This window comes from Malus domestica, chromosome 13 (assembly GCF_042453785.1).
Source record: "Malus domestica chromosome 13, GDT2T_hap1".
Classification (NCBI taxonomy): Eukaryota; Viridiplantae; Streptophyta; class Magnoliopsida; order Rosales; family Rosaceae; genus Malus; species Malus domestica.
In genome coordinates, this window is record NC_091673.1 from 16,983,922 (window position 1) to 17,055,096 (window position 71,175).

A 71,175-nucleotide genomic window follows, 5' to 3' on the forward strand; every position below is an offset into this window, starting at 1 on the left:
GCTACTTCTGCCGCCTCTTTCACCTCTGCATCAACTCTGCCAAGGGAACAAAAGCACCCAAGGCACGAGCCTTTGATCACCTTAGCCTCACTAAGGGCACCGAGGGGGGGAAGCCCAAGGAAATACTCCGAATCCATGCTCTCCGATGCCGATTCAAGCGGCAGTGCAGCCATGCAAGTCATGACCATTGGAGCAACTTCAATCGATGAGCAGCTGGCTCAGATGAATGAAGCAATCGCAAGGCTAACCCGAACTGTGGAAGAAAAAGACTTGCAAATTGCAGCACTCGTCAATCGACTAGAGGCGCAGGACGGCGATAAACCCGACCCAGAGAATGATCCACTAAAGAGAAGAGATGATGAAGAAGAAGAGCCTCAGGTGGAGAAAAACGATGCGAAGCCGGAGCCAGACCAAGCAGCGGCACTCATGGCATCTCTTTCTATCCAGCAGCTGCAGGAGATGATCACCAATACCATCAAGGCACAGTACGAAGGGAGCTCACATACCTCCTTGTTCTACTCGAAGCCCTATTCCAAGAAGATTGATGCCCTAAAGATGCCGAGGGGATATCAACCACCAAAGTTCATGCAATTTGATGGAAAGGGAAACCCGAAACAGCACGTTGCCCACTTCGTTGAAACTTGCAACAACGCAGGAACCGAAGGGGATTACCTCGCCAAGCAGTTTGTGCGCTCGCTGAAAGGAAACGCCTTTGAGTGGTACACAGACCTAGAGCCTGAGTCCATCAACAGCTGGGAGCAGTTAGAGCGGGAATTCCTCAACCGCTTCTATAGTACCCGCCGCACTGTGAGCATGCTAGAGCTAACGAGCACAAAGCAGTGGAAGGACGAGCCAGTCATTGACTACATCAACAGATGGCGCACTCTAAGCCTCGACTGTAAAGACAGGCTCTCAGAAACCTCTTCAATCGAGATGTGCATCCAAGGCATGCAATGGGGTTTGCAATACATCCTTCAAGGCATTAAACCGCGGACCTTTGAGGAATTGGCCACTCGCGCCCATGACATGGAGTTGAGCATCGCCCATCATGGGAAGAAAGAACCGATCGCCGACTACAAGAACGACAAAGTTCTTGGGACAAAGGTGGAAAAGGTTGCATGGAAACCCACCAAGGAAGCGATGACGGTCAACACAGCTCCCGTCAAAATCTCCACACGAGGCAAGGCGATTCAAGCCGAAGGCTTTCGTGATCAAGAGATGCGTAGACGCACTTTGAAGGAGCTTGAGGAGAAAACTTATCCATTCACCGACTCTGATGTGGTTGCCATGTTAGAAGACTTGCTGGAAAAGAAGGTGATCGGCTTGCCTGAGTGCAGACGGCCAGAAGAGATGAATCGTACTGACAGTCCAAGATACTGTAAATTCCACCGCTTCATCAGTCATCCGACAGAAAAGTGCTTCGTGCTGAAAGATCTCATCATGAAGCTGGCTCAGAAAGGAATCATCGAGCTAGATCTTGACGATGTGGTGAAGTCAAACTATACCACTTTCACTTCCGGCTCTTCCGACTCAAAGTTTTCACCTCAACCGCTGGGGGCATCCTCCAAGACAAGCAAAGTTGAAGGATGGACTCAAGTCACTCCTAAGAAATTGCACAAGAAGCATACGTCTCCTCCACATGTTCGCCAATCGGAAAGAGGGCAAAGCAGCTCTTGTCAACCTTCGAAGCAACGTGAACGTGTTGAAGATGATGAAATTTCGACATATAGATCGTCCATCCCCATCACGATGCGTGATTTCTTGCCCGAAGACTTCTTCAATCACTCGGTCAAGGCTCCTTGCTATGAAGATTGTGAGGAACGCCTCTCCAAAATTGCTTGACGAATTCACCAAAGCTCATTGTCTGTAAGAGCCTAAACTGCAAGACACAAGGCTCCTCGCCCGCACGAGCCTAAACTGCATGGCACTATGCTCCTTGTTCGCACGAGCCTAAACTGCACGAACCAAAGCTCCTCGCCTGCACGAGCCTAAACTGCACGGCACAATGCTCCTGGTCTGCACGAGCATAAAAGGCAACACCAACGCTCCTTGTCTGCACGAGCTGAAACTGCAACACGACACCAAATGCTCCTTGTCTGCACGAGTTGAAACTGCAAACGACACCAACGCTCCTTGCCTGCACGAGCTGAAACTGCAACATGGCACCAACACTCCTTGCCTGCATGAGTTAAAACTGCAAACGGCACAAAAAAAATACCAAATATATGTATGTATTTTGAACTACGTTTTGACTTGATCTCCTTCTTTGGAAGGGTACGTAGGCAGCTTGAATATTCAATTTCAAGTTCAGTCACATCAAAATTAAAAAAAAATGTTTATTAAATAGAGTTAATTTTATTACAAAAAAAAAAAAAAGAAAAAAGATTTCTTTTACATACATATACATATATATATATATATATATATATGCATCAGCAGCAAGCCTATCAAAAGCTATCAAAAGGAGGCCATCCAGGCCCAAGTGACACCCAAGTCCACCAGCTACAAATCCGGGTCCGGCTCTCAAAGCCCATCCTCACTTGGATCCAAGCCTTCATCTCCGCCGCCACTATCTCCAAACGTCTCGCATGCGCCTAAATCAGATGGCAGAGGGCCGTTGATCAGATTCGAACCCGCTGGGCAACTCGCAAGAGATCAAATTGTACAACAAATCAAGAACCCGAAGCACCATGGCGTTGAAGAGCGACTGTGGAAGCGACTCGTTGAGGGGATTGTGGGAAAGATCGAGATTTTGAAGGTGTTCGACCATACCGAGGTTGGCAGGAATGGAACCCAGAAGCCGAGAGTTGGGAAGATTCAAACCCACGACTCTGGGGTAGTTCTCCGGCGATTGGTGTTTACTGCGCCGCACAAACGACGCATCCTCCTCTTTCTACCTCGAACCAAGACCTTCTTGCTAGAGGTAGTAAAACCTTCCCAGAATGCCAAATCTCGAAGCGGAGGTGATCGCGCCGTCGCCGACGACTCTGCTTGCTACGAACCGTTTGGTGGACGAGATCTGCAGCAAAGGCTTTCAGCGAGACCAGAACTTGTAGCTCGACTGGCGGAGCCACAACTTGCCGTGGAAGCTGAAGCAGCGGACGAGCAAAGAAGTACAGAAGCGGGTCTATGTCTGCCCCGGAGCTCCAGGTCCTTTCTCCCTCGAAGCAGACATCCTCCTTGCAGCGGTAAAGATCAGTTCACTTTCTTCTTCTCCACCGTGAGAACAATAACCACAGCTGCGCAACCAGAAGTTCAAGTAAAACTTTCATTGCAGAGAGTCGATGAGTGTGCTGAAAAGTGTGGGTTCTGTTCGAATCCGGATCGCGATTTGGATCCCTCGAGCTTTCCTCATGACAGCCTCGTCTGCCCCGTTTGTAACTCTACCTGGAAAGGTGTCATTCCCCACGGCACATGCATCATCTTCTTCTCCCAGCCATTCTCGGCCTACATCGCCACCTACCAAGACCCAACTCAGAATGTGGAGAGATCTCGTTACATTACCATGATGGAACCCATCAACGGTAGACAAGACCTTCACGTGTCTGTCACCATGTCTTCCATTAAGGTTGGTACGGTTGGACGTGGTACACAGCTTACATCGTTATCGCAGCTTGTCTGAACCTGCTTGGAGTGAAGGGTACTAACAGAGAGGCACCAAGATCTCAGCCATTAGTGCCGCCATCGAAGACATCGGCTCTGGCAGCTCCACTAAGTGGTCGAGACTCACCCCAGCTCCCTCGTCCTCTTCTGCCAGCCTTTTCTTCTTTCACTAACAACCTCCGTTACACGGTTGCGATCGTCCTGTATCCATCGTGATCCTTTCGCTTCCCACAAAATGTGAGCCGCGACGTCTGCTCCCTCGTCTGCAAGCATTGGCTTGCCCTCAAGCTCGCCCAAGCTTCATCATGCTCCTCCGTCATCCTCATCACCCAACGCCGCACCTCCGCTGCAACTTCTCCGCCCAAGGCTGCACCACTCATCCCGTCTGCACCCGTTTCTGCCATTCATCATGGGATCCTTCGATCTCCGACTACGAGGTTATGGTCAAGAGGCAGTACTGCAATTTGGCAAGGAGGTTAGAGCTGGCTGACTCCCTCTCTCTAGCTGTAAGATCTGTGAGGCACTCTCGTGTGAGCTTTATCTTTCCCGGTGTTTAGCCTTCTCCGCAACGCCGTCGTCGCCGACTCTCCACCATGGCACCAAGCAACTAGCAGCTTCACAGATGCTCGACGCCAGCCTTGAGCCTCGCTCCAGCGACTCCAGCTCTCCACCGTGCAGCGCCCTTCAAGCTCATTAAGGAACTCTGCAGCCTGTGATGCAAACTCCTCTCCCATCATCAATTTATATAAAATATATATATATATATATATATATATATATATATATATAAAGGAGATGGTGGAAGCTTGGTGGACAACACCATGCAAAAAAAAATAAAAAAAAATAAAAAAAAAAGATCTTGGTGTCTAGCACCATGCAAAAAAAAAAGGGTTTTGTGATGGTGGACAACACCATGTGCAGAAATAAAAAAAAACATAAATAAATAAATAAAATAAAGGAAAATTTGGGGATGGTGGATCTGAACACCACCGAAAAGCAAAAGAAAAAAAGGTGGATGTGTGTGTATGCGCATGTGTGTGGATGTGTATTATATAATATGTCCATAGCACTACAGCAAAAAAAAAAAAAAAAAAAAAAAAATTGCACTGAGAGAAATAAAGTCCATTTTATTTATTTTTCTGGAAATTTTGCATAAATTTGCATTATACATACCTTACAAAAAAAAAAAAAAAAAAAAAAAAAAAAACAAATCAAATCAAATCAAATTTACAAGAGGGGATCTTCAAGGACGATCAGGTGCCGCCTCACCACTCGGCAGAGCTCCAGAAATGAGAGGCGCTGGAGGTTGACTGTTTGAAGCCTCACCACTCGGCGGAACTCCAGGAAGAAGAGGAGCCAAAGGTTGATCATTCTGAGCTTCATTACGCGGTACAACCCCAGAAGATGAAGGCAAATGCTGCTGGAACAAACCCACAAACCTCTGATGATCAAGTAAAATCTGACCATCAGATTCCTGCATCTGGTCAATCTTCCTCTTCATGTTTGTCGCGTAGCTATGTGCGAGCTTATGCAGCTGTTTATTCTCTTGCTTGAGCCCTCTAATCTCCTGTTTGAGATTCATCACTTCAGCCGCCAATGATTCAACTTGACGGGTTCGAGCAAATAGACGTTGGGCCATATTAGACACAGAACCTGCACACTGCACACTGAGAGCCAGAGAATCCTTAACAGCCAACTCATCAGACCGTTTGGAAAGTAGTCTGTTATCTCTGGGAGTTACAAGGTTTCGGGCCACCACCGCAGCGGTCATATCATTCTTCATCACCGAATCCCCAACGGTAAGAGGACCAGTAGGGGATATGAATGATGGGCGCCATATGTTGTCTGGAGAAGGCGGGACTGCCTCTTCACCAAGATTCAAGTCAAAACAACGATCGGAGGGTCCTGACATTTTCAAAGTGTTGAAGAAAGAAGAGGTCGGACGAATCAAGATCTTAGAAGTGCAAGAAGGGAGTTTTCACAAGAAAAATTCAAGTGTGCTTTGAAACGAACAGCATGCCTCTATAAAAAATCAGCACTCGACGGGATTTCAGAGATCGAAGAGGCGAGCTCAGAATTCGAAGAGGCCATTCAAAAATCGAAGAGGCAAGCTCAGAAATCGGAGAAGCATCTTGCTTTTCCAGAAGCGTCGGCACCCGTCACACGCAAACTCAGCTTTGCGAAAATCACGGGCAATTTGTCGAAGCGCCGATCCCAGATATCGAAGAGGCGCCAGTCTTTTTCAGCCGTGTCATCACCTGTCATATGCACACTCAACTTTGCGCAAATCACGGACAATTTGTCGAAAGATTTTTGGGTGAAGGAGAAAGCACGTGAAGTTTACTGTTCAATCATCCAACGGTTGCCGACACGAGTAAAAGAATAGTACCTCTACAGGTATTAAAGAACTTCCTATAACTGTCCACCTTCACCTTCCATAGCAAGGCAGACATACAGAGCCTTTCTTCATCTCTGAGAATGTCTTCCCAACGAAGCCTCTCGAGTCACTCAGTGTTCCTTATTCCTTGGGGTACCTCAGCAAGCCAATGACTCCAAAGCAAAAATATCTCATATCACCAGGGTAGAAAGCAAGAGTATCTCATATCATGCGTTCTCCCTGTCCTTTCCTTTGTCCTTGTTCTTACCTACAAAGACAAGGATAAAGAAAACAATATGTCGGAACTTCCACTCAAACTCGGGTAAGGAACCGACTGCTTGGAACCCTTCCCTGATTGCCTACCTAGCACTGCTCTCGAGTACTCGTTTCGCACTGCTGCTGTACTTTCAAAGAAGCTGCCACATCTGCCTGAAGAACAGATAAGGCAAGTGAAAATGATACCTTGCAGCATGTGGAGACAAGGTGCAGAAGGAACAAGCAGAGAAGAATGCGGTCTGCACGGTCAACTCAGCAGAAGGAGTCCGAACTGAGGAACTCAAGAAGCTGCCATATCTGCCTGAAGAAACAAGCAGAGAAGAATGCAGCATGCACAATCAACTCAGCAGAAAGAGTCCGAGATGAAGAACTCGAGAAGATGTCGCATCTGCCTGAGGACGATGAACTTGTTTTGACCCTCAAATTCTTGGGTCGACTTACTAGGCGTTGTGGGCTGCACGTGCCGATTCACCACCCTTGAATCGAATCCTTAAAGATCAAGTCACCAACTGGAAGAAGAGTTCATCAATCTTGAAGATCATACCGTTGACCAAACTGCTCAGGTGTGAATTAGAAAGATTGAACAAAGAAACAGGTTGTCACCTTTACCTCGTGCCTGCTTGCCATGTGTCCGAGTCAACCTTCAAGAATCAAGCCTCAACGGCCCTTGAAGAAGTTTCCAGCCAAATTCAAGATCAAGCCTCGACGGCCCTTGAGGAAATCACAAGTCCGATTCAAGATTAAGTGTCTACCACCCTTGAATCAAAACCTAGTTCAAGAATAAGCTGTGGAAAATCAACAATTGGAGGAATCCAGAAAATCTTCCAACCCAGTTCAAGATCAAAGCTGTGGAAAGTCAACAAGCGCAACAAAATACGTGCCGATTCATCCATTACCAAAGCCAAAGATCATCTACCACATGAAGCTCCTTGTGGTCAAATTTCAACCTTCAAGATCAAGCATCGACGACCCTTGAAGAAATTTCAAACAACAATTCAAGATCAAGCCTCAACGGCCCTTGAAGAAATCTCAAGCCCAATTCAAGATCAAGCCTCAATGGCCCTTGAAGAAATCTCCAGCCCAATTCAAGATCAAGCCTCGACGGCCCTTGGATCGACATCTACAGTAAGGGACTTCAAAACGCATCTCCTACACGTGACAAGCACATGTATACGACGTGCCTTGAAGTGGGGGCATTTGTAGACATCGAAATTTCGTAAATAAATGTTGACCGATAAATCAAAGTGTCAACGCTCATGTATTACATAAATTTTACACGTAGCGTGTGACTCAACGAAAATTGAAATGAGTTGGAAAAGTCATCAAATAGGACACGTGTCAACGCCTGGCAGAAACGACTTATTTCATCTGGAATATTATATTCAAAATTAGGCCTTGGAAAATTCTATAAATACAAGCCCAATTTCATTCATTTGGGTAACCAAAATCATTAGGCAAAAACTCTTGAAGCTCTGAAGCTCTGAAACTCCGAAGCTCTCAAGCATCCAGGTTCCCGAAGAATCAAGAAAGCGTTCTTCGTTCATCGTTCTTCCAAAGATCAAGCCCGACGGCCCTTGGATCAACAATCATCCACCTTCAAGCCCAAGCCTCAACGACCCCTTGAAGAAAGCGTTCATCGTTCATCAACTGTTCATCCTCAAGGATCAAGCCCCAACGGCCCCTTTGGATCGACAACATCAACAAATCCGCTCATCCGCTGTTCATCAAGCCCAAGCCCCGACGGCCCTTGAAGAAAGCGTTCATCGTTCATCACTGTTCTTCGAGATCAAGCCCAAAAGCCCTCGAAGATCTGTTCAAGCCCAAAAGCTCTCGAAGATCCGTTCGTCACTGTTCTTCGAGTTCAAGCCCAAAAGCCCTCGGAAATCCGTTCATCACTGTTCTTCAAGATCAAGCTCAAAAGCCCTTGAAGATCCGTTTATCCTCGTTCATCCAAGATCAAGTCTCGACGGCCCTTGGATCAATCGCACATCCCACAAATCAACACCTTACGGAGATCGAATCAGAGGATCAAATTAGAGAGAGATTGTAACCCAAAATCATCAAATACTAAATATTTGTTTGTGCGCGTTGTTCTTGTCTCTTTCGTTTCAGGAATTTTCCGTGTTCACACACTTATATCTACATTTTGTGCTAAATCCTCCCTTCCTCTCATCGTCGAGTCAAAAGTGAAAAACAAAACTTGTAGCATAAAAAAAAAGAGCAAGTGATCAATCATCGATGCATGACTAAAAAAAAGCGTACGTAACTTTATAAAACGGTGAATTGAGCTAAACAAAACTTGGAGCACGAAGCAAGTGATGAATGTATAGGCTAAAGATAAGTGGGAAAAGGATGACCACAAGCCATATATTATATATGGTAGGATAACATACACATTCACCCCACATTAACATACCTACAAAAATAAAAATAAAATACTGACTTTTACCTAGTATTCTTATTTATGGTTTTAAAAAAAATAATAGGCAAATGGCAGTACATATTTGTCAACAACAGAAACTTCCTAGTGCAACACAACACAAAGAAAAACAAAACAGTTTCTGACTGACCCATTTCCACAAGATCTCATTTGCAGAAAATAAATAGATAGATAAATTAGCCTCACGTAATTTGTATTGATTCACATTTGCATGAATCATTAGATTCATTACTTTAATTTTTATGATCTTTACTGAATTTTCTTCTGGTCACTTGCGGATTACAAGAGCATCTTAATCTTAATTAATTAAAATCCTAAGTATTTTGGTCAACCCTAATAACCCACAATCTGACACTCACTACTAAAGCCCTAACAGGGCTCCAAGAGTACTAAAATCTAAATCACAACCGGTCATCAAACTTCAAATAATTAATCACAACTATACCTACTAATGCGCTTATCCAATTACTAATTTACTAATTTGCTTGTCAGTCAATAATTAAGAAAAAAATAAAGTGAATAATAATAAAAAAAGACCAACTTATATTGCAGAATGCAGATGCAGAATTTGTGTGGTGTGATAAATTAAAGTACGCATGTAGTAGACACTATGATTTCGCATGAACTTCCGCTCTCAGGGAATGTGGGGAGTTGGGAAAGAGCAAATTATAAGCTTCTTTTTTATTTTTTATTTTATATTTATTTTGATTTTCTGCATAGGTTAAAAAACCAAAATTTGTGGGGGTGAATCACGTGACACTACGCCTTTATTTTTTATGGGACCACATGCCCTAATAAAGGACACCTAGTGAATACCATTATACCAAACTTTGTAAAAGTGGTGTAAAGTCCAACGGTGAAAATGGAATTATCAATAATTACGAGCCTCGTCTATTTACATTTTGGTTAATTTTGATACCTTACTTGCAGGTGTAACATTAATGTAAAAGTTTATGATGGGACTTTGATCACACCTTACACAATTATCAATGTTGATTCTTTACTTGGCTTCGAAACGGGTAAACTTTGAGGTTCGTCCATCAAACCAGGTGTTTTTTTTTTAATTTTTGAATAAATGATATTATTTTACAATTGGTTAGTAATAACGTGGTTCAAATTTAGTTTTGACGAGAATCGAATATAAAACCTTTTATTTACAAGCGAAGATTAATACCACTAAACCGTAATACTAAATAACATCAAACCAAGTGTCTTAGCAACAAAATAATTAGATTGGGCTGTTATATTAGGAGTATGATTCTCTCCCTTCTAAATTCCGTTATCCTTCAATCCTCTCTTATTTGAACGATCATGATTAAATCATGTCAACATTTTGTGTTGACTTCTCTATAGAAAGAGAAAGACAAAAAGGAAAGTGAGAGAGAATGGAAGGAGATTTGGAGAGGAGAGAATTCTACTTCGTTATATTAGGTAATTACTAGCAGCATTATCCTTGATCCTACGTTTGTGAGAGAAGTTTAAACACATGCGCTCGTTCATATAGAAAAACTTGCTCCAAAGAGAGACTGCGAAAAAAATTTATGATATGAGACGTCATTGTGATGAGGATATACACATACTCTATGAGACAAAGAGGGTTAATTTGGTGAACCCCTTGAAGTGGAACACTGGAAGGGCCAACAAAACATCTAACGTCTTATATTGATGTTCTCTTGTGTTTGGTAGCATAATTATTGTTAAACTAAATTCATAATATACATGCTTGCAGGATCCAGAGAGTGGTGGACCTCAATCGAAGCAAATAACCTACCATTTGAAACCGTTGCGCGCCAAAACAGCATAACTCGCTGTCGTTACGTCAGGCACCAAAACTAACGGTAGAGAGTAAATGCTAAGAATTATTAATATTTTGGACATTCTCCAAAAAGCCCTTTGGCATAGATACTAAAAATCAGCTTCGACGTTCAATCATAGGGCTAAAAATGTAATATCAACCGAGATGACGACAAAACGTAAATAGGACCAACAATAAGTTTCATCATGCAGTTCACGATTTTTATACATGCATTTATTTATTTACGAATTAATTTTCATACAAATTAGAAGCAACATAAGATTTTAGGGCGTTATATTTCTAAATTGCCTTGTTGTTAATTAGCATAAGGAGGGTGTGTAAATGTTTATATATCGTAATCATCATCCCTAATTACGTTTATCATTTTTGGTAATACACATATTACATAACTAATGTAAGAAGTATTGCTTGATTTCCTTTTGGTCTTAAAACAAACATTAAAATGCTAATGAAGTGAAATGTATTTTGTATATGAAAACATTTGCGATGAATCTTTGCTAAATATGTTGTATATATATTTTTGGCCTAATCGGATAAATGGTCCCCGTGGTCATAAGGTATTCGGATGATAGCCCCTGTGGTAAAAAAATTCGGATTTAAACCCCTGTGGTCTAAGTCTGTTAGGATTTATGCTCATTTGTTAAATAATGCTCACGTGACTGCCAAATGTCTGCCACGTGGCAAAATAATATTTTTTTTTTTTAAAAAACCTGAATTTTTACAAAAAAAAAAAAAAAAAAAACCCGGAACCTCCCCCCCGCCCTCCGCCCGTTCCCCCCCCCCCCCCCGCCCGTCCTTCTTCTTCTTCTTCTTCTTCTTCTTCTTCTTCTTCTTCTTCTTCTTCTTCCCGCCGGAGACCAACTCCCCCCCTGCGCCGGAGCCCTCTCCCTCTTCCTTCTTCTTCTTCTTGCAAATTTGCGTTTTTTTTTTGTAAAAATTCAGGTTTTTTAAAAAAAAATTAAAAATTATTATTTTTGCCACGTGGCATATATGTGTCAGCCACGTCAGCATTATTTAACATATGGGCATAAATCCTAACAGACTTAGACCACAGAGGTTTAAATCCTAACAGACTTAGACCACAGAGGTTTAAATCCTAACAGACTTAGACCACAGGGGTTTAAATCCAAATTTTTTTACCACAGGGGCTATCATCCGAATACCTTATGACCACGGGACCATTTATCCAATTAGGCCTATATTTTTCTTTCTAAATAGGTGGTATTTGGCCACCACAATCCTTGAGTTTTTGAATAATCTAATCGAGGTACTTGCCACTACATTCTAGTTGATAATTAATTATAATGGCAAGTACTTTAACTCACGTTTTTGAACAAAATATATCGTTCAAATACCCTATTGTTTTACGAAAAATGTTATTCAACTTAAAACATAAAATATTCATTTTTTACATTAAGTTTAATATTGGATTAGTTTTGTTTGGATGTCTTTTGTACTATATTATGATGTTTGAATAAAACATCTTATCCAAAGATAAAATAAAAAACTTAAAACATAAAATAAACTTCAAAATTCCAAATAATACGTGTAGGGCCCATTTTATTGAGAGTTGATCCTACTAATCCAAACAAATTACATTAGTATACAACATGTATCTGGCTAATTAATAACAATATTTGAGAAGTCGAACATACACTGTAATGTCATATCCACCAATTTTAACTACGTGTCAGGTGGTGCATAGACACTTTTAACCCTGTATTAGATGTTAAAGTGATGGTTTTAACCTTGTAATGCATAGACATTTTTAACCCTGTATTAGATGTTAAAGTGACGGTTTTAACCCTGTAAAGACGATATAATTTACACCAAAATGGAAATGTAATGTTGAATTGGAAATGTACATTTCCCTTAAGAAGAACACTCACATGTAGATAGATCTATGATACTCTTCTGTGCATTAACATTTAAAAAAATTCTCTGGCATTGACTGCCACAATGGGTGATTCCAAAAGGCCAAAACTAGTTTTTTTTTCCAATTTAGATGGAAGAGTGGCAAAATAGTCAATGACTCAAAGGACAAGTACTACAGTTTACAAAGTCAAGCAGTGAAAAGAATGCAAATCAAAGCAACATTATTAATATAAAAAGCCGAAGACCCGAAGTGCCATAGACCAAAAAAGGGTGAAGAAGGAAGTGAGAGAGTGAGTGAGTGAGTGAGAGAGAGAGACAGAGAGAAACTGAAAGAAAGAAAGATTTGATAAAATCCCTGTACGTGACCTTTTTTTAAAAGCTGGGTGGTGTTGGGTTGGGTGGGTGGTGGTGGTGAGAAAATTACACAAATATATATACATAGATAGATACAGCTGTTGAGAGCAGTGGGGCTTTGGGGTGGTGGTGGTAGGGTCAAAGTTATCCCCACAAGAAAAGTCTATAGCCCTGCTTGTTTCCAAAATCTCCCGCCTTCCCGCTTCTTGAAAATCCTAGACCTATTTTCCAAATTCCAGCAGACCCACCTCGCCATTTCTTCTTTTTTTTTTACAGTTTGGGCTTTAGAGAGAAGGAGACCAAATTCAGCACCAAAACGTAGAGAGGGAGAGAGAGAGAGAGAGAGTAGCGGTGGTTGTGGGCTGATGGAGTGGCTGAGGTAGTGGTGGCATGCGGTGGAGCTGCCTCTCTGGAAATGGACACCCCCGAGAGGAACCAGATCGGCACCCCCAAGGCCAAATTTGAGGTCAGGCTTTGTGCCCATTTTGTTTTTTATTTTATTTATTTTTTAATTCTGAATTTTTAAGGTTGTTTCTGAACTGGGTTTTTGAGGTTGTCTCCTCTGTGTTTCTAAAGCTCGTGAATTTCTTGAGAAAGTTGACCAAGGATTTTTTTGGTTTTGTTTTTCCCATTTTAGTTTCATGGGTTGCACCTGCATCACTGCATGTGGGTTGATGTTTGATTTTCAGCTGGATCAGCTCTCATTTTTTTGGGTGGTCAATTGGATATTCTAATCCTAAGAAGGATCACTTGATAATTCTACTGAGATATTTAATTGTCAGTTTTCGAATTTTATTTTCTGCTTTTATTTTGGAAAAGTGTCTGCTTTATGTGGGATTGCAGAAATTTATGATTTGGATCTCAAAAATGACCTCAATTTTATGGTCAATTGTCACAATTTGGCTTCTTGAGAAATGATTTTCTTTGCAAAAAAAAAAAAAAAAAAACTCAATTTGGGATTGCTTTGGACCTTATTTTTACCATTTTACCCCCTTTTTTACTGGTTTGCAGAAGGTGATGGAATTAAATTCGAAATTTCTTTTCTTTTATTTTAGATTGAATGCATAGCTATTTGTTTTCTTGAGGTACTTTGCGAGTCACTTGTTACTTAATTATTTGTTATAAGATGATAATCACATTCTCCAGCAGATTTGAGGTCATAAAGCCATAATTTGGTGAGGCAGACGTTTCAGTAAAGTTATTAACAGATTTGATTTATAGGTTTTCATGCAAATTTTCAGATAATTAGTTTTGTTGACATTCATTTTCCCAGATTTCGTGGTCAATTTTTGCTTGATTGTGATTTATATGTAATATGTGGATCTTCTTTTCTATTGCTAGTGCAATTTTTTAGATATTATATTATTAGTTGTGTATAATTTCTATATTTTAGACCGGGCTTAAAGTGCGAAGAAATATGTGTTTTCGTAGGAGAGTTCATCTGGTTCAGGATTTGGCCATAACATCCGAGAATGTGTATACCTGGAGTACATGACCCATATTCATGTTATGATCGTTGTGTGTGTGTGTGTGTGTGTAATTTTTTCATCCTGTAAAGTTTTTTGTTTTTCGTAAGTGCAGGATTCTCCAGTCTTTAACTATATCAATAGTCTTTCTCCTATCAAGCCGGTTAAGTCTGTGCACATTACTCAGACGTTCAGCTCCCTCAGTTTCGCTTCCCTTCCTTCCGTTTTCACTTCACCCCATGTCAGTTCTCACAAGGAATCCAGGTTCCTGAGGAGGTAATTGACTGCTTTATTTCTTTTTTACTTTTTTTTTCTTTTACCTATTTTGCGTGGTAAATTATTCTTGCATTTCTTTCAGGCATAACCCTTCAGATCCGTCAAAACCTGAGTCCTCTCTGGAAAGCGGTAACAAAGTCTCTGTGAATGAAGATGCGGCTGAATTCTATATTAACGCAGAGGAGCTGCATGAGAGTTGTGTTCCAGGGGATTCTGTAGGAGAAGCTTCTGCGGAACCACCTAGTGAGCACTCAAAGTTTGTGATTGAGCTGCCGCGAAATTTGAAGTATGACTGTGGTAGCCCTGAATGTGACGCAGCAACTTCTTGTGGTACTGAGGCAGGTTGTGAGTCGGAAGCAGCTGCCTTGTCAGCTCCACTCGTTCCATATGCTCAAAAGACCTCTGAAAATGGTTCATCTGATGGTGAAGCACATCTACAGAGCATATGCCAGAGTGGCCAAAGAAGAGAAGGGACAGGCTGTGATTGGGAGAGTTTGATCTCTGATGCTACCGACCTATTAATTTTCGATTCCCCCAATGCCTCAGAGGCTTTCAGGGGGATAATGCAGAATCCTCTGGACTCCGTAACAAGATTTTGTAATTCTCTTATGCCGCGACTCTCACAGAATGACATTAATGATGAGCAAAACGTGCTAGTCCTTGATACAGTTGGTTCCGGAGAACAACCTGAAACTGAAGATCCTTCCTCTCAATATGGAGAAGCTAGTCAGCCGGAAGATACAGAACTGATGCAGGACCATTTGAATAGTTGTATGGGTAGCAATCAAATCGAGAAAGAAGATCAGTTCAATTGTAAGGTAAAACATTCACTATGCCTTCACGATAGTCCTAATAATGCCGATTCCAAAGATTCTTGACTACTTTGTTGTGAATTGTTGTCCTTACCTTATTTATTTTACTTATTTGGTTGTGCTAATACTATTTTATCTGTTTGTGCATTAGCCTGGTTTAAATTTGCATCGTGGCTTGCGAAGGCGCTGTCTGGATTTTGAGACGGCAGGAGCTCGCAGGAAGAGTTTAGACAATGTTCCAAATTTTAGTTCTTCTATGTTATCTCAATCTGATGAAAAAATCACTACAAATGATAAGCAACTGGTTCCAATAAAACCTCGTGGTGAATCCGCCCGGTGCATCTTACCTGGAATTGGTTTGCACCTAAATGCTCTTGCAACAACCTCAAAAGACTACAAGACCATTAAGCGTGAAAATATGGCCTATGGTAGACAACTAAGTTTACCCAACCTCGCTGCCTCTGCTCATTCCCCCACAGCTGGTCAAGGACCTGGTCATGAATCTTTCTCTTCGGCTTCTTCTGAAAGGGACATGGATGGCACCGAAAATGGCGTTCAGCTGCTGCAAGATGCTTCCCAAGAACCTGCATTTTTAGCTAATGAAGAGTTTAACCAGAATAGCCCCAAAAAGAAGAGGCATGTGCTGTTGACCATATATTCTTCATTAAATTATTATGTCATGTTCATTTTCATTTTCATGTGATTGGTTAGATTTTTGTACCTTTATCTGACATCTTATAATTCTGATTGGATGTGCAGGCGCAAGTTCGAACAAGCTGGAGAAACCGAGTCTTCTTGCAAACGTTGCAACTGTAAAAAATCGAAGTGTCTGAAACTGTAGGTTCTTCATCTACCTTTTAGTGAAGCCTAAAATTTTTGTCACTTGTAGTGAGACAGCTTTTATTGAATGTTTGAATATTATCAGTCAGATATATATTGGCTTAGGAATTTCATTTCGCTCACTTTAGAATTGCATCCAATTGTCTCAATCAACATTGTCCTTTGATATGAAAAAGCTTTAAAACTGGTGGTTGTTACACGTTCTACATGTAGAGGAGTTACCTCCTGCATAAACTCCTGAGGCGGATAAACTGTTGTTCTTTGATTCTGTTTACCTCTTGCACTGGTCCTTGAGTCTATAATTTGACTTCTGATACTGTTCGTGCAGTTACTGTGAATGCTTTGCTGCTGGTGTCTACTGCATAGAGCCATGTTCATGTCAAGAATGCTTTAACAAGCCTATTCATGAAGATACTGTTCTTGCAACTCGTAAACAGATTGAGTCTCGCAACCCACTTGCATTTGCTCCGAAAGTGATTAGGACCGCTGATCCTGTTCCTGAATATGGGGTTAGAAAATGAATCCAATATTCTATGCTCTGTTTGCAGGTTGAACAGAAATTTAACCAGTAAAAGTTGCTTTCACTTGCAGGAGGAGTCCAGCAAGACCCCAGCTTCTGCGCGGCATAAAAGAGGTTGCAACTGCAAGAAATCAAGCTGCCTGAAAAAATACTGTGAATGCTATCAGGTTCACCGTCAGCATATCTTGTTTGCTTGTAATATCCTATATAAATGTTATTCACACTTGATTTTTTTTTTGAAAGGGCGGTGTTGGATGCTCCATTAGCTGCAGATGTGAAGGCTGTAAAAACGCATTTGGTAGAAAGGATGGTGAGTGAGTTGTTATGCTCGACTTAATTACTTCTTCGTGGATTTCTTTTTATCTGCATTCCCATCTGAATTTGATGTCCTTCAAGTGTGCTTGCCAATTATCTTGATATTTGTTACTTATTCCTTTGCAATTCAGGATCTTTTGTAGGAACAGAAACTGAGGCAGACGAAGAAGAAACAGAAGCATGCGACAAGAGTGTGGCTGAAAAACATCAACAGAAAAATGAAATTCAGAGAAATGAAGAGCAGCGCCAGGATTCTGCTCTTCCCTCAACGCCATTACGGCTTTCCAGGTTTAATTCTTAAACTATTTGTTGGTTGAGAAGTTGACGTATCATTGCTGTTAGATGTTTAACAATTCTTTTATGTTCCAGACAATTCTCACTGCCGTTTTCGTCAAAGAACAAACCGCCAAGATCTTCTACTTTTAACATTGGATCGTCTTCGGGATTATATACAATCACAATCCAGAAACTCGGAAAACCAAATATTCTGCGCCCTGAATCCAAGTTAGAGGGACATAACCAAGCAGTTGCAGAGGATGAAATGCCAGAGATTCTTCAAGGAGATGGGTCTCCTAGCACTGGCATCAAGACCGCTTCTCCGAATGGTAAGAGGGTGTCCCCTCCCAATAATGAATTTGGGCCATCACCTGGTCGAAGGGCGGGTAGGAAACTAATTTTGCAGTCCATTCCTTCGTTCCCGTCCCTCACTCCCCAGCATTGAGGTGGTTGGACTTTCGCGAAGCTAAATCTTTTAGTATACCTTGTACTCCAAAGATATTAAGTTCAGTTCTGTATGCCGTTTCAGTTAGTTTTTTTTCTTTTTTTTCTTTTTTTTTTCCTTCTGTACTTGTATAATAATAATAAGGTATCCCTGCTCTCTTGGTTGTATAATATGGAATTGCAGTCTATAGTTTCTTCTTTTACCCCTTTTGTTTCCAACCTTACCATTTTTATCTGGTAACTTTCATAGACCATGCTATGATTTGGTTTCCTTTTCACATGTGCATTGGTTAAATATGGCCTGGCATATTTCCTCTTTGAATATGATTTTCCCTTCAAGCTCATGACAGCTTAGTGATATATGCACCTGCACAACTTAGATCATATCAGTGTATCGTATACGTTGTCTTGTATGTAGTAACGTAGTTTAAATTCACTTGTTTAGTGTTCTTGTATTCTTTAGTACATATTTAACTGTTAAATTGTAATGCACACGGTATGCCGTACATTGAATTCTTACACAATCGTAAAAGTTGACAAAAAGAGCAACCACTATCCTAAATGAGAAATGAATAGTTGTACTCATAATCATCACGTCCAAAAGGAAAAACAAAACCATGATCTCCAAAAGGCCATAAACATTTGCTGAACACATTCTATACTACATCAATGTTAACTTGAAAAAATGGGTATTTGGATCTCCTTAGTCTATTATTCTCTCTCACAAAAACATTACATCCTTGGAACTTAGAAACAATAATTTGCCTAGGGTATAAAGGAATGGTCTCAGCTACAATTTGTTGGAAAATTTAATATTATTTTCATTATATTAAATTAATTAATTAAATGGATATTAGAAGTGATGTTTTTTGGTAGAAATATATGTCTATCCTAATGAAGAGTGGTAGCTTTTGTCCCTTCATGAATGGTCACATACTTTCCAAGAGATATCTCATATTCTATAAATAGGGAAGCCCCCTATAAACATAAAATAACTTTACATTGTTTACATAATCATACATAAAGTGCACTAATATTAGAGAGTCTCATCGAGTTCATATGAGAAAGTTTTCAACACAATCGTGGTTCATGGAGGCTTGTGATTTGGAGTGCTACTATTACAAGGATGTGATCGTTGTATCTTGGGAGACAAGCGCCGATCAACCATCAGCACCATAGTGGAGCGTAAACTTGTCTTAAGGACAGAGTGTCCAACACTTGCCTCGACTATGTTTTCTAAGTTTTTCTAATTCATTATGTCATGTTCATTTAACGTTGGTAACTCATGTGCATGCATTACTTTGATATGTAATTGCATGAATTATTTTTTGATTTTCTATGTGATTTAATATAGCAATTAGACCCTATTTTTCCAACACAATTTGCTTTAGTATTTGCGAGCAGTGTCCTAGTCAATTAACCTCGTGTTTATTATAATATTCAAATCATGGAGCGACATCACCAACCTAACCCTTAGATGAGGAACACAAAGAAGAAATCGATGCAATCAGTAGGAGACCATTTATAAACTATATATTATTGTTGTACTTCATCAATGTGTGATTGTGCACATCATCCCCTTTGTTAGTAGCAGACCAAACTACACCAACTTATTTAGCCACTGACTTGCACGTATAGAAACAACAGGAGCTCGTAAACGGTCTCAGCGCTAGAGTATTGACATTGATCATAAAGAGTTCGATTCTCGCAATTTCTCTCTTTATGCCTCATATCTTGTACCAATTTGAATGCGAAGAGAAGTGCAGTTAGGATGACTTTGTTGTGAGGTTGAGATGTCACAAATGATCGCACATGAGTGAGAGCATGGAGAGTGACGTTTACCCAACAGTGAAGGGGAACATGAGGTGCCATAGCTGGCTAGCTTACTGTTCCATTAGCTAAAACACAAAAACAAAAACAAAATCTCAAACATGATCATGTTTCGGTTTTCGGTTGGGGTCCATTTGCAAATTCCATTATTATTTCTCCATCCATCTCCCCACCCCACACATTGCTTTTCTAGATTTGTAAGACGATTCTTTTTAGTTAGTTGGTGGAGAGTTTGTTTTGGTAGCGTGATTTAAGAGAGGTCATATATGAGATTTTACATTGCCAAATTCCACAATATTAATGCTATACTAATCACATTTGTCCTACATTTCTAATAAAAGTAAGACTCACCAATACATATGGATCTCATTTCTATTAGAGAGGTGATACAAATGTCGTATAGAAAATGTGGTAGGAGTAGCATGTGTGTGTCTATATATATATATATGTTAGGATCCGCGAGTTCGGAGACACGCTTTTAACATACATTTTGATATATGTATTTGTGAGCTTACTCAGTAATCTATCTTTTAACATTCAACGACTAGAGCCATCTATCTTTTAAGTCTTTCCTAAAAGGTTATGACCACTAAAAACTCAAATACGAAATAGCGAAACCATATGACCGTTGAATTAATAAATTTAGTGTTTCCTTATTAAATCATATTCGTCTGCTTTCTTCACTACAAATGAATGTTTTAATCGTTTGGAATTTGTCTAATGTTTTGAAAAAATTATTTATAAATGATGTACTCATATATTGACGGTAGGTTATAAAGTGGGCTCTATAAAAGGTGTCAAAATGTATATAAAAAATGTGTGTCTCCAGAACCTAACATCTCACGTATATATATTCATCTCCAATAATGAGAGAGAGAGAGAGAGAGGGGAAGGGAGGGGCACATCATATTAGTCGGTGACCGACAGCTCTAGTGTCTTCAAAGCATTGTAGCTTAAATTTCGTGGGCAGTAACATCAAAATTCAAATAGAAGGAAAAGTAAGGTGAATAGGGATAATGCTCACTGTCTAAATCAATACAAGCTGTCTTAGGAAGTGTTACAAGCTCCAAAACTCCAACATGATTTAAGTAATATACGCACTTTCTATCGCTTCAAATAAGACCGAAAGGGTCATATTAGGATCTATGAACCTCCAAATATCTATAGGGTTTTTATATCAAAAATTTCCGTTCAATTAAAATAGAACTGTCATATAATATACCCTTTTATGAGAGAGGATCATTGCCGAATCCTCTAATCACATCCGTTCATCGTACATTATACGGTTAATTTTTATCAACTATTGTTTATATTCAATTTTAAATAAAAAAAATTAAAATAATTTTTGATTACACAATATACGATGAACATATATAATTTGAAGATCCCTAAGATTCTTACAAAGAGGATCCAGCGAGGATCCTCATTCCCCTTTTACGAGTTGTCAATTTCTCAACGCGAGACACTTGTAGTTTTTCTTCCATAGTTCTTAAACCAGGAATGCACCAAGAAATTATACATGGCTTCACTATGTTTTTTTCCTTGAGATCACTTTTACTATAATGTTTGTATGTTGAACATGTCATTATGTCTAGTAATTGCAAGTATTGTGGGACCAAATAGTTCATAAATATTTTGTTAATTAATTATGTGCTCGATAATATTCAAATATTGCTACATGTGGTCTAAATGTTCATAATATTGCTATATATATGGCATATGCTAAGAGGATCTAGGGTTTCATCAGAAGGAACTTTTGAATTAAGTACAGTACTGTTGAATTAACCAGTTAATCTGACCCACAATCACAAAGGATATTGTTGAGGCAAGATTTTTTTAGGGGCGGGAGGACTTTCTTTTTATTAAACAATAATCTTCACCAGTCTCCTAGCTACTACCACACCATTTTAATTAATTTAAGAATATTATCAAAGGAAGAAGATAGAAAATTTGGTAGAACCCAACCTAGCTAGCACTATCAACGTGGTCCATGACGATCATGACCATGCTGACCATGCATAATTAGGGTTAGGGTTCTACACTAGTACACATATCTCATGCATACGATCTCGTATATATGGACCTAGAAATGAATTATCAATGTGATATAAGTCTTTATTTATTTATTTATTTTTTTTGACAAACGATAATTGCTAAATGTTGAAAGAAAAGAGATCGGTAGAGATCGAACTCATATCAAAGTTTAGAGACATTATTGTTTTTTGTCAATGTTAAAAAACGGATTGAAGTCTTTCCATGTGATCTATTCGCATGATCATTATTTCAACAGTAAACCTAGCTACATTCCCACACTCAGGTATAAGTGTGCATCACTGTGATTACCAGTCAAACGCCATTTTTAAGATGTAACTTATAATTAATATAGTACAAATGAACAACTTCTGCAATCATAAGTAGTACTTCATTTTCTTCCTACCTCCGCAATCATCACGATTTTCCTTTCCATTTAGCATTATGGTGGGTAAGCATTTGCTATCATGCTACTTACTTTCTTTGTAATGCTAGAAACTGTTGATGGTTGTGTTCCATCACACAGACATTTTATTATACAATTTGAATAATCTCTCGTCTAACAATTGATTAATACATCTTATGTTGTTGCAAAAAAGAGAGTGCAAGTGAGCACATTGTCATTTCAACGATAAAATTATATGTAATATAGAAGTGAATATGAAAAACACAAAGACGATAAAAAAAATCAAGTAGTGTAATTTATTTTCCAGCATCATTTCTCATATATATTATTATATAAACATAGAATTTTATGAATTCAACACAACACAACAAACTAAAATGGTTGTGTTATTAGCCCATTACACTTAAGGAGGGGTGATGAAATAATATTTAGGGTTTATATATATGTTTCTTGAAAGGGGCTAATGCCTCCCCTGTAGGGTTATGCTGTAGCTGTAGAGTTGTAGGAAGGATGAACGACAAGGGTTGGCCGAGGCTCCACCGTCCAGTCCCACCGGTCCACCATGAAAAGAGACGGCCCACCTAAAAAAATAGGTGACGGGTATCATCCACAATTTAAATTCCAGTAGTATCTAAATTCCAAAATTTTAATTTGGTGGTGTTTGCATACATTTTTAGAAGAAAATATTGAGAGTTTCTTTCAGAGAGGAGGATTCTCTCCCATTCTAATCATTTTTTTTTCCTTTCCTACTTAAGAGAAATATGAGAGATTTAAATCACTATAATCTGTCATTGAATTTTTGATCAACTGGAAAAATTATTGGTCATTCCATCTTATATTTCACTTTCCATAATAAGCCTACAGGCATAGTAAATGAACTAATAAACGAAAAATATGCACAAAAGTAATGTATCCAATTTTAGTAGATTTGTAAAAAAAAAAAAAAATGACAGTTCAACCAAAACTAGGTAAGTGTTATGTAACAAAATACATGGATGTACGTGTGAAAAAAATTATTGTATAGCACTGAATATTGTCACATTGTACATTAAAATTTGATTTAGAGTATTGCTTCATGATTGTCCTACTGAAAAGAAAAGAAACAAAATGAAAAACATCGATAAGTATTGTGCTATAGTGTGAGCCCATCCGAAGTCTTGTAACATGTGATTTCAATGAGAATTTATTTTTATCGAGACCTACTTACTTTATATGTTTTTTAGCATATCTTGTAAAATGTAATTTTTGTTCCTGATGTTCACGTTGAGTATTAGATTTGTCTTTTTCTAACTATCCACTGTACCATCTCATCTAATATTCCAACAAAAAATAAACATCTATAATTATTGTACACAAATATAAAAACTATATATGTATATATAAAAAGGGATGTTAGTTTATGGGGCTTCATTTTACGATCTAAAGAATAGAATTACAACAAAAGACAGCAAAAGCAAGTCGCACGAGCACTTCAATGATGCCACGAGGAAGAGACGTGAAAGATTATCAAAACTATCAAAAAGAACAGAAAATATTTTGCAAACCCCAAAAGAGAACATTATGGAGATCTTAAGCAGGGTTAGATTAACAATTTGGTTTATCTTAAAGTGAAAAACTATAACAAAAGTCGGAAAATGTTTCAAAAAGTTGGGCAAAAACGACAAACGATAGCAAAACTCTCGGAGTAACGTCACTTCCATTTTTTGAATTAGAATAGTGTTTTCCAAGATAAAGGAGAAAATAACAGTTTTTGTTACTGTTTTTACTTCCTCATTCTCTTTTTCTCGCCTTTACGGTTTACAGTGTCATCAAAGTATCGTTCCAAATCTGTCAAATATACTGCACAAAACCCAATAAATGGAGAAGTGTAGTGAGAGAGTATTCTGTTTAAGAGAGAGAGAGAGAGAGAATGGGGTGAAACTGTAATGTATGCAGCTGGAGTTTTCCAATCATAGCTGCTGAATTGAAAAACTCATTCGTTTTTCCCATTGGTTTCTAATGTGAATGGTGAGGTTTTAATGAGAGATTTTGATGTTCTATCAGAACCCATCTCTGAAATCATTCACTGAGTAAGTTTTTAATCTTCTGGGTTCATAAAGGTCGAAGCTTTTGCAGTTTTTATGAAGATCCATCTACTCAAAACTAATGCATTTATGATGTTCCTTTGGTTTGTAGGTTCACTTGCTGATTGGAAGTCCCAGCACCTGCTATCAGTCAATCTACTGGTAAGCTCTTGATCTTGTGGTTAATAAAAGAGGGGGAAAAGTCAACTTTTTTTTATCCATCTCTGCTGTTGTTTGGAACTGATTTGCATTATCTCCCATCTTTGGTGTGTTTATTTTCTCATGAACTCTTTTCTGTATTTGATCATTGGGGTGGTATGTGTTTTAGTTTGGCTTCTTGTTTTATGAATTTTGTATAATTAGAAAAAGCTGCTGTGTACTGAGCTTATGCAAATTAAAAAAAGCTGCTTGTGCAGTTTGGCTTCTTGTTTTATGAATTTTATAAAATTAAAAAAAGCTGCTGTGTACTGGGTTTTATTGGGGGGTAAATTTATGGATGGCTGGTTTTTGTGTTTTCCAATTTGTAGCACTTACAAGATTTTTTTTTACTTCTCATATATTGAAGACAACTAATTTTCCAAATTGTTTTTGTTTTCAATGCTGTTTTCTTGCTTAGTGTTTACTTATTTCCTTGGATCAATTGTTATCTGTCTAATAGAGGAGGTAGCATGCAATTTCGTATTGTTTGTTTTGTCTTGATATCTTCTTGCTGGTGTGAACCTTATGCCATTCCGACGATTATATTTTCTTTGATGATTTTGGTGCACAGGTGGAAGGAGGGAAAGAGAGAACTGCAAATCTTCATCTGGAATATTGAGGGGTGGAAGTTTCTTGAACTGATATTCTGGCCTTTCCCAACTCAAAATAAGTTCTGTTGTTGTGCTGCGCCGGAGTCATGGCAACCATGTTACATTCTGAGTCCAGACGATTATATTCTTGGTGGTGGGATAGTCACATTCCAAAGAACTCAAAATGGCTTCAGGAGAATCTTACAGGTCTTCATATTTTTCTGTAAAATTTATCGTTTTAGTAGGACTTGGATTGAAATTTGTTTTTTCAGACGCAGATATAAGCTATCATTTGTATGTGCACTAGGCATATAGCTACTACTTATGTGTGATGGCAAGTCATACCAATAAGACACAGCATTTTTGTGGTAATGGCAACATAAAGATGTCAAGCAAGCCAGTTGCTTGTATTCTTCTCTTTTGGATGTTAATTTTTTAAAAGCTGAGTCCATTTCTTAACAATTTTGTATTTAGATGGAGATGAAAGGACAGAAGAGGTATGGTAACCGAGGGAGGAGAGTAGATAGAACTAAAACTAAATACTGAAAACCATTCTTTGCATGGCCAGCCGTGTTCATACCTGGTTAGCTTTTGGTTGGCCAACAAAGGACAGTAGACTCTCATGTCCTGTTACTTTTCTGTAAAACTATGATCAATAACATTCACGTTCATTTGAACATGAAACTAGATGAAGAATGAACATAAACAAGATATGGCGGATCTCAAGTTTTGTGATCTATGGTATTAGCATGATGTAATTTCCAGCATATGAAATATGTTTTAAAAAATAATTCAGGTCAGTGATAAAGAAATGAATGTACTTGGAATTTTCTCAGTTTGATTTCTCTCTTTCTCCGCAACATGTGCAATTGAGTGTGTTTTTGCATATGGATATCCTTGGATTTTTGGGCTACATTTGTAATTGACCCTAAATCTTATTATGCAGACATGGATGCCAAAGTCAAAGCAATGATCAAGCTCATTGAAGAAGATGCAGATTCTTTTGCAAGGAGGGCAGAAATGTACTACAAGAAACGCCCGGAGCTCATGAAACTGGTGGAGGAGTTCTATCGAGCTTATCGTGCATTAGCAGAGAGGTACGATCATGCAACTGTGGAGCTGCGCCAGGCTCATCGAACCATGGCAGAAGCATTTCCCAACCAAGTACCTTATGTATTGGCTGATGAATCGTCCTCAGCCTCTTCTGGGCCAGACGTCGAACCTCATACACCAGAAATGCCACATCCAGTTTGTGCCTTATTTGACCCTGATGACTTGCATAAGGATGCATTGGGCCTCTTGTCAATCAATTCACAAGCTTTGAAAGGGAATGGAGGAAACTCAGCAGACTCCGACCCTGGAATAAGCAGAAGAGGTGGTCTAAAGCAGTTCATTGAGATGTTCACTCCAGGAGAAGTGCCAAATAGTTCAAAGGTTGCAGAGGGAATGATGGGACAAGGATTAAATTTTCATGAAGCAGAAGATTTCAAACAAAAGTTCCAAAATGGGTTTTCTCAGTTAACAAGTGAGAACCAGAGTCTCAAGACCCAGGTTCTTTCTCAATCTGAACGTGCTGCAAAAGCAGAAACTGAAGTTCAATCCTTAAAGAAAGCTCTAGATGAGATACAATTTGAAAAAGACGCAGTCCTTCTTCAGTACGAGCAGAGTTTGGAGAGGTTGTCTAAACTGGGGAGAGAACTAGATGATGCACAAAAGGCTATTGGAGGGCTTGATGAACGAGCAAGCAAAGCTGATATTGAAACTAAAATATTGAAGGAAGCCCTGGTGGAATTAGAAGCGGAGAGGGATGCTGGTCTTCTACAGTACAATCGATGTTTGAAAAGGATATCTAGCCTGGAGAGCAAGTTATCTTTTTCCCAAAGGGATGCAAAAGGACTTAACGAGCTGGCTGTTAAAGCAGAAACTGAAGCTCAAAGTCTCAAGCAAGAACTTTCTAAACTAGAGGGTGAAAAGGAAGATTGTTTACTTCAGTACAAGCAATCTCTTGAGAAGATATCTGCTTTGGAGACGAAAATCTCCGTCTCTGAGGAAAATGTCAGAATGCTTAATGAACAAATTGAAAGAGCTCAAGGTGAAGTCAAATATTTGAAGGAATCTCTGGCTACACTGGAGGAAGGGAAAGAAGCTGCAGCTCTTCTATACAAACAGTGCATGGATACTATAGCTAAAATGGAAAGCGAAATTTCTAAGGCTCAAGCAGATGCTAAACGACTAAATAGCGAAGTTTTGACAGGCTCCGCAAAATTAAAGAGTGCCGAAGAACAATGTGTACTCTTGGAGAGATCAAATCACTCTCTGCGGTTAGAGGCGGACAGTCTGCTGAAGAAGATTACAGCTAAGGATCAAGAACTTTCAGAGAAGGATGACCAGATGGAGAAACTTCACATTTTGATGGAAGAGGAGCACTTACAGTTTGTGCAAGCGGAAGCGACTCTTCAAGCTCTACAGAAGTTGCATTCTCAATCCCAGGAGGAACAGAAAGCTTTAGCACTGGAGTTCAAAAATGGGCTTCAAATGTTAAAGGACTTGGAGATACGCGAACAGGATATGAAGGATGATGTCCAACGGGCAAAGGAGGAAAATAAGAGCCTAAGTGAATTGAATTTTTCTTGCACTGTCTCCATAAAGAATCTGCAAGATGAAATCTTCAACATCAAAGAGATGAAAGAAAAACTTGAACAGGAGGTTGCGGTAAAATCAGACAAAAGCAATGCGCTCCAGCAGCATATTTTACATTTGGAGGAGGAAATTAAGGGATTAAATAGAAGATATCAAGCTATGGTGAAGCAGGTGGAGTCGGCTGGTTTAAATCCTGAATGCTTTGAATCATCTGTGAAAGACTTGCAAAATGAAAAATCGAAGCTGGAAGATATATGCACAAGGGGGAAAGAAGAGAGAGAACTTCTTTATGAGAAGTTGAAGGATACGGGTAAACTTTCAAAGGAGAATGATTTTATGGGGAGCTCGCTGTTGGGGTTGAACGCTGAGTTGGAGGGTTTGAGAGAGAAGGTCAAAGAATTGCAAGCGTCTTGCCAGTTTCTCCAGGGAGAAAAATCCACTCTTGTGGCTGAGAAGGCTCTCCTGCTTTCACAGTTACAAGTTATCACTCAGAATATGCAGGCGCTTTTTGAGAGGAACACCTTGCTGGACAATTCCCTCTCTGTTGCAGACATTGAGCTTGAACGGTTTAGAGCACGATCAAACAGCTTAGAAGAGTTGTGCCAATCTCTCAATAGTGAGAAGTCCAATCTGCTTAATGAGAGAGGCACCCTGGTATTTCAGTTGAAAGATGTTGAGGAGAGACTGCGAAACCTGGAAAAGCGCTTTACAAAATTAGAGAAGAAATATTCTAACCTGGGGAAGGAGAAGGGCTCCACACTTAGTGCAGTAGAAGAACTATGGGGTTCCCTCCATGCAGAAAAACGAGAGCGTGCAAGTTATATACGGTCAAGTGAGGCCCGATTGGCAGGTTTGGAAAACAATGTCCACCTCATGCAGGAAGAAAGAAAGCTGGGAAAGAAAGAATTTGAAGAAGAACTAGATAAAGCTTTAAATGCCCAGATCGAGATCTTTATCCTTCAGAAGTTTATAGAAGATCTGGAAGAGAAAAATTTGTCATTATTCATTGAGTGTCAGAGACACGTTGAGAAATCCAAGTTTTCTAGTAAGCTGATCTCAGAGTTGGAGAGTGAAAATCTCGAACTACAGGTGGAAGAACAATTCTTGGTGGAAGAAATCGACAAGTTGAGGTTGGGCGTTCATCAAGTCCTCAGGGCTCTACAGATTGAACCAGATAGGCACGACGATAAGACTGAACCAGGGAAAGTAAATGTGCTGCACATTTTGAATACTATCAAGGACTTGAAAACTTCTTTGTTACGGAGCAAGGATGAGGAACAGCAGTTGCTTGTTGAGAAGTCAGTGCTCTTAACTGTACTTGGGCAGTTGAGATCAGAGGGTGCAGAGGTAGAGACGGAAAAACAATTCTTCGAGCAGGAGTATGAGATCGTGATAAACCATTGTTCTACGCTACAAAATGAGAAGCGTGACCTTCTAGAGATGACAAGGGAGTTGAGATTGGAAGTGACGGAGAAAGAGCAAGGGGAGGAAATATTAGAGGCTCAATTGTTAACTCTTCAACCTAAGCTGGCAAATTTGGAGGATGCTTATGTGGTTCTGCAGGAAGAAAATTCCAAGGTGCTTGAAGAGAAGAGATCTTTGCTTAAGGAACTTATGGACCTCAAAGAGGAAAAGCAAATGCTTGAAGAGGATAATAGTGTTAATTTCCACGAAGCACTAGCTTTCAGCACCCTCTCGTTGGTTTTAGAGAGCTTCACAATTGAGAAAGCTGCGGAACTAAAAGCACTTGCTAAAGATCTCAACAGTCAATTTGTAATTAATAACAACCTCAAAGAGGCTGTTGGAACATTGGGGGAGAATTTAGTGATGAAAGAAGTAGAAAACCTGCATCTGAATGAGACGGTCCAATTGTTGGACAAGGAACTGTGTGAAGCCAAGGACTTAAATGGAGAACTAAGCCGCCAAGTTTTAGTTGGAAACGATTCTCTGAAACAGAAAACCTTGGAGCTCTCGGAGGCAGAAGAGAAGCTTAAAAAGACGGAAGATTTGAATGTGGAATTGTGCAGAACAATTCAGGAACTGAAGATGGAAATTGAAGAATCAAATCTAGTGCGAGAAAATTGTGAGAAGGAGATTTTTGAACTATCTGAAGATAGCACAAATCAGAAAAAGGAAATCAATAGCCTTTGTGAGGCAAACGAAATTCTGAAGAACCAAATCTTGTGTAACGTAATTGAAAAAGAAGTAGAAAATCTACATCTGAATGAGACAGTTCAATTGTTGCACAAGGAACTGCATGAAGCCAAGGACTCGAAAGATCAGCTGAACCATCAAATTTTAGCTGGAAAGGATTCTCTGAAGCAGAAAACCATGGAGCTCTCAGAAGTAGAAGAGAAGCTTAGAAAGGCCGAGAACTTGAATGTGGAATTATGCAGAACTGTTCAGGAAATGAGGATGGAACATGAAGATTCAAAGCGACTGAGGGAGAATTGTGTGAAGCAGATCCTAGAACTATCCAATGATAACTCAAATCAGAAAGATGAAATCGAGAGCCTTCGTGAAGCAAATGAAACCCTGGCGAATGAAGTGGGTATCTTAAGTGAAGTAATTGAAGAACATAGAACGAGAGAGGAGTATTTGAGTTCCGAGTTGCAAGAGAGAAGCAATGACTTTGAACTCTGGGAGGCTGAGGCTGCGACATTCTATTTTGATCTTCAAGTTTCTGCTCTCCGTGAAGCTTTTCTTGAAAATACGGTTCATGAGCTCACTGATGTTTGTGAGAGTCTTAAAGATGAAAGTGCTGCGAAATCTGTGGAGGTCGAACAAATGAAAGAAAGAGTTAGCTCTTTGGAAGGTGAAGTTGGAGGACTGATCGGCCAGTTGTCTGCATACGTTCCTGCCGTAGCCTCATTGAGAGAGAATGTAGCATCTCTTCAGCACAATGCCGTACTTAGATCGAAGCTTCTTGTAGCAAGAAATCAACAATACAAGGTAATATTTTCTCTCTTTAGAAACATTGATGATAGTGATGATTCAGCAATTAAGTCTGAGCTAGGTAGAGTCGACTCATTTTTGGTTTTGACAGCCTAACCCCAAGTTGTCAATAACGTAGAAGTGTCTGTCTGTGTTTCTGGCCTTATTGGCATGGAGAAAATGTGTATTTATTAACTGCTATCATAAGTACACACGAAAGTTCGATTTAATTCTAATCCCAAGTGTCCTGTTTATAACTGAAATCTAACGCTATACGTAAAACATTCTTGTTCTAGTGAAGACCTTCCTAACAGAAACAGATGTAGATCACAGGTTTGCAACTTGGATTGTGTGGATAATTGAAGTTTAATGTTAAAACTTGATACTTAATTACCATGTTTGTGTCTTATTGGACCACTCTAGCTATCACCATTGCTAGCTTCTGCTCTTTTTCTTTCCACTAATTAGCATGTTTGTGCCTCTAGGATGTGAAACCGCCAAATCATCTATATGAAAAGAACGGTCAAGATTCCACAGAAGATCAAAGCCCATTGGTACACGACGGAATTTCAGAATTGGCAGAAGTGCAAACTATGATCAAAGAAGTTGAAATGACGTTTGTGGAAGAGACGGAAAGGCTTGCGATGGAAGCCTTTGAAAAGGCAATGGTGGAAGAAATTGAAAGCCTTTCAACTCAGGAAAGGACAAAAAACAGCAACTCGTCTGTGGAGATTGAAGAGTTACAATCAAAAGGTGCCTTACTTCAAGAACAAGGCAGTAAATGTGAAGAGATGAAACTTGGGAAGGAGTTCACTGGTGAAAATCGCAAGTTGCAGAAGACAAAATCTGCTAATGGGACTTTGATGAAAGACATTCCGCTTGATCATGTTTCTGATTTATCATCGTATGGAAGAAGCTGGAGAGGTACTGGTGGGGCTGATGATCAGATGCTTGAGTTATGGGAAACTGCCGAACAATACTGTCGCCAGGATCCGGTTGCCAGTGAGAAAGAAAATCAGGCATCTGCACGCATGGAAGATGTTACCCCCAGCCATCGGTTTACAGATTCTGAGCAGATGATTCAGAATTTTTCTTCAGAAGTTGAGGCTGAGAAGGAGTGGGGAATTGAGAAGCTGGAAGCGTCCTTTCGAAGGCCACGTCATGAAGGCAAGAAGGAAAAAATCTTGGAGAGACTGGCTTCTGATGCCCAGAAACTGACAAGTCTGCAGACAATTGCTCGGGATTTGGATAAGAAGATGGAGACAAGCAAGAAGGGTAAAAGGGCCAACGGCATTGAATATGAAACAGTCAGAAGACACTTACTTGAAGTTGAGTCTGCTGTTGTGCAGCTAGTGGAAACTAATGACCAACTGAAAAAGAAGATTGAGGAGTCTCCGTCTTTGGACGAGCAGACTTCCATGGAGTTGGAGGAGGCTGGAAATGTACGCAGAGAGAGAGTAGTCGAAGAGGCAAGTAAAGGGTCAGAGAAGATCGGAAGGCTGCAGTTTGAGTTGCAGAACATTCACTACATTTTGCTCAAACTGGAGGATGAGAATAAAAAGAAAGGGAGGCACGGATTTTACGTGAGCAGAACGGGCGTTCTCCTGAGGGATTTTATTTACAGCGGCAGAAGCAGCGAGAGGCGCAGGAAGGGTTGTGTGTGTGGCTGCATGAGACCCTCCACCAAGGGAGATTGAGGCAATAATCACTTGAGAGGGAAGCATGTTTTATTTCCTTAAATGATCCTAATGTTGTGTTTAGCGAATCATTTCTCGGATTGGTTGGCGAAAACACGAGTGCATTACCCCAGATTCTGTGTAAAATAGGCTTCATCTAATCAAATGAGCTGCTTCCTTCGTATTGTCACCTCCCATTAACCATTCAAAACAAGCCACTCATTTTCTTCTTGTTTTAACTTACGATGCTTCACTAACTTTCGATAAGTCGGAAAATTCAAAATGTTGCATTTAGTATATTTATCCAAGGAAATTGTAGCAATGGTCTCTCATTGGTCTCAACTCGTCAAAATGTGCATCTATGGTCATTTTCTTTAACACCGTCAATAATTCCATTAAATGCAGTCACGTGCGTGGCACACGAAACTGATTGTAGGGGTAATTAAGCGAACTGCTTGCTCCTCCATGCCTTCTCGATACCGGTCTATACCAGCTGTACCAGTGCAGTCAAGCTCTTCCATACCACATCGTCATACCTGCTTCGAATTCACCGATATTTTGCGTTCGATAGAATTCAATTGGGGATGGGTTCTGCGTTCGATAGAATTTAACCCACAAGAAATATTATGTTTCCCTAATTGCCCCTACATTCAGTCTCATGTGCAATGCACGTGACTGAATTTTGACCAATTGCCCCTACAATCAGTCTCATGTATGATGCACGTGACTGAATTTAACCAAACTATGTTAACGAAAAGAACCATAACTGCACATTTTGACGAATTAAAATACCAATGGTTAAGGAAATAAAGTTGAGGAACCATTGCTCAAATTGAATTAAGATTGAGGGATCATTGCTACAATTTTCTTTATCCAATCAAATTTCTCTTGGACCAGTTTCCAATCCATTTTGCACCACTAATTGCAACTGCCATGGAAGTGATGTCCCGGAAAACCGCCAAAACTTGGAGCTGAGGGACAACAGGCATCGCCGCGGCACCTCAAACCCTCCAAGTTCAGTCCAAATGTAGAAGTTGATAATAGAATAGAGGATGTATAATAAAGCAAGCCTCAATCATCTTCTCAAAATTTAGTATTTAGATTAAAAGCACAAAATTTCGATCAAGCAACTTTCATCTTCTCAAAAAGCTAGAACAAAACAAGCACCAAGTAATATGGTCTTTGTAAGTTCACAACATAAATTGAACAATACTACTTAAAGAAAATAACAGAGGCAGCACTTAAGCACCAACGATTTCTTGCTGCACCTCGGGCGCTGCTTCTTCGGCGGGCCTCTCAACCTTCACACCAACATCTTCGCCACCATAAACCTAGTTACACAAAATCCATTCCACTAAAGTTTAGCATACGGCCGCAATACGAAAAACTATTTGCACAATTTGCACCATGATGCAGAAATGCTACTAATCATGATGAAATCATGCAAATGATAAGGAGTAAATAGCACAAAAAAAATTCTGATGCGAAACCCTCAAATGAAATACGTACATGACAAATAAGGCCAAGTACTCTCGGAAGTACTAGGACCACGGTTCATCATTAACTATGTATAATATTTCAAATAGAAAAGATAAAAAAAATAGATTTCCAAGAGCTAAAAAGGGTATACCTCCATGAGCTTGGTGAGATCAAACTTGGGTGCCTTCAAGATCTTGACCTTCCTGATGAAGACATTTTGCAATGGATAGATGCTCATTGTTGCCTTCTCAATCTCTTTACCAATGCTCTCAGCAATGAACTTGTTGACCAAGCCCTTAAGATCACTTGAAGTTGCCTGGGCAATCATGATCTCACTCATCTTACGGCGAATCTGACAATAAATGTAGCATTAGGGCGTCAGAAACAAACACTACCATGCATAAGTACATAGACAAAATTCATGGTAAATTCAAATACATCATGCAAGTTATTAAGGTAGAGCTTTGCTCACTCACACCTTTTTTTTTTCTAGTGTGAACGGTTGGGGTTTAACTCCGTCCACTCGTGAAGAAAAAAAGTGTCAGGGGAGAATTTCCATATTAAGGTACACATTACCTGTCTGACTTGGCTAGACTGTGCATAGCAGGTCCTCTTGACCTGATTTGGACGTCTCTTGGTGAAGCCAATGCAGAACATCCTTAGAGTATAGTTGTCAGTGGTCTTCACATCCACATGAGCTTCAATCAAGGTTTGCCATTTGCGCACCAAAGACCTAAGCTTGTCAGTGGTGAAGTTCATTCCCTGAAGAATTCAATATTACATGAGCACGGGTTCATAAGAAATCATACAAATGTTACCAAAAATATAAGAACATAAATAATTCAAGCATACCCAGAAATTAGTAAGAACAGTCTTCCCTTGGACATCTTCAGCTCTCAACCGCATCTTTCTGTAAGCATGCTCCTCATCACCCTGAAGGTCAGCGAGTGATACCTCAAAGACTCTATGCTTGAGTCCTTCGGAAGCAATCTGTTAAAACCAAAAAACTTGTAAAAAGCATGCAGTGTGTCAACAATTTAAATATATATACAAAGTGTGTTATCATGTGGGAAAAAAATTTGCTAATGCTCAACAATTTTTTTCAAACAAGCGATGTATACATTTGAAAGTTTTGTATAATAATTACTGATGAAAGGAAGATTTCTAAATAGATAAAGCAAAATGTAACAGGTGTAACAGTCATTCTACTCGACATTAACATAAGCAAGTGATTTCAGCACCTCACTGCTCTACCCCTCAGCACGAGTTTATTTATGGCATTTGGATAGAAATAAACATAGTGCAGAAGGAGAACACGGTATGCAGAAATCATTTCCCAAAATAAACTTAATTATGCAAGCCCAAAAACACCACTCTAAATACCAGCCTTCCAGAAAACAGACAATTGTGCAGTACTTCAACACCATAATTTCAAAACATTTGCAATCCATAAGGACACAACAAATGCATGATTCGACAATAACAGCAGCCTAATAAAAACCCCCACCCGCTAATCTATTTCGTCGAAAGAAAAGCAAAATAAACTGATTCCACAATAGCTTTCACCCTACTTAATATGGTATTCCAAAAAACTAAATCTAAAACGGAAAGAAAAAACAATGATTGATAGATAACATCAATACCTTGGTACCCTGAGTACGGGAGACGAGAGTTTTGCCCACATTCGTGTTGTTGAACAGTTTCGGGGCCTTGATGTCGTACCAATCCTTCTTGGCAAACGGATCAACCCTATATTTTCGTTTCACAAATACAAAATAATTAATAAATAAGTGGGATTATCACATAATTAGCAAATCATACGAAATGACAAATAAGAACAAAACTAAAAAAACCCCAGATCCATATAAGTCAGTGTGTATGTATAGATGTAAAAAAATATAAGCTTACGCTTTCTTCTTTCCTCCTTTCTTCGACTTGGAAATCCTCTTGTTCTTGCTGTGTAATACAAAGGTTAATGTGTCAGTCTCTGATCGAGAATTCCATGTGCTGAAATATGTTAGTGTGTGTGTAGAGAGAGAGAGAGAGAGAGAGAGAGAGAGAGAGAGAGAGTACCCGACGGCCATGGCTGAAAACTTGGAGGAGCCCGAGAGCTCTGCAGAGAGATGAAGGGTGAGGCTAAAAGCGGCCGAGAGAGCAAACCCTTGTCTTTGTGAAGCACAAAACCCTAACACTCTCTCTGTTTATATAAATGCAATAGATCTTGCCTCTGCTGAGATGGGCTCAGGTTATGCTCGGCCCATAAGTTATTTTCATATATAACGCGTGGGCTCTCAAGTCTGGACCTTTTTAGAAGAAGCCCAAGACTAAAACCCTAATTTGCCACGTCTCAAAAGAATTTTTATTTTTCCTTCTTTAAAAAAAAAAAACAGACAACTGGTGGCAAGTTAAAGTTATTCACTTATTCGGACTCGAAGAGGCTATAGGGAATTTCATCCTGCCCGTGCTGAAAAGACAACTGGTGGCAAGTTAAGGTTATTCACTTATGGCGCGTTTACTAATCCGTAATCAAATTGGGAGGAATTGAATTGAGGAGGAATTGGATTAAGGAGGAAATGAAATGAGGCGGAATCAGAATTGGATTCCTGTTGAAGTTGTTTACTAAAACTGTCTGGAATCGGAATAGAATTTCATAAAGCTGTTTACTAATTCAGCAGAATCGGAATATAAACCAGTACGATTACTAAAATGCCCTTGTTCCAAGTAATGTAAATACTAAATTGTCATTGTTGAAAATAAATGATTTTTATGCTATAATTATTGAAAATTAAGTTTATTTATATAAAATTAAATTTATCTTTACAAACTTGACTTTTCTTCCTCCCATCCTCTTATCCCCATCTTTCCTGCACCTTATTCCAGAACACCCCCAGTCGACCTCATATGCCTCTCCGTTTCCTCTCATCCCCATCTTTTCTTCACCTTCTTCCAGAGCACCCCTAGTCGATCTCCCATGCCTCTCTGTTTCCTCTCATCCCCATCTTTTCTTCGACTTCTAGAGCACCCCCAGTCTCCCACACCTCTTCGTTTCATCCTTGCTGCCTTCTTCTTTCCCAGCCCGCACAGCCCTTCCCACCACCCATCATACTCACAGGTCCTCCACACTCCCCAATCCTCCATATCCTCTTCTTCCCCAGCCCCCACAACCTCCCATATTCACAGATCCTCCCACTGCCTCCCATGTTCACATGTCCGCCCACCACCCATGCGACCTCCCAATTTGGGTGGATTTGCAGAAGACGAATTGAGAGGGTAATTTAGGAACAAAAGTTTGATTCCTGGAGGACAGCAATACAAGGAATTCAATTACCACTTGTTGCTAGAGAATCCGACTCCGGGAAATTCCGGAGTGTGATTCCGGAATTCAACTGGGTCCCACACGATTTTTTATTCCTCTCACGTTAGTAAACACCGGTGTAAGCCGTAATCGGAATTCAATTCCGTTTCTTGATTCCCATTACCCTTACGTAAACGCGCCCTTAGTGTAGAGCACATACAATATGGACAGGACCCTACATAATTTAATTTAGCAATTTCTGTTGATGGCATAGTCTCTGTTCTACAGACTACATGTGGCTGCATGGTTACCACGTTGTTTATATCAAACCCTACCAAGGGAAAAAAATCACTAGGTCCTTCATGATAATTTTATGTATGGATATAAGAGTTTTTTTCTTTTGGGTCAGACAACCACTCCGAAAGTATAATATATTTAGGCCGAGCCCTTTTAACTCCAAACTCCATTGGACCCAATTAGACATAAATGGGTTTAAACCCAAGTGCCCGACCATTTTCACTTTTGAAGTCCAGGTGGAAGTGAAACCATCGCTCGGAATCGCGGTTCTGGGTTCGTATCAAAGAAAGCGGGGGCAGGAGACAGGAGAAAGGAGATTTGCTTGCAGTGAATCATAAACCCTAGTGAGCACTTAGCGGTGACAGTCAGTAGAAGCATATAAGAATGGCGGAAGCAGAGGGGGGAGGATCAGGTAGGGTGGGCGCATCGGCAGGAGGTGGAGGAGCTGAGTCTCTGAAAGCTAAAGGAAATGAGCAGTTCAAAGCGGGGAACTACCTCAAAGCCGCTGCACTCTACACTCAGGCCATCAAGCAAGACCCCAATAACCCCACTCTCTATAGGTACATTAACCACCTCAAATTTCCATTTTTTTAAATAATTTTTTTGTTGGGATTTTATAGTTTTCAATTTGATATGTAATAATCAAAATGCAATTTTGATTGGTTGGTTATGTAGTTACTTGACTTCTTCACATGGGTTTTTGTTGAATATTTTTCGTAATGGAATGATTTTAATAATTCCAGGAATTTGAAGTTGTGTGCTTTGTTTATGTAGAAAATCAGATGAATTTCTATTGTTTATGTTTGCCCCTTTGAACTCCCCCAACATTTTGTAATTTGTATGAACTCCAAAGTTACATGAAGTTCGGGGTTGATATACTAGCTTGTTGTTCGTTATTTTGATTAACAGAAGTTATAGTATTCAGATGCAAAGGAATTCCGGCACTTTCGTAAACAAGATGTATAGAATTTTGTTACCGAAAAATATCTGCATAACCATTATGGTAGATGAATTTTTTTGAGTGATTTAAGATGAGATGAACCTCATGTAACCTATCTGGGGCGCCGTTAAAAAATTCTGGATTGTTTTGTTAAAGAGCTCATGTTTCGGTTAACATTTCACTTATTTGTGTGGAAAAGTATTTTGAGATCTTATGAAATTTGGAATTTATAGAAGAAGGCAAGGCCATTAGGAATAAAAAGGGGATATAATTGTGAAAACAAAACCTTGTTGCGGCAAAATACTTTGATACCACATTTGTGACTATGCCCTTTTTATTTCCAAGTAAATATGAAAAGCAAACCTGCTCTGTTATGTCCAATGCTATAGTTGGTCTTAGGGTCTACTATGTATTGTTCCTGCTTCAAGTGCTACCACATGCATAGTGTTTATACAATTTATTAAAACAAAGGGCTGATCTGTGAAAGATGTTAGAGAGAGCTTAGATAAGCTAGGAATGGTTTCTGAAGAGGTTGGGTTCCTGCTGTTTCATAATTATTGAATGATAATTGGTCAACTTTCTTTATGTATATCTTCATTATTTTGTCTATAACTAGGATTGTTTCTGCTGTTTAAAGGTGTTTAAAGGATGTTAATGAAAACATTGAAGTTTTCCATATGAAGTAGCATAGTAGTAATGAAAAATTAAAATTTCCAAGGATACACGGTCTTGGCTGAATGTTCTCGTTTAACAATCATTGCATGGTGTACTGATGCATCTTCTTAATGTTCCATTGTTGGCCAGCAACCGTGCTGCAGCATTTCTTCAATTGGTTAAGCTTAGCAAAGCCCTTGCTGATGCGGAGACAACAATTAAATTGAACCCCCAGTGGGAGAAGGTACTGTTGTTTTATTTTATTTTTTCTTAAATTCTATTTTGCTTCAATAAGCTTGTACTTTTAGAAAACCAAAAGTCTTGATTTTTGTTATTTATTCCTTTAAAAGAATCTTTTTTACGCATCTTCAGGGATATTTCAGGAAAGGTTGCATATTAGAGGCCATGGAACAATATGATGATGTATGTCTAGAAGTTCTTTCAATCTTCCCATTTTTATGGCCTTCTGGACTAGACCACATGATATTGGTTTTCTGCTGCTGATATCCTTCTGTTCAACGTATGTTTTAGGCTTTGGTTGCTTTCCAAACAGCTTTGGAATATAACTCGCAAAGCACAGAAGTATCAAGAAAGATAAAAAGGATTTCTCAGTTGGCGAGAGATAAAAAACGTGCAGAAGTGGTGGAGAAAATGAGATCCAATGTTGATATGGCGAGGCATTTGGATAAACTGAAATCTGAAATGGTGAGTGTATTTATCAAGGATTCGTGACTTTCAGAAAACACTGTTGTTCATTATTATTCTCATTTTGATACCTTCTATTATCTTTGTGCATGAGTGAGAATTATAATTGCCCAGTCATTTATATACGTTATTCTTGTTTCAATCTGCTTTATCTTTCTTCGTGTGAATGGTGCAACTTTCCTACTTTCATATATTATAGGTAGAAGCTTTCTTATCGCCCCGAAGGTTAACACGTTGAGTTCCAGAAGCTTATAAAAAGACTTAAGATCACCTGCCCTTGGATTGTTTTAATCAGTCCTAAAATTAAGTTACACTTTCTCTTTGCAGTCTGTGAAGCGTGGATCTGAAGAATGTTGGGAAGAAATGTTTTCTTTCCTTGTCGAGACAATGGAGTCAGCTGTAAAATCATGGCATGAAACTTCTAAGGTGGAGGCTAGAGTTTACTTTCTCCTAGATAAGGAAGAAACAGACACCGAGAAATATGCTCCAGCTGTGAATATTGATAAGGTATTAAGTTTAGAGTTTTCATTTTTTTCTTTTCAAACATCCCTTTTGTGATTGGTTGAAAAGTTTTTTTTCAGCATTTTTGGTCCTAAGAACCCTTTTTCGCTGTTCCAATAAAACAATTTATTGCATTAAGTATATCCTTTCCGAGCCGTGAGCCAGCATTCTCTGCTACTGTTATCCGTACTAAAGGTGAATTTTTTGTTTAACTAATCAATGCTTGCCTGTTATTCCAGGCTTTTGAATCGCCCCATACACATGGCAGTTGTTTTTCATTTCTTAGGCAGTATGCTGAGGATTCTTTCTCCAGAGCAGCTTGCTTGGTGACTCCCAAAAGTATCATGTCTTATCCACAGGTACATTTCACTTCATTTGTATTTACAACTATAAATCTTAATCTTATTCTGTTAGGAAGACAATTATTAAGGTTCATCGTGTGACCTCGACCACGAGATTCCCCCATCAGAAATATCTCACATTATTTTATCATATTGATCACATGACTAATGAGTTCCATAAGGACATATATTATATATCTTGGATGTCTCCTGACTATGTTGACTAAGGTTTATCCGAATATGCTGATAAGGTTTTCAATTAATGATATAGTCAGAGTCTAGCTGCTAAATGTGTGATTAAGGTTTGTTGAACTATGATGATGTATATCAGAATTGGTGGTTAAGCTTTATCATTTATTTTGCCCACGATATTTTTCATGATTTACTTTTATGCTTGGGTCTTGGCCTTTGAGATTCACTTGTTTGGCTGCTGTTTCTGTTGGAATTACGGATTGAGAAAAATGTATACATTTCTTTAGACGATAAGCACGTGGGCAATTCTTAACACGCAATGTATTGATGTTTCAATTTGAGTTTGGGTGCTTGCAAGGCCCAAGAAAAAGGTTCTCACAGATGCTTTTGCAATGTGCCATGGAGTATCTGTCATGCATTTTCGATTGTTACCTTCTTGAGTTAGTTTTAATTAAGGAATTAATAGCATTTTCTTCTCAAATAAAAAAAGGACTTTAATGAGCAGTTAACATAAGTCATGTCACATTTGCGTGTTACATGTGCCTAAGTCTCTGTATCTTTGCGTGTGGTGTACTTGTGTGTGTGCAAGACTAGAAGTGTTTTAATTCCTTTTTGGAGGTTTGACCTCTGACATGGGTTCAAGACTTCAAGTGCTTAAAAGACTCGTGCATGATGATTGCATAGTGTTTTTGGGAAGGTTAAGCATTTATTGGTATGTCTCAGAAAAAAGAAAGTAGTTAATTGGTCTGTTTCAGATGTCTCTAGCTTTCTCTGGTTCCAATTTGCTAAATCCAACTTTTATTTGCAGGTGATCTAAATTTAGGGGGAAGTATTGACTGATTCAATAAAAGGTTTTTGTTGTTAACAATGAGGTTTCAATGATCAAATACTTTTTGCAGGTTTGGAAAGGTCAAGGTTCAAGGAAATGGAAACACGGGCAACATGATGGCTTCTTTGTGCAATTTGAGACCCCTTTCCTGCGGAAGCTGTGGTTTATTTCTAGTTCCATTGAACTGGGCCAGACATTGTGCAGGTCTCTCTCTATCTCTCTCTCTCTCTCTCTCTCACACACGCACGCACAGTGTTCCTGAGGAAGTGCCAATTTGTAACTAAATACGAACTCAAGTATGGATGACTTTTAATTTTATTATTTAAATTACCTAGAATGTATTGCAAAGTCTGAAGTTCCATCACCAGTCACCTGCTTCATCAGAACTTAGGTTATTTGGTGGTTGCATTTTGTACCACCTTTAAGTTGAAGCTTTAGGTTATCTTTTATTACCACCTTGGAGTTCTAATGTTAGTTTCTTTCTTCAATGTGCAAACCCATTGAAGTATTGTCCCTTTTGCTTTTAAGAGAATGAAGAAATGGAAAGCTTGAACATATGGATGTGAAAATAATAGTGGGAAGTGGGTTTTTGTTTTTATTTTAATCTACGTAAGTTATAGGATGCTTGTAGGAAAATTTCAGGGAAGCTGCATCAATGTGGTTACTCAATATTTACTATAATAACGTCCAACTAACCTATTGTACAAAACCTATCTGTTAGAATATTGATCACATCAACAGCAGAGTTTTGGAGCTAGGTAATCTAATGTCTCTGTTTATTTCAGGGATCCGGAGGATTTAGACATCAGTGCCCATGAATTGATTCCACGCCTATTCAAACAGTCCGATTCTTAAGTTAGTATTTTGTTGGAGCAAAGTCTCAGGCCCATTATAGCGAGAGATTGTGTATTCTAAAGAACCGACAGCACTGGTGACAGTCTTTTGCCTTTACTCAGTTTGCAAGGTTTCCTTTGGCCCTGGTTATTTGCAGGAAGGTGCTTTCCATAATTATAACATGCATTTACTCAAGGTTTTGTCTCTTTCTAAAATTTTCAAGCCTTTTTGTTTTGAGCGATTGCGTTTTACTGAGAGACCTTACTGTGAAGTTGTTAGCCTGTTTTTCCAGTGTAAGGAGTAGTTTGGCCCTTGAATGAAGTTGGGTATCTGCTGCTTATGTGGTGAAACCGAAAACTTGAAATTAGGTCCTACAGAACTAAGTTTGTTTGTAATTGTCCAAATAGCAATGTAACTGTTGAATAGGTTTTTGTGCATCTTTGCTGCCCCTGCCCCGTATGAATGCTCTATGTATGGTCCTTTTATATTATTCTGATGTGAGTTACACCATTGTTCAAATATCTTGATGGATGCATAATTCATGAGCACTAGTCACGACGCTTCTTTATGCATTACCTTGAGGTTGCTTGACAGTGACACTTTCATTTGCTTGGATGAATAACAGCGAAGTCTTCTTCATATAGTGCATTTGTTAATAGCTAGCCAATTCATCAAATAGCAGATTATTCATAGTTATTTTTAGTTTCCCCTCCAGATTGTATGGCTTGAACTTGACGAACTGCTGTCTTTGTTGAGAAGCTTACAATTTACTGTGTTATCTTGCGTAAGATTTACAACCGGAGTGTCGTAAAGTGTCTCTGTCAAGTTGGTGTTAGTGTAAAACTACCTCAGATGCTGAATATTATGCTTCATTGATAATGGAATATTACACCGTTAAACGATCTGCACACAAGGCCTTCAGGCTTGACTAAAATAGAAGCCTGGCCTTGAGCATCATCTGCATTCTTCATACTCTCTTAATTTTGTGTATGGTAGCAATAATAATGCATAAGCTTAATACTTATAGCACCCTAGCTATGTCCCCATCTGCTAGGAAACCCTCCTCCCTCCATCTTGGGGATCAATCATGTTAGATATATATATATATATATATAGAGAGATTCTCTTTTGTTAAAGCCACTGCCACACATATCGTAAAACTTTCATTCATTTGATTCATCGTAGATTAGACACTGTCATCGTGTCTGTTTCCGTCTATTTCTCCTGGATTCGGTTTGCAGGTGTGTAGCGTGAAGTTACATGCCGATACAGCCTCTGCCACTGTAAGATAGATCCATTCCTGACCGATTTTCTCGATGAACTTGGACTTGTCGAGCTTCTTGATCACCTCGCTTCGGGGGTTTGCTATTACAAGCTGATAGATCAGAAGAAAGAATAAAACATCAGCACATGATCAAACAAAAATGTGAACCATATCAAACAGAACTAGTCTACCATAATCTCATACCTTGAGACCCTTTCTATCAACATTTTTCTGGACCTCTTCAAGCATGGTGATCCCGCTCGTATCGATGCTTCCAACCGCTGTAATTTGATTTTAATTTTAGCATTAGACTTGTGATAAAGCTTAAAGCCAGAGATCGTACATGTTAATTTGTGACTGTTGCAGATTGATCACTTACTACCAATGTCTAGTATAACATAGTGTAAGCTTGTTTGTCCACAAGATTTTATTTTGTCTTCCTCCTCGTATATCCATCTTGAGATTCTGTGAACCAGATTTTGAGCATAGATTAAAACTCTACCACGCTGGCTACGTCGTTTTCATATATCGATATCTAACTTTTAAGTATTTTATGTACCTTTCCCTTAAATAGTTTGCATTAGCAAAGTAGATTGGTGCATCAATTTGAAGAATAAGAACTCCTGGAATATTGTTCGCAACCGGGTACTGATCAATGCTTCTATAAATCGACGAGTTTGGAATGTTGCCTAAAGCGAAAGTCCTTGGCCTCGCCACGAATAGCAGAACCCTTAGCAGTGAAACTGCAACCTGCAAATACATATAAACGTTATATATGCATCCAGAAATGTGTAAAAAGCAAAACTTTCTTGTGACGCAAGAAAGAAAACCCTTCCTATACTCTCCTACTTACTGCAATGACTAGGCCAATTTCTACACTGCCAAAGACAACGCCAAAGTATGCACCCAGGCACACAATGCAGTCCACCTTGTCTACTTTCCAGAGATGGATGACGGCTTCGTAATCTATGAGGCCAAGCATGGCTGCCATTATAATGGCGGAGAGCACCACAAGTGGAGTGTAATGGAACAATGGCGTCAAAAACAAGAGTGTAAACATCACTGCAGTCGCCATTACAATGTTGGAGACTGCAGTTTTGCATCCTGCATTGAAGTTCACTGCAGTTCGCGAAAACGGTCCTGCAAGTAATTGCAGCCATAAGAGACGCATATGATTAGTGAATCTGGCAAAAACTACTAGATAACTTATACATGTGTTTGATTAAAGACTGTTATGTATAAAGCAATGCCCTCTTGCTAGATTTGTGTTGCCAGACATATGCTTATATTGTCAAACTATGAATATGAACTGACATTCATACAAAAAAGAGCGCATTTCTCGTTACATATATATTGAACGCTAGATATGGCCATGAAAAGGGTATGTACCGCCGGTCAAGTAGCAAGAAGTGCAAGAGCCTGCAATGTTCATCATCCCGAAAGCGATCATTTCTTTGTTACCGTCAATATGGTAGTTTTTAAACGCAGCAAAACTTCTTCCGACAGCTACTCCTTCCTGCACATCCACCATCAGTAATCTAGCAATGTTAGCCTAAAGCCTTCATTATATACATTGTGTGCTAACCAAATACTGAGGAACGCAGGGACCTACAGCAAGGCCGATGACACCAGTGACGATCCCAGTTTTAATGGCTGTTGAAAGATATGGCGACCCGAAAGCCAAGTCAGACACGGATGGCGGGTTCAACCCTTTTTTAAGGTGTCCAATCTGCAAAAACAAAGGGTCTATCTAAGTTAATTAACATATCATACAAAAATAATTAAATAAAAAGTAATTATTATGTGATATATATTGTATATATTCTGGAGAGAGAGTGAGATGCTTACTACTAGAACGCCATGTTTTTCAGCATGGGTTAGAAAAACCAGAAGGCTTCCCAAGATCACAGAGCACAGTGGCATCATTGCGTTTATCCAAAAGAAGGCCGGTTTTCTCTTGCTCTAATTGTCATAAGCATCATCATTAAAACAAGAACTGATAAAAATAGCAATTTTCTTTTGGGTAACAAAAAAGATAGCCATTTTAATCTCAACGTAAGGCAAGAATTAACTAGTCATGGGCATGCATGGAGAGAAATTTATACTATTCTAAGATATTCTATTTTACTAATTTAAACTGAAACATGGTGACTAGTAATTTTTTTATGAAAAATTTATTTGAACCCTTATAACCTTTACGTCCAATGTACTCTCTACACCTATATTAATTTTAATTAAACTATCAATATTTCTTTAAATTCAAATTTACTACCTAAACTATTTTCACAAACCCAATTCAATAAATAAATTTATCTTTACACCTAGTAAGAAAAAATAAAAAACCAAAATTTAATATCGAAGCAAAGTGAATGGGAACGGCGTAGGAAAAATTTCTGAAAAGTCGCGATTTCTCCACCAAATTAACCCCGGCATTGAGGTATTCAAAATATTTTCTTAGTTTGCAAAAATTTAGCGTTTTTTAATCGTACATATAGTGTTTGAAGTGATTTAGAAGTTGAATTAATGGACATTGTGAGAAAACTGGATTGAAACAGCAGTGGGTTATCCTTTTAACAGACAAGAAAGAAGATAAAAGTGAAGATATTGAGACACTTAAACCTATGCTAAAGTGGTGAAGATATTTAGGTTGTTTAGGTTGTGAGACCATCTCATGCTAAAGGTGCTAAATCGAAAGTTTAGGACCTCAAAATCTATTCGCATCTCAGGTATACGAACTGTTATATCCTTTTAAGAAACTTATGATTATGTTTATTAAACTGTGAATCTGTACCGGTAATTAAGTATCCATTTTTTTAGAATTTGTCGTTCACAATTTGTTAATATTATATTTACTATAATGAAAGATTATCAAGATTAAGAGAAGGAAAATGATTTGAACTTGAATCCCACTGTGTTGAAAAAGATGTCTTATCCAGTTGGGCTATCCACCAATTATAAATATGTTAATATAAGTCTCTTTTGATGTGTAAACAATTTGACAGAAGAATATTATGTATATGAATTTTTAACTTCTAGATGTTGTGTGTCCGAAGAGGTCAGATAATATATAGCATTTGGGAAAAGAGAGTACATATATATCACTTCACAACAAGAATATATCTTGTTTGACAACTTTCTTACGGTTCAATAAACCTTTTTTCAACTTAAGATCGATGGAGTTAATTAATTGGTTCATGAAACAACTGAAGTAACTATAACTGGCGTTGGTGACATCTTAATTATTAGTTTTGGCAAGCCAGTAAACAACATGCATGAAAAGTTTTTACATGGAAATAATTCCTTAAATCATTCTTCAAGTTTAGAGAAAATGATCAATTATAAACAAAGAAATAATGCCTCGAATAATGGATTGTATATATCTCAGAAAGGTACGTGGTGTATATACTTACAAAGTATCTTGTGAGCAATAGAAAGAAGAGGAAACAGCATCCCAGCACAGCAGTTTCCCACCTCCACTGCAACATAATTTACATTCATTATATGATATTAACTAATAATGTCCAAAAAGGCATATGTAAAAAAATTGCCAACATTTGTGGAAGTGGTAAAGCATTAGCTAGAAAATAATAGATTAGATTAAAAAGAGAACTTTATACCTTGTGCACTTGAGAAAAGATAGATTTCATGACAGATATAACATCTGTCTCATGAGTGAAATGAATCAACCCTAGTACCCCTTTAAGCTGCTGGAGACATACAACAGTGGCTGCTCCACCCATGAAACCCACTATTGTTGCATGAGACAGAAAGTCCACGACAAACCCAAGTCTGCAAATACACATATACGTACATACAAACATCGTTTCAGAGGGGTTGCTTCTTGATTGCTTTTTCATTTTGCTTGTATCCATACTTTGTAACAAATATAAATTGGCAGCAAATTAAATTACATACCTTAAGAAGCCAAGAGAAGCCTGGAAAGCTCCAGCAAAGAAGGTAGAGGTGAGAGCCAACTGAAAGTAGAGCTTAGGGTTCTCAGTAGGGCTAACAACCTTCCCCAACATGGAAGATATGAGGAGGGATGCAACCGCCAGAGTACCCACTGCCAAATCTTTTGAACTTCCAAGCATGGCATACACCAATGGAGGCACAAAGCTCGAATCTGCATTCATTTTTCCAAAAAAAAAAAATAGCAATGAGATTTTTCCGAACACGATTCCATCGTAAAGTACGTACTTTTGTTTTTACTATGAGACTAGAGCATTGATCTTGTTTGTTCTTACTTGAATGCATATCTGACCAGATTCACAATTTGGCAACGTAAGTTTGGTGTAAGAAGAAAATGTTTGATTACACATAATTTTTTGGGTACTCACATAGGCCAATAATTGGGGGCAAGTTTGCTAAATTTGCATAGCTGATCCCTTGAGGAACTGCAAGACTGGCAATGGTGATTCCAGAAATGAGATCAGATTTGAAGAAGTCAAAAGTGTAGCGAGGAGCCCATTCGATGATTGGCACAAAGTGTTGCAATCCTAGAACAAGTTTTCTAGATGTGGGTTGGTTCTTAAATTGCCTGAAAGGGTCATCGGGAAAGAAAGTTTCTTTCAGAGATGATTTCAGAGCCTTGAAAAATGACTTGGAAGGAGGAATTTCGACATGGCGTGGGCACTCGTAGTCTGCGTTGCCCATTTCACCTCAGGTAAGAGAACACTTGAGGAGGCTAATGAGAGGCAGCTAATTAAGTGAAGATTAACTAAGCAGCTAGCAGATCAGGTTTGGTTGATGCTGCTAATTGTAGGAATGGTACGTAAGTAGGTTTTTGTTTAGGGTTTATGGGCTGGCTAGATTGTATTGGTTTGGTGAGATATGGTTTGCATGCTAGGTAGTGAAGGAAATGGGGCTTTGCCAGATAGCTATTGGAGGCAATTGGTGGTTAAAATGCTTAATTAGCTCTGGCAATGACACACATGGTGGACTGGGGTATTATATAATGTGGTGCACTACTGACACAGAGACAGGGAAGGAAGGAAGGACGTAGGGAAAGAATCTTTGAGTGCCTTGTGGGACCCACACTAGGACTCACACGTAGCTCATAAATCGTGTAAGTCCATTGACTCCCTCTCTACCAGGATTCCTTTTATTTGCGAGGGTTTCAGGAGTGATGAGTGGCAGAGTCTATATAACACGACGTTTTTGCTCTCTTTCATTCAAGTTAGATATTTTTTTTCTCTCTCTCTAAATTAGAGTGTTTTCAAAATTTTCTTTGTTAAAAAGTTGAACTATATTTAACTTTAAAGAAATATATTCAGCATGTTGCAGTCATATTTAGAATAAGAATGTGATTGTGTAAATCCTAATAGATATGAGAATGTATCTTATATTTCTAGGAGTAGATTACCTATTAAATGTTATAATTCTAAAGGGAAAGGTTTTTACCTATCCTACTACTATAAATAAAGGCACAATAGGGTGAATCAAACACACCTCACAATTAAATCACTCTCTCTTCTCTCTAACCATAGCCGGCCCCCTCTCTCTCTAAACCCTAGATCGTTCAATCAAATAGGCCTACAACACGTTATCAGCACGCTCTTGCCAGAAGCTGAGGAATTGATGCATCGTAGGAGGAGGCTATCATCCACCAAATTCAAAGGCTTATTTGTTTTCTGCTAATCAGGTACGCTTAAAATAAAAGAAGATATTTGAAACGTCCACGAAACATGAAAACATTCCTCATGATGCATGAACCCCTCTATGTTTATATTTTCCTTCCGATATATATATATATATATATATATATATATATATATATTTGTTTCATGCATCGCACAATTAAATTGTTATGTGGAATATGTGAGTCAAATTATATAAAATAAATTAGAAGCATATTTAGAGTTTACTAAAATTGCACACCACCATGACACCTTGTTGACAACTAGGCCGTGTGCCTGGTTTGGGTTTTCTCACCACGGGTATGCAGCCCTGCCCACACTACTTCTCGCAAGCTTTTGTGCCTGCATGGGCCTCGTTGTTGCCCCGGCCTGTAGCCGCTCCCACCAGCCTAGTTGGTTGGGTTTTTTTCCCACGGCCCACGTCAGCCAGCCCACGGGGCTGGCTTTGTCCTCACGTGCAGCCTTGCAGCCAGCCCATTGCGACTGGGCTCCCGTGCCTTAATAGGCCAGTAAACGTGCTGGGCTTTGCTTCCGTGCCTACCCCCTAGTCCAACACGCCAGCCTTCATGGCTGGGCCTACACCCCTGACCCGTGGCCTGCAGCCTACTCCCGAGGCCTTTAGGGCCTTGCCCACTCATGGCACCCAGCCCAAATATTTTGGGGCTATATTTTCGATTCAATAATATTAATTTAATATTATTTAGCTTCTACAATCGACCACGTATGACTCGATTTATTGAATTAATTAAAAGTGACATGCAGTCCATTAATCTGATAATGAATCCAAAATTATTGACCTGAAGATCACTTTTGGACATTAACGATTCAATAATTTATTTTTATACTTTGAACCGTAACATACTTTCGTAGTAACGAAGTTCTCACACTTGAGTTCCCGAAGAACCTCAAATCCACTATATTTAAATTAGTATATTGCATTATGTGTTTCTTGCAAGAACCTTTCCTTATGAATTAAATGTTCATACAACTAAATTGAACATGTAGTTTCAAATTTAGTGTCTTTGAAACCTTAATTTTCATTCAAAACATACCACATGAAACTTATAGTTTTCATGCATAAATTAAACCAATACATGTCTATAGAACTTGTATGTTCTACGATATATGTCTATGGCTTACCATATGACTAATCACGTTTTTCCCTCTGTTTTAAGGACATAAGAACTTGAACAAGCTCGATTTCTCTACTCTAGAAGTCTCTGGAAGAAACTATTTGAAGTGGGTTCAAGATGTGAAGCTCTATCTAACTGTAAAGGGTATTAGAGCTACCATCAAGACACCTATCGCCGACAAACCTGTTGACGAAGCTCAGAAGGCTACTGCAATGATCTTCATTCGAAGACACATCCATGATGCACTGCAGATTGAGTATCCCGCAGAGGAGGACCCACACACCCTTTGGCTTGCTCTGACTGACCGTTTTGATCACCAGAAAGACATATACTTGCCTGAAGCAAGACACGACTGGCAGCATCTTCGCTTCCAGGACTTTAAGGGGTAGTTTGGGAGTGAGGTGATTAAAAAAAAAAGCACCCATGAAAAAAATCTGTGAGGGTTTTAGGCGTTTGGTAAACTGAAAAAAAATGGCTTATTTTGAAAGCCGCTGTGAGAATAAGCTGAAATCAAAGGAAAAAGTTGAAGCTGCTATTTGTAACTTTGGAAAACTGGTTTTTTTTCAAAGCACACGGAGCTACAGTGCTTCTTTAATGAAAAGACCCACTATCAGACTGCTTTTTTTTTTTTTTCCAAAAGCACTTTTAAAAAAAAGTTTACCAAACACTCTGTTGATTTATTTCACAGCCGCTTATTCTCACAGCACAGCCGCTTATTCTCACAGCAGCTTTTTGTCAAAGCACATCAATACCAAACCAGCCCTAAGTCTATGAATGAATACAACTCTGAAGTTTGTAGAATTCGTTCTTTGTTGAAATTCTGCAAAGTGGAACTAACCGAATCAGATCTCTCGGAGAAGACCTATTCAACCTTCCATGCCACCAATATTATCCTGCAGCAACAATATAGGGCACAAAAATTCACCAAGTTTTTGGATTTGATCTCTGTTTTACTTCTTGTTGAAAAGCAAAACCAGCTTTTGATGAAGAATCATCAAGCTCGACCGATTGGCTTGAACACTGCGCCTGAAGCGCATGCGATTAATTCTAGCAGCCATAAACGACGAAAGAATCATCGTAACCGTGGCAATAGGCGGCAAGCCCCACCACTGGCCCAAGGTCAACAGAGTGCCGCACCTAAGAAAAGAAATGTGACCCAACAACGTCCACCACTCGTCCCCTAAGGCTCCAAACTTCAAGAATAAGGGCAAAGCTCCCGTTCAGCTTGTTTCTACTGAATTGGACATGTGCTATCCTTGTGGATCAAGGGATCATTGATCACGCATATGTCGAGCTTCCCATGAGGCTATTACTAAGTATCATTCATGTTGTGAGTCTAACTTTGGACATGTGGATCATATGGAAGATGCAACTACATCAATGGAGATATCGTATTTTCATGAGGTGTTAGCGCCTATGGATGAATAAATTAGACATGTTTTTAGGATGTTTACCCCTAGTGGCCAAACCCACAAAGAGTGGACGGCCCTACCCCCCCTATTTTCTAGGTTTATGGTTTAATTTTAAACAATTTTTCTAAGTATTTGGAATAACTTGTTTGGTTTTGGTTTGTTTTGAATTATGGATTGTTATTTGAATGGATATTATTTTCTTGAATTGCTTAATTGAATGAATGGACTTATATTTATGCATGTCACCAATTCAATCAATTTATTTCTAGGTATGTCTAGTGGGGAAGTTAGTTGTCTGGCAGATAGTGCAACCACGCACACCATATTGCGTGAATGACACTATTTTACTAACTTAATACCCAAGAAAGCTCATTTGACAACTCTCTCAGGCCCATCCAACCTGATTGAAGGATACGGAAATGCACGCATCATGTTGTCTAATGGTACAATTTTGACCATTAAGGAGACACTTTATTATCCACGTTCTGAAAGAACATTGCTGAGTTTTAGAGATATTCGAGATAATCAATATCATCTTGAAACCACTGAAGATAATGGTTCTGAATTTCTTTGTATCACTTTATACGAATATGGCTAGAAGCATATTCACGAGAAGTTGGAATGTCTACCGAGTAGGTTGTACATCATAACCATTTGCGGCATAGAAGCCCATAGTGTGGCCTGCCCTATGCATGAGTTCTAGGACACTTTGTTGCTTTGACATAACCGTTTGGGACATCCTGGATGTGATATGATGTGCCGTATCCTTAAATCTTCACACGGGCATAAGTTATATCCCTATGTTGGACTCCCACCATGCAAATTGTGTTCTCTAGGGAAGTTGAATGCTCAACCCTTCCATACAAAGATTATTCACGACCCCACTAAATTTCTTCAGAGGATTCAATGGGACATTTGTGGACCTATCCTACTAACCTGCGGACCATTTAGATACTTTATGATGTTGGTTGATGCATCGACTAGATTGTCACATGTTTGCCTATTATCCACACGTAATGCCGCGTTTGCTAAACTCTTAGCTCAAATCATTAAGCTAAGGGCTCATCACCCTAATTATCCGATTAAGTCGATTCGACTGGAAAATGCTAGAGAGTTTATGTCACAAATTTTTGACGATTATTGCATGTCAGTAGGGATTGATGTGGAACATTCTGTACCCCATGTTCACACCCAAAACGGCCTGGCAGAAGCTTTCATAAAGCACATTCAATTGATCGCTCGGACTTTGGTTATGAGAACCAAATTGCCAGTATCTGCCTGGGGCCATGCAATATTGCACGCAGTTATGTTGGTCCGCCTGAGGCCCACCGCTACCCAACCACATTCACCATTACAGTTGATCACTGGATACGAGTCTGATATCTCGCATGTATGGGTGTTTGGTTGCGTCATTTATGTGCCAAAAGCGCCGCAACTACGTACCAAAATGGGACCTCAGAGAAAAATGGGAATCTATGTCGGTTATGATTCACCATCAATTGTTTGCTACTTAGAAACCTTGACGTGAGATCTCTTTACCACACGTTTTGTGGATTGTCACTTTGATGAGATAATTTTCCCGTCGTTAGGGAGAGATAAGCATGCTAATGTTCCTGTAGAACACCGCAAATTGTTGTGGTATGTTCCCATTATGTATCATTTAGATCCCCGCACTGTCCAGTTTGAAACTAAGGTGCGACAAATTATAGATCTTTAGAGCATTGCTCAAAGCATGCCGGATGCTTTTAATGATCTAGCAAAGGTGACAAGATCACATATACCCGCTGCAAACATACCTGCAAGGATAGATGTACCTCGCGTTCGCCTGGGGAGGCCGAACCATCCCCGAAGGTGGGGAGGCCGCACCCTCCACCTAGCAAGGTACATTGGTGGCTAGCTAATCACCTACTCCAACCTTGAAGCGTGGCAGACCTATTGGTTCAAAGGATTCATAACCTCGGAAAAGGAAAATGGCATAAACTAGTGACCCTAGTTTGAATCCGACAATCGCTCACTCATTCGTTCCAACGCATGAGGTTATTCTATATTATGATGATACTTTAAACGAAACATGCCAGCCTTTCGAGAATCGTGAGATTTCGATCCATTATGTAGTATCGGATGAGGTTTAGAGTAGGAATGAAATAATTGTCAACGATGCATTCGCATTCTCAGTAGCTATTGACATCATACTTAGTGATGACATTGAACCACGTTCCGTCAATGAATGCTGACGTAGAACCGATTGGTCAAACTAGAAATAAGCAATCAAGGTCGATCTCGATTCGCTCATGAAACGTAAAGTATTTGGACCTATCGTTCCTACACCACCAAGCGTGAAGCCTGTTGGCTACAAGTGGGTTTTCGTGAGGAAGCGTAATGAGAGGAATGAAATAGTACGATACAAAGCACGCCTCGTAGCGCAAGGCTTCTCTCAGCACCATGGGATTGATTACGAGGAGACGTATTGCCATGTAATGGACGTTATAACATTCCGCTACCTAATCAGTTTGGTAGTTTCTGAAAAACTGAATATGGAGCTTATGGACGTGGTAACTGCGTATCTCTATGAGGATCTACATGCGAAAATTTACATGAAAGTTCCAGAAGGACTTCCATTGACTGGTTCGAATAGTTCTAGACCACATAACACTTTCTGAATTAGGTTGAGGAGGTCACTCTACGGATTGAAACAATTCAGGCCGATGTGGTATAATCGTCTGAGTGAATATTTAACAAGTTAGGGTTATGTGAACAACGAATTATGCCCATTCATGTTCATAAAGAAGTCACATTTCGGATTTGCAATCGTTGTAGTTTATGTCGATGAAATGAACCTCATTAGAACCCATGCAGAGCTTGAGGAGATTGCTGCACACTTAAATCAGAATTTGAGATGAAAGATCTTAGGAAAACTCGATGCTGTCTCGGCTTGGAGATCAACCGTTGTTTGGATGGAATCCTAGTACATTAATCGAACTACACCCAAAATGTGTTGCGTCATTTTAATGAGGATAAAGCGAAACCTTCGAGTACACCCATGGTCGTTTGGACTCTAAATGCTAAACGAAACCCTTTCCATCCAAATGAGGATAGGAAGAGTTTTGGAACCCGAAGTTCCTTTCCTTTGCTGTGAATCTGTTGGCAAGATACAGCATTGGGCTCACACGCAGACACTGGAATGGTGTTAAAGACATTTTCCACTACCTCAAATGTACAACTGATTTGGGCTTGTTCTATACCCACGAATCTCTGAGTATTGCCGCCCTTATGGTCCTCAGATTGATTCTCTTCTTGTTGGTTACGCAGATGCTAGATATCTGTCTGACCCATATAGAGTACGTTCTCAAATGGGTTACGTCTTTACTGTTGGAGACATCGCTATATCTTTAAGGTCTACCAAGCAAATGCTAGTTGCGACTTTGTTTAACCATGCTGAGATTCTCGCCTTGCATGAAGCATCACGTGAATGCTTCTGGTTGAGAGAAGTTATGGGACATATTCGAAGCATTAGTGGTCTTACATCAATCGTTGACCTTTCTACGACGATCTTTGAAGACAATACGGCATGTATTGAGCAGTTAAAGAAGGGATACATCAAGGGAGACAACACCAAGCACATAGCGTCAAAGTTCTTTTACTCACACCAGCAGCAGCAGCACCAGAACATTGAAGTCAAACAAATCCGTTCCTAGTACAACCTGACCGATCTCTTCACCAAGTCATTGCCTAAGTTTACATTTCAGAAGCTCGTTCAAGGAATCGGTATGCGTAAATTATCTGAGTTGAATTGCTTGTAGTTCTCTTATTTAGAAGTTATGCCTAACTCAGGGGGAGTATCTAGAAGCATACTCACATGATCTGAATGTACTATTTTTCCTACAATTAGGAGCATTTTTCCCATTAGGCTTTTGCTACCTAATGAGGTTTTAATGAAGCACCCATCCTGGGATGATCATACTTCGTTGAGTTCACTACTTTCGTCCTGTTTGAGGTTTGTTTTAGACATTATGCATACTTCTCACTTTTCTCCTTAGTCTATGGTTTTTTTTCCCATGCCTTGGGTTTTACCATAGTGAGGTTTTGTGAGTTTTACTACAAATGCATACTTCACTTAAATTTGAGACTCGTGATCACTCGTTGTGCCGATGACTTCATCAACTATTCTACGTTATCTGCTGAAGATCTGATGCGATGGTTTGTTGAGTATTTACACACTCAAAGGGGAATGTTGCAGTCATATTTAGAATAGAAATGTGATTGTGTAAATCCTAGTAGATATGAGAATGTATCTTATATTCCTATTAGGAGTAGATTACTTATTAAATGTTGTAATCCTAAAAGGGAATGTTTTTACCTATCCTACTACTATAAATAAAGGCACAATGAGGTGAATCAAACATACCTCACAATTAAATCACTTTCTTCTCTCTAACCATAGCCGGCCCCCCCTCTCTCTCTAAACCCTAGATCGTTCAATCAAATAGGCCTACAACACAACACGTTTTTTTTTTGCTCTCTTTCACTCAATTTTGACATTTTTTTTCTCTCTCTAAACTAGAGTGTTTTCAAAATTTTCTTTGTTGAAAAGTTGACCTATATCTAAATTTAAAGAAATATCTTCAGCACATATTAATTTTTAACTGAACAAATCTACCACCTATAACAAAAGCATAGGCAAATTGTACCAGCTCACCACTAGCAGCGTGGTATGTACCATGTAGGACACTTGCTCCACTCTCATTGGGTTGGAGATTGTTTCAAGTTGCTATCATTAAGATCGTATGGTCCTAAGTTATGGCTAGAATGGGAAATATCTAGTTGTTAGTAGTGTTAACTTTCATTTACGGTTTATTTAGGAGTGTTTTTAAAATGACTGAAAGTGATTTCGGTAAAATTGAGTTTGGGTTTTCAAAGAAGCACCAGATATGTGATTCCTGCAAGAAGCACTTAAAAGTGATTTTTCAGTATCTATCAAGGTTTTAAAAGACACTAGGCACTAGTCGGGTGGAGGTTCGAGGCCTAGTGCCTAGGCGACTAGGTAGACTAGGCGGATTTAATTAAGTTTATTATATAACATATAAATAAGTGCCTTCTTACACTCTAAAAAATAAAAATTATACTTGTATTGAGAATTTAGAAAAATTAAAACTTAAAACTTAGATCATCATGACATTGCCATCATCAGAGACTAATGCAGTAAAAGTAAGCAAAACCCAAAACCAAAATTGAAAATTCACTAATTCATGATCTAGGTTTTTTTTAGCAGAGGTTACCCAGAAAACCCTTTAAGTTAATTTAAAAAAAAAACTTAAAAACAATAGAACCGTGTAGACACCACCTAACCGCCTAACCCATCTAGGCGGCCGCCTTTACCCGATTTTTATGCACGTTTTGGACTAAATCGCATCGGTTCTCCACCGCCTAGGCCGATTTTTGGAACAATGGTATCTACTTGAATTTTTATTAAGAATTGGTTTCAAAAATATTTTCACTAAAAGCGCTTTTAATAATTTTAAAAGCACTTCTAAATGAGCTATTAGTCAAATAATTAAGAAGTGTTTGTGCCAAACAACGCCCACCAATTTTGATACTTTAGAGAATGTTTGAGATGTTTGGATATCACCTAATTAATATTAGAATATTTTTAAACTAGCAGTGCTACTTGAAGGGAAACATTAAGAAAGCAAGTGGCCCTTTACCAGAGTAGTGGAAATGTGTTAAGCTCTTACATGACAACGTGTGTTCAAACTCCGTCGGTGGCTAATCTAACATCTAATCTAACAAAATCTATCATTTGACAAAAAAAAAGAAAAAAGAGAAACATTAAGAAAAAGAAGTTGGATTTTTAATTCAATTAATGGTACGTAGGAACACTTGTTTATTTGGAAATTATCAATTATTTTATTACAAGCAATATTCAACACTAGTTTACATTAAAGAGTAGAGAAATAATTTGAATTCGAGACTCTAGTAAATTAAAAAAAAGAAACTTAATTATCAGAACAATTCATCAATTGCAATTTTATATATGCATGGTGGAGATTAAAGTACAGCAGTGGACATAGATGAGATGACGATCCCTTTCCGTAATTTGCTTTGTCTATTTAGGCATATACTTTTAGCAGAAAAAAATGCAGGGTGCATGCATCCATGTTAGGAAGGGAATATTATTTCAACATCCTTCACCATAGTTAGGTGACCATTCACCATTCACTTCTTGGTATTACCAATCACACTCCCACTACAATTCCTCAATTATTACACAGGAGGGCTCTAGCTATCATGAAGACTCCTTGTAAAAGGAAAACTATTTTGTTTCTTAACGAAAAAAAGATGTGTTCAACTGAATCAAAAATTAAGAAATGAAAAGAGGGAAACATTTTTCTGTAGCATATATGCGTACACAAATGTTTCAGAAAGAATTTCACTATTATAGCAATGAAAATAATACAATCAGACAAATATATATTCATTTTTTTAGATCAAATAAGATTTTATTGAGAATTATCAAGAACGGAGAATCACGAACTTTAAAACATATACATATATAATTTTACAATTACAATTCTTTCTCTCAGTTTCTCTCTCTTCTCTCTCCTTTCTTTCCATAACAAAGCATAAAACAGTTTTGTCTATCTCTTCTCTTTCAACAATGTACTAGCGAGTCTGCTCTCATGATTGAAGGATCATATCCCAAGAGAAGAGATCCGGAGAAAATCTCATCCCTATAGACCCATTTACAAGGTGCATGAAATTTTAGTAAAGAAATTATAGAAAAACAAATTGATTTCATTTTTATTCGGAAGGATGAAACAAAGGAGAAAGGTTGGTGTATACCAAAAATACATCCTCACTATTATCTTGTTGACAAGTGTCTATGAGACCCTGACCTAATCTTGTAGGAGTGGGGTTAACTTTCTAATTTTAGGATGAGGAACAACGTGGATTTGGAAGCTAGACCACAAGTTTGTTGGAGCAATATTAGAAAATATGAGAAATATAAAAGAATTCCAATAATAATAATAATCATAAAGAAATTTCACAACATCAATTATATATGAGATTAATATAAGCAACTAGAGATAAAGTTAGAAAAACTGACAAACTTGAAGATTGAGGCTTGCATAAATACAATGTCCTAAAGATAGAATTTCGCCTCTACTCTTGTGCTTGTAGTTTGATAGGCGTCCATCTCTCAGGATTCAACAATCTATAATCCGAAGTCAAAGCACTTCAATATTCGGACTCTGGCGAACTTTATATATTCTGTACCCTCAAGACACGACTCGGAATTTGACACACGAAGCATGAGAGAAACAAAGTGTGGAAACACTATTTCTCAAGAGTAAAAATTAACCATAATTTTTTATATTTAATACCAATGGTTTCATGGGTTTATATAGAATCAAATTTCTACTTATTAAAGAGATGTAACTTTTCATTTATGAGTATGCATCACTTATCAAGGGAATACACCTAAACAACATAACCTTTCTAAGAAATTGATTAACACTATTTTTCATTCAATTATTAAAATTATATTTTACAATATTTCATATTATAATATATAATTTCCAACAATATCAACTATATAAACAGGTCAAACCGTCCAACTTGCTGATATCACAAGTTCACAACTAAATATCAATGGAACGTATAAAACAAACCCTAGCCGTTGAATGTCCCGTTGACGAGAAAAGCAGAGAAAATAAAACCTAGGATACAGACCATTGCCTTCCGCTTTATGTGGACGGCAATTCCTCTTAGGTTCTTCCCCAGCTCTGTTCCTCTTTATTTTTTCCCGTCTTCTAATCATTTTCATCTTCTATTGTGGCGACTCTTTTGTCTATTTAATAGAGCCCTAACATCTATTACTTACGACTCAAACTTGGATTTTTTGAATAGCTGTTGTTGTTCAGAGTTCAGGTGGGTGCATGATAAAAGACTATGAAGAGGAAGCTAGATATTTGTTGTAGATAGTTCATGGCAGTGTTTCTTTGGTTAGATATGGATCCTCTATAGCTGAAATATTGTATTGTACATCTTCACGTGAAACCCTTTAAAAAATAAAAATTAAATTGAGAAATTAGGTTCTCATCCTTTATTTTGCTACTCCATTGATTAAAATCCTATTCCTTTTCAATTTTTTATCAAGGTCCTTGGTATTAATAACATCATTAATTATTTCAATAATAAAATATTTTTTACTTTTAGTTTGTACCCATTTTTAATTTGTAATTCTTTTTTAACTTGTACCAATTTTCTTTTCAATTTTAATTTGTACCCACATATTAATTTCTTTTTGTGCCCATACTTTTTAAAGTTTATTTGTATTTGTACCCATATATATTTTTTTATTTGTACTTTTTATTTTGCTAAATGTACCCATGCTAATTATATGTACCCATTCATGTAAAAAGTTTTAATCTTAAAATGTACTCATTCTTAAATATACCAATTTGTTATATGTAAAATGTACCTTATATATATATATATAATCTATTCATTTTTTTTCTATTCCATTTTTAAACTTATATGGGTACATTCTTTTTTCTTTGATTTTAAAATGTATCCATGTCAAGTTTAATTGCAGAAATTTACTAATGTTATTAAACCTAATATCATTTTTTTTGTGATTTTGAAAAATGTACCCATGTTTTGATACAATAAATTTTTTGGTTAATTTTGATGAATGTACCCATGTTTACACACACACACACAATAGTATATTTATATTTTTATATTTTTAATCCCACAAATTATGGTTTTTTTTATTATTTAAAATCTCATTTATATAAACAACTAAAATTTCTAATTTTTAATTTAAAAAAAAATATAGTAACCTACATAGAAATAAATGATCACATTAATTTCAGGGACCTCAATCAAAAATTAAAAACCAACAAGGTTTCAATCAAAGAATATTTATAACTAAGGACCGCATCCAAAGTCTCCCAAATTAAATATTGCCATAGGATATCCATCTAACGGCCACGATCAAATTGGTCTGAAGGCTCCACAACAAAAGTTCCGGAGATGATCCGAGTACCTAACCGTCTAAGTAGTAGTAACAAGGCATAAAGTTATTGGTACTCCATCTTTTACTTCAATGTAGTTACTTACACTTTTTAAAATGTGGATATATCTGTTGTAGACATAATTTACTGAACAATTAAGGAGGCCATAGAGAGAGAGGGGGTGCGGCACATAGAGAGAAAGAGAGATATATGTAATTGTGGGTGTGTGTTATTCCACCCCATTGTGCCTTTATTTATAGTAGTAGGATAGGTAAAAACCTTTCCCTTTAGGATTACAACATTTAATAGGTAATCAACTCCTAATAGGAATATAAGAACTATTCTAAGATATACTAGGATTTACACAATCACATTCCTAATCTAATAGGACTGCAACACTCCCCCTTGAGTGTGTAAATACTCAAGTAAATGGCGCATCAGGTCTTCAGTGATGAAGTAAGTACAATTGATAAAGTAGTCGGCACAATGAGCAAATGCGAGTCTCATAGCAACGGAAGAATGCATAAAAAGTAAAACTCACAAAACCTGGCTATGGTAAAACCCAAGGTGGGAGAAAAACTCATAGTCTAAGGAGAAAAGTGAGAAGTTGCATTAAGCCAAAACTATACGTCTTTTGGACGCAAGTAGAAGAGCTCACAAGGGTATGATCAGCCCAGAATGAGTGCCTCGTTAAAACCTAGTTAGGTAGCAAAACCCAATGGGAAAAATGCTCCTAATCGTAGGGAAAAAGAGTACATTAAGATCAAGTGAGGATACTTCTGGATACTCCCCCTGAGTTTGACATAACTTCCAAATGAGAACTACAAGCATTGCATATGATAGTTAGGTATACCAATTCCTCGGACAAGCTTTTGGAAGGTTGACTTCAGTAGTGACGTCATGTAGAGGTCGGCAAGGTTGTCGAGATCGGCTTGCATGACTTCAATCTCCTGATGCTTTGCTGATGTAGATGTGTACGTAATATATTTTGGTGTTGATTTTGTTGATGTATTATGGTTTGGTCGGGTGGATACATGCGCCTTAATCTTCATGGATCGTCGTTGGGACTCAACGATGGATGAAAAATAGCAAGTACTTCGAATATGCTCAACAAGAACTCCTAACCATGTCTCACTTGTGGCGTAGTGAAGTGAGGTGAGTCTTGGAATGATTCAAAGATTTTGCAACTAAGGTCATATCATGGGGACCTCCAAGATATTGTAATATCCCTAACGGTAAAGACATAACCATTTGGGATTTTGCCTTGTGCGGGTTTGATAAGTAACTTGCATCAGCATAACAAACAAGGCAAACATCATTTCGAGGATCAGGGGGGTTGGATCTGGTGAGATGCGTTGGGATTTGCCCATGTAGTACCTTCAAGGTATGTCTTTAATACCAATTCAGTGGTTGCGTGTAGGCGCAGTGCCGCATCTTTATCAAGATCAACAGTGAAGGAGATGTCCTATCTAAATACAATAAGCTAAGTACAATGAAGCACAAAGTTGAACTTTAGATATGGAATTTCGGATTCCATAACCTCTTTAAGGGTCTCATTTGCATATAACGTATGGACGATCAAAGGTATACTCAAAGGTAGCACATTCAGGGTGTACTTCAACTAGTAGACCAAAATACCGTCAGAACAATGCTTCAACGTCAAGTCAAGGTATAAACGAGTTTTCCCAAGATCCTTCATCTCAAATTCCATCTTCAGGTGTGAGGCAGTTTTCTCAAGCTCTTCCGGAGTCTTAGTGAGATTCGTGTCAACAACTTAAAATGTAACTCTAGCAATTTGGAATAAGACTTCATAGTTTAACACGCAAGGGCATAATTCATATCCCTGACTGATCAAATAATCACTTAGACGGGTATACCACATCCGTCAGATTGTAAGTGAACACCTCAAAACAAGTTAAAAGGGTGTTCCGTGGTTTTGGAACTATTTGAAACAGTCAATGTAATTCTTCGGGAACTTACATGTAAATCTCCGTATCTATATCCCTATGGAGAAAACACTAACCACATTTCATCATGTTGTTATCAATCACAGGACGTTTTGAGAGAAACCATGCGCCGTAAGGCGTGCATCATATCGCATTATTTCATTCATCTCATAACGCTTCCTTTCCTACTTGTAACACAACAGGGTTACCTTGGGCAATGTAGGAACGACAGGTCCAATACACACTTTGGTAAGGAATTTAACCTGGATTGTAACTTTAGTTGTCCAAACGTTGTCACTTAATCAACGAAACACTGTTTGATATTGTTGCTTTTCATTTATGTCGATAGCTACCATATAAGTGAAAACATCATCGATGATAATCTAGTTTCAATTCCATTTAGCTCATCCAAACTAGCATACTAGACCAAAAACTTTAAGTCTCAGGAGAAATCTGGATTAATCTCATGAGATGGAAATGATTTGAGACAGCGATTGAGTTTAGATTCATTGTTGTGTCGTGTCTTCCTCTTCCAATGAAGTGAATCGTATGAACCAAATGATAGGTCATGCTCCAGGCCAAGACAGATTGATTGGCTATCTGACGGTGTACCAGACCATCTAACAGGTTCGTCCAAACCATCCAACAGGGGCGGCACACCCTCTAGGGATGTTAGCTCGATGTCCGTTAAGTACGTATATCCTTGCAGGCATGTTTGTAGTTGGTATACGATCTCGTCATTTTAGCTAGATTAGAGGAATGCGTCTGAGGCAACATTCTAAAATCTAGAATTCATCACCCTTAGTTATCACACTTGTGTGGTATGGGGATAGAGATGAGACATAGTGGGTAACGTCCATGTAAATTCGCATCATTTTACAAGAACGTTGACATTCTTATCTCCCCCTAACGGCGAGAAGACTGTCTCATTAAAGTGACAACCCTTAAATGAGTGGTACAGAGATCGCGTGTAAGAGCTCAAAGAGAGCTAATGTGAAGGAGAATCATGATTGAAAAAAGATACACATCCTTCTTTGAGGACCCATGGTGGTACGTTGCGGCGGCGCAACTTGGCACATGAAATGCACACCTAAATGTGTAAATACGAAAATCATCAGGTTCGTACCCAGTAACCAACTGTAACATCATATAGGTTGGGTGGCAATGGGCCTCAAGGAGGACCAACATAATTGTGTACAAGGATTGCATAGCCCTAGGCAGAAACCGAAAACTTGGTACGTTTACCAAAATTCGATCGATCATTTAAATTACGCTTTATGATCACTAGGTGAGGCTATTTGGGGCGAATCATGGGAATTTGATGTTCTATTATAAACCCAAAATGACATGCAATACTTTATTCAAAACTGTCGATATAAAATCTTCGGCATTATCCAGTCTCCCGGACCTTATGGGATAAGTAGGGTCGTGAACCCTTAATCGGCCATGAGGTTTAGCAGCAATGTGTGTGGACAAACATGTGACCAGTTTGTTGATTCATCAACCAAAATCATAAGTATTTATATGGTCCGCATTTTGGTTGGATTAGTCCACGTATATTCCCTTGAATCCACTGTGAAAAGAGAGTTGTGTCATATCTTTGCGAGGAATGATATAGAAAATCAATTTCCCTAATGAGCATGCTTGGCAAAGTGTGCGTGTAAGCACAAGGTCCTTACTTCGGGTAAGGAGATGCGTTGTAGCATCATTGTTCGACCTAAGTGTCCTAAAAGAACATGCCAAAGCAAGTAAACTGCTCAATCACCCAACTTTAGGCCGACCACATATGGCATGTGCCCTAGTTGTGGGATAGCCCAGTAGCCCCAAATGAAAGCTTCAAGCTCATTTTTGGAGGTGGTGCAAAGATATTTCACTCTATTTTCTTCAGTGGTTTCATTTACGATCATTGTCATCTCGAATATCCTTAAAAACTCAACGTCAGGGATAATTTAAGGTCCCTTAAATGGTGATTCAGTACCATTCATACAACGAGGAGTGTGCCAATGCTCTTAATCAGATTGGATACCTGAAGTCGTTGTTAGAGATGTGATTTAGGTGTAAAGTTAGTGTACGTAGTACGCATTCATCCAGACAACTAACTTTCCCACATTCCTACCTAATCACGTGGTTAATTGAATTGGGTCACATGTATTAAAAAACATGATTCAATTAACTCATATTCGAGGACAATATCAATAAAATTATCCATAAGTAAAGCATACACAAAACTTGAATCCAAGACCATAGAAAAATGTTCACAAAGTAAATGGTTTACTAAGGGGATTCGGCCAACAAGGCTATCCATGTCAAAATTCTGCTCTTCCAACGGTGTTCGGTGGATCAAAATTAAACTCACATATTAACTACTAGAATGGTACTCCTAAACGGCATTGGTAGGGGCACGAACATGTGCATAACCAATGATCTATTTCATCGATACGGAAGTAGATTCTGTAATGGTTGAGGTTTGGGAATATTATCCCTTATTCTTATCACGCTTCGAGCATGATGCCATGCCTTGGCAGGCCCTGATTTTACCATATGTTTGTGGTACTAATCTGATATGAGAATGTGGTAAACTTTTGTTTTCTACACTGCTGAGTCTTGGGCGAGATAGAAACATGGAAGGACGAGAAAAGTATTCTCTAGTCAAAATTCGATCGGATTTATAAACTTCATAATTGTACTCATTCATGGACGTAATCATGGTTTGCTTCAGGCAATGTTTTTCATGATTAGACGGTCCATAGAAGCAAGCCAAAGAGCCATGGAATCCTCGTTCGGGAGGTATTTCCATTTGTAATGCTTCGGGCATAAGTCTTCAAATGAAGATCATGGCAGAGGCTTATTTAGCTCTTCCATGCCATTGTTGGCTTCAATGGTTTCTCAGCTTCTTGATAGTCAAGTAAAGATTCACGTCTTGTACCCACATGAAGTGGTTTCTCTTAGAAACTTCCAAATCAGGAAATCAAACTTGTGACGGTTCGACGATCCACTGAATGGAGGGAACAAGATTGTGATTGGTGCTATGAGAAGAAATCATCCATAAGCATCAAAGTTAGAACAGTCGAGTTCTAAGACATGGTTTTCATGAAAAAATATTGGGTTTTCATGGGTGTATTGTTTTATGAAATCTTCGGGTTTCAAAGGCACTAAATTTGAAATTACAGGTTCAATTTAGTTTATGAACGTTTAGTTCATAAAAAGAGAGGTTCATGCAAGAACACAAAATGCAATATACAACTAAATGTAGTGGATTTGAGGTTATTTGGGAACTCAAGTGTGAGAGCTTCGTTACTACGAAAGTATGTGATGGTTCAAAGTATAAAAATAAATTATTGAATCGTTAATGTCCAAAAGTGATCTTCAGGTCAATAATTTTGGATTCATTATCAGATTAATGCACTGCATGTCACTTTTAATTAATTCAATCAATCGGGCCATAGAGGGTCGATTGTAGAAGCTAAATAATATTTAAATAATATTATCAGATCAAAAAAATAGCATAGCCCAAAAGGGGCTTGGTGCTATGAGAAAAAAAAAAAAACTTTGGTTGGCTACAGGCCACGGGTCCAAGGGGTAAGCCCAAAGGCTTACATGAATTGGAGAGAAACCCCAGTCAATGCTGGGTTTCATGTATGGGCCGAGATGGGGGCACGAGCCGTGGAAAAAATCCCAGCCAACTAGGCTGGATTGGATAGGGGGCTGCCAGTCGGGGAAACATAAGGCCTAGCAAGCATAAGAGCTTGCTGGCAGGCGGGCCAAGGCAGTATGATTGGGCTCGGGGATTCAGGCCCTATCGAGATGAACCTCAAGCCGAGGCCTAGTTGCTACGAGGGTCAGTTGGGCTACAGGCCAGTAACATTGCCAACTGTGGTGGTGCGGTGGTGTGCCGCACCATGTCCAATTCCTTTTTTTTTCTTTTCAAAATCCTCTAGGGTTTAGGAAACCTTAAATATGCTTATAATATAATTTTATACTTTGACTCACAAATTCCACATAGCAAATATAATTATGTAATGCATGAAACAAATATATATATATATATATATATATATATTGACAAATATATGAACATACAATATATATTGGAAGGAAAATATAAACATAGGTTCATGCATCATGGGGAATGTTTTCATGCTTCATGGTCGATTCAAATATCTTACTTTATTTTAAGCGTACATGATTGGCATAAAATAATAAAAGCCTTTGAATTTGTAGAGGATCCTCCTTGGAAAGCCGGAATTGCATCTCCAATGAGTTGTATCACGTTCAACACAAAAAAATTAAATAGAATCAATAGCATGTAGATCAATTTAAAATTAATAAATTAATCATAAAATGAATGATTAAAATGTAAGACTCCCCTGATTGAAGAATAAACTCTCTTTAGCGCAGCGTTAAGAGCGTGCTGATAACGTGTTGTAGACATAATTTACTGAACAATTAAGGAGGCCATAGAGAGAGAGGGGTGTGGCACATAGAAAGAAAGAGATATATGTGTAATTGTGGGTGTGTGCTATTCCACCCCATTATGCCTTTATTTATAATAGACCTTTCCCTTTATGATTACAACATTTAATAGGTAATCAACTCCTAATAGGAATATAAGAGATATTCCAAGATGTACTAGGATTTAAACAATCACATTCCTAATCTAATAGGACTGCAACAATATCATTATTATTAATACAATTATAGTTGTTTATACTTGTCGATAAACTTGAGTGACTTGTTACAATGTGTAATGGGCCAAATTGTTTTTGTAATCCTTGGTGACACATCACTTTCAATGTGACCCTTGTGGTGAAAAAGCTATTAATTAAACCCCTGTAGTGGGCTCTATTAGCAATTAAGGTCCAAATCCAAAGTTCTGTTAGTCTTCTGTTAAATAAAATCTATCAAAATTAAGTTTATTTATTTTAGAAAATAAAAGGACAAAAACATGATTGAATTAAAATAAAATTACAAATAAAGAAACTTGTGAAGATTAAAAAAACCCAATTGTCCCCGTATCTCATCTCAGGCTCCCAGCCACCACCATAGCCACTAGTGGACCTCCACCGTCGTTAACCATCACGTCAAATCCCGTTAACCTAGTCAAATTGCAGATTAAGCCAAACCCATTCTAAAAAACACATCCCACCTCTCAAATTTGCAGACCAACCAAAACCCAAGTGAAACTAAACTCGTAAAACCACTTCAATGGCTAGGAGAAGAGATGAAGGTGAAGTTGCATATAATTTCTTAGGTATGATTTAATTTCGTTTCGAAATCCTAATACTTCTAATGTTTATTTTTCAATGCCAACACGTATTTGATCATGAGTTAAAGTCTTAGTCTTACTTGAATTTTCATTCTTGTATCACTTTGTACTAGTCCGAATGCATATATACCCTTCAATTGCTCGATAACAACTTTCGGGTTCCAGGGTAGTCGTCTGTAGGGCGTATTGCATAATGTGCCCCCTTCGTTTCTAGGGCTCGGTTCCCGGCGGATTAGGCCAAAAGACCCAAAATCCTTCAGTTAGCTAAGCCTTGAAAAAGACCATTGTGGCTACTTCTAGGAATCCTAGCTCAAGCCATCGTGCATCTAGTTATACTAGGGAGTGTAAAGTTTATCCTCTCGTCTTAGAGAGCTAACCCATATGGGTGTCGGGGAATTGGTTTACCCTCTTGCACTGGAGAACAATTAGTTTACCCTCTCGCACTGAAGAGCATGGTTGGTCCCTCGGGGGGCGCAATTCCTGTGATGAGTCCCTAAGAAGGGCGCAGTCTTCTTTTAAAGTGTATGAGTGATCAGTTGTTGTAAGTATGCAGCCGAGCCAAGTTGTGATTACTTTTGAATTCCTCATTGAAAAACCAGTGAAACTAACGAGAACTTAGCTATAAGGTAGGAACTGCATAACAACTGGATAATTCTCGGCTTGTGAGGTGGTGCCCGTCAAGCTTCTTGAGTCTTCGAGCTTTGATGTAGCGGGAGGTCACACATGGTACTTCTTTAGATTGTAGGCGCTCCACTGCTTTTCGATCTTTTTATCGTTTCATGGTGGCGAGGGTGTAATTACTCTTGCCGCCTACTCTGCTGATCTTGTACGGACCTTCCCAGATGGGATCCATATTTTTGGAGCCTTCTTTGCGGGCAGTGATAAAGGCTTTTCTTAGGACTAGAACTTCGGGCTGGAACTGCTGGATCTAGGCTGCGATGCGGGTGATAGTATGCTTGCACTTCTCCTCTGCTTGATCTAAGCTTTTGGCTATCTCTTTTATGCTCAATGCTTGGTAGTAAAGTGGTGATACTTGGCTTGATGACATTGGGATGAATGATTGCTTTTAAGCCAAATGCAAATAGAAAGGAATCTCATCGGTTGCTCGTCATTTGGTGGTGTGATATACCCATAGATATCCAATGAGTTCGTGTGGCCATTTTCTTTTCTTGCTGGTGGGGGATTTCTTGTGGCAGTCAAGGATCATCTTGGTGGATGCTTTGGCCCACTTATTGCCTTGAGAATATCTTGGCGTAGACATGTGATGCTTGATACCATATTTTAAGAAGAACTTCGACAAATCTTTGCCCACGAATTACGGACCATTGTCAGTGACGATGGATTAAGGGATGCCAATCGGAAAATAATGTTCCTCCATATAAATCGCTCTATGTCCATTTGAATCGTAGTCCTCATAGGCTTTGCTTCTACCTATTTGGTGAAGTAGTCGGTTGCCACGATCATCATGCCTTTGCCCTTAGTAGTCTGGCTGGTGATTAGCTGGCAATCGGAATGAATTGAAAGCTTTTTCACCGCCAAGTCTTTTATCATTCGAAGGCCTGCTAGTGAGGCTTCATACTCTGCTTCGTTGTTAGATGCTTTGAAACCTAGAATAATCGCCTGCTCGGGCATCAAATCGCCTGGGGTGACAAGGACCACGTCTACTTCTGAACCTTTGTAGTTGGATGCGCCGTTGACATGTAAATGCCAGAAGTCTTCATCGGGTGGAGTAGGCACGGCTAAAGTGTGCTCGGCTACTTCTAGGACGTCGTTGGACTGCTCTGTTGCGTCATAAATGCGTGGTAAGGAACCGTGGAGCTGGGGCCATGTCACACGCAGCAGGAGATGCTTAACTGCCGGTATTGGGCCACTCTAGAGTTGAATCATTAAGCAAAGGTTGCCTAGGGTCGTGTGGTGCGCAGCAAGAGATAGTACTCAACTGCCAGTACATATTGCTCCTATGTAGAATCTTTTAGAGTGACGAGGAAAAAACTTGCTTCCGAGTGTGTCCTTCCAGTGTTCGTCTACCCTTGGCGTGTCTTTTGGGCCGAGTTGTTGCGTTCGTCAGAAAACTTTGCATCCGTCAGGGTCTACGCCTTTATCGTCACGCGTTGGGATTGGGCGGAATAGTACGTCATGAGGATGAAACTGATAGCATCTAGGAGAGCTTTTAAACTGTGGAATACAGGTAGTTGGGCCTCCAACTCTTCTCGTATGATAGTGGAGCTTATTGCTACTTCAGATATCGTCAAACATGCAAATGAGTCCTCCGCTGCTTCTGGTTTGGATAGTAGGGATGTGATGTCGGGTACTTCTTCAAGTCTTTGAATGTGCATTGGCGAGCCTCGTCCCAAAGTGCATGCTTCTCTGCCAGAGCGAAAGAGTCTGCTAGAGTTAGATATTCTTTCATGATCAATTTTCCGAATAAGGGATGGTCTGCTGGAAATCCTTTTTAAAAGGCTACTCTAGTTATCGAGTCGTTGCATCCGACTATCTTTGCCTTCTCTGCTTTGAACCTCCTCACATAGTCACGAAGCGACTCATTTGGGTTCTTCTTGACGTCGAACAAATGGTCGGACTTCTTTTTTATCAAGCGATAGGATGAATATTCTTTAGTGAAAACCAAAGAAAATTCGTCGAAATTCCGGATGGATTATGGCGGCAGGGTGTAGAACCAATGTTGCGTCTCGCCTTGTAGAGTGGTCGCGAATATCTTGCACATGAGTTCATCGTTGTTTCGATAGAGGATCATTGCGTTTCAGTAGTGCTTTAAGTGTCTCTTCAGGTCTTCATCCCTTTTGAAAGATGTGAAATGTGGCATGCTGAACTCGCGTGGAGGCTCTGCTTGCTTGATTTCATCCATAAAGGGTGACCTGCTTATGTTGGTCATGTTTTATCAGTGTCTCGTTGGTGACCTCGTTGGTGACCTCGTTGCGTTGGAAATTACGTAATCGCTTAGTCAAGAGTCTATTTACTTCTTCCTAAATTTACCTTTGTTGAGGTAGTGGAGCTCTCGGCTGCCCCCAACTATGACTTGTTGGTTTACACTACTCTTTCATGTGTTTGGCTCGTCTATGCCGCAGATGCGATGCGTGTAATGCGTTCCTAGCAGGCAAGCGATTTTTTCACAGGTAGTCGGTTGAACTTGAGCCGTATTGAGTGACTACTTCTCTCCGTCCATCGTGCTGCCTACTCCGATGTGAGGTGGATGATGCTCCTTTCGGGCTTAGCCGTGAATGAACACTTCACTTGGAAGGTTGCTCATGTTAATTATCGGAGTGTGACCCCGACCGCGAATGTATGCTCATCTGTGGGCCTAGTCGAGAGTGCACGCTCCTCTGCGCTTTAAGACGTGAGTATATGCTATCTCGGG

The 71,175-nt window shown here is 38.9% G+C and overlaps 5 protein-coding genes across 6 annotated transcripts; 3 read left to right on the forward strand and 2 right to left on the reverse strand.

Annotated features, from left to right (window-relative positions):
* Positions 1-12,645: 12,645 nt before the first annotated feature.
* On the forward strand, positions 12,646-17,893 carry LOC103453219 (protein tesmin/TSO1-like CXC 2). The gene is made up of 10 exons (XM_029091824.2): positions 12,646-13,207; positions 14,323-14,483; positions 14,566-15,301; positions 15,447-15,931; positions 16,055-16,132; positions 16,464-16,644; positions 16,727-16,822; positions 16,899-16,965; positions 17,102-17,258; positions 17,340-17,893. Exons 1-10 carry the CDS (start codon positions 13,157-13,159, stop codon positions 17,689-17,691), a joined length of 2,364 nt encoding a protein of 787 aa, XP_028947657.2. The 5' UTR covers positions 12,646-13,156; the 3' UTR covers positions 17,692-17,893.
* A 5,822-nt stretch (positions 17,894-23,715) lies between these two features.
* On the forward strand, positions 23,716-32,242 carry LOC103453157 (protein NETWORKED 1A-like). Its single transcript, XM_008392711.4, has 5 exons — positions 23,716-24,026; positions 24,133-24,182; positions 24,790-25,015; positions 25,755-30,400; positions 30,868-32,242. Exons 3-5 carry the CDS (start codon positions 24,916-24,918, stop codon positions 32,077-32,079), a joined length of 5,958 nt encoding a protein of 1,985 aa, XP_008390933.3. The 5' UTR covers positions 23,716-24,026; positions 24,133-24,182; positions 24,790-24,915; the 3' UTR covers positions 32,080-32,242.
* An 896-nt stretch (positions 32,243-33,138) lies between these two features.
* LOC103453156 (small ribosomal subunit protein eS1y-like) lies at positions 33,139-35,764 on the reverse strand. The gene is made up of 7 exons (XM_008392710.4): positions 35,611-35,764; positions 35,446-35,493; positions 35,181-35,286; positions 34,390-34,527; positions 34,114-34,299; positions 33,689-33,889; positions 33,139-33,389 (listed from the first exon to the last, which is right to left on the reverse strand). Exons 1-7 carry the CDS (start codon positions 35,619-35,621, stop codon positions 33,300-33,302), a joined length of 780 nt encoding a protein of 259 aa, XP_008390932.1. The 5' UTR covers positions 35,622-35,764; the 3' UTR covers positions 33,139-33,299.
* Positions 35,765-37,242: 1,478 nt separating this feature from the next.
* Positions 37,243-42,562, forward strand: LOC103453155 (U-box domain-containing protein 70-like). Its single transcript, XM_008392709.4, has 8 exons — positions 37,243-37,689; positions 38,874-38,967; positions 39,096-39,146; positions 39,255-39,428; positions 39,756-39,935; positions 40,169-40,288; positions 41,362-41,495; positions 42,077-42,562. The coding sequence occupies exons 1-8, from the start codon at positions 37,514-37,516 to the stop codon at positions 42,144-42,146; spliced, it is 999 nt and encodes a 332-aa protein (XP_008390931.2). The 5' UTR covers positions 37,243-37,513; the 3' UTR covers positions 42,147-42,562.
* A 416-nt stretch (positions 42,563-42,978) lies between these two features.
* Positions 42,979-48,313, reverse strand: LOC103453153 (sulfate transporter 3.1-like). 2 transcript variants are annotated; one of them, XM_017337111.3, is made up of 12 exons: positions 47,727-48,313; positions 47,305-47,512; positions 47,007-47,178; positions 46,800-46,865; positions 45,238-45,351; positions 45,002-45,118; positions 44,779-44,905; positions 44,243-44,529; positions 43,949-44,139; positions 43,772-43,854; positions 43,594-43,670; positions 42,979-43,500 (listed from the first exon to the last, which is right to left on the reverse strand). In XM_017337111.3, exons 1-12 carry the CDS (start codon positions 48,040-48,042, stop codon positions 43,312-43,314), a joined length of 1,947 nt encoding a protein of 648 aa, XP_017192600.1. In that variant the 5' UTR covers positions 48,043-48,313; the 3' UTR covers positions 42,979-43,311. The 2 variants fall into 2 exon arrangements, with proteins under 2 accessions (XP_017192600.1, XP_008390930.1); XM_008392708.4 differs by having other exon boundaries at positions 43,769-43,854.
* Between the last annotated feature and the right edge of the window lie 22,862 nt (positions 48,314-71,175).

Excerpts from the sequence above, each read along its gene's own strand:
- LOC103453153 (XM_008392708.4), bottom strand. The coding sequence starts at position 48,042 with ATGGGCAACGCAGACTACGAGTGCCCACGCCATGTCGAAATTCCTCCT. Across the intron at positions 47,179-47,304 it reads GCTTCTCTTGGCTTCTTAAG|ACTTGGGTTTGTCGTGGACT; the intron begins GTATGTAATTTA and ends GTGTATTTGCAG. Across the intron at positions 46,866-47,006 it reads TCTTTTCTCAAGTGCACAAG|TGGAGGTGGGAAACTGCTGT; the intron begins GTATAAAGTTCT and ends ATTATGTTGCAG.
- LOC103453219 (XM_029091824.2), top strand. The coding sequence starts at position 13,157 with ATGGACACCCCCGAGAGGAACCAGATCGGCACCCCCAAGGCCAAATTT. Across the intron at positions 16,133-16,463 it reads AAATCGAAGTGTCTGAAACT|TTACTGTGAATGCTTTGCTG; the intron begins GTAGGTTCTTCA and ends CTGTTCGTGCAG. Across the intron at positions 16,966-17,101 it reads CGCATTTGGTAGAAAGGATG|GATCTTTTGTAGGAACAGAA; the intron begins GTGAGTGAGTTG and ends TTTGCAATTCAG.
- LOC103453156 (XM_008392710.4), bottom strand. Across the intron at positions 33,890-34,113 it reads AGTCTAGCCAAGTCAGACAG|ATTCGCCGTAAGATGAGTGA; the intron begins GTAATGTGTACC and ends ATTTATTGTCAG. Across the intron at positions 33,390-33,688 it reads ATCTCACCAAGCTCATGGAG|GTTTATGGTGGCGAAGATGT; the intron begins GTATACCCTTTT and ends TTGTGTAACTAG.
- LOC103453157 (XM_008392711.4), top strand. The coding sequence starts at position 24,916 with ATGGCAACCATGTTACATTCTGAGTCCAGACGATTATATTCTTGGTGG. Across the intron at positions 25,016-25,754 it reads GCTTCAGGAGAATCTTACAG|ACATGGATGCCAAAGTCAAA; the intron begins GTCTTCATATTT and ends CTTATTATGCAG. Across the intron at positions 30,401-30,867 it reads CAAGAAATCAACAATACAAG|GATGTGAAACCGCCAAATCA; the intron begins GTAATATTTTCT and ends TTGTGCCTCTAG.
- LOC103453155 (XM_008392709.4), top strand. The coding sequence starts at position 37,514 with ATGGCGGAAGCAGAGGGGGGAGGATCAGGTAGGGTGGGCGCATCGGCA. Across the intron at positions 39,429-39,755 it reads ATAAACTGAAATCTGAAATG|TCTGTGAAGCGTGGATCTGA; the intron begins GTGAGTGTATTT and ends TTCTCTTTGCAG. Across the intron at positions 39,936-40,168 it reads CAGCTGTGAATATTGATAAG|GCTTTTGAATCGCCCCATAC; the intron begins GTATTAAGTTTA and ends CTGTTATTCCAG.